General features: G+C 36.1%; 1 protein-coding gene across 5 annotated transcripts; it reads right to left on the bottom strand.

Annotated features, from left to right (window-relative positions):
- Nucleotides 1-11,562: 11,562 nt before the first annotated feature.
- Nucleotides 11,563-64,654, bottom strand: LOC149538483 (putative methyltransferase At1g29790). 5 transcript variants are annotated; one of them, XR_016356067.1, is made up of 3 exons: nt 61,816-64,653; nt 61,286-61,413; nt 30,191-31,056 (listed from the first exon to the last, which is right to left on the bottom strand). XR_016356067.1 is itself a non-coding variant. In XM_089799819.1 (2 exons), the coding sequence occupies exon 1, from the start codon at nt 63,310-63,312 to the stop codon at nt 61,837-61,839; it is 1,476 nt and encodes a 491-aa protein (XP_089655945.1). In that variant the 5' UTR covers nt 63,313-64,654; the 3' UTR covers nt 11,563-11,834; nt 61,816-61,836. The 5 variants fall into 5 exon arrangements, 4 of the variants coding, with proteins under 4 accessions (XP_089655945.1, XP_089655944.1, XP_089655943.1 ...); XM_089799819.1 differs by lacking the exons at nt 30,191-31,056; nt 61,286-61,413 and adding an exon at nt 11,563-11,834 and having other exon boundaries at nt 61,816-64,654; XM_089799818.1 differs by lacking the exon at nt 61,286-61,413 and having other exon boundaries at nt 61,816-64,654.
- Between the last annotated feature and the right edge of the window lie 7,435 nt (nt 64,655-72,089).

Below are 72,089 nucleotides of genomic sequence, written 5' to 3'. Positions count from 1 at the left end.
TGCTGAAGTTCACCCCTTCCAACTGTGTTGAAAAGAATGAATGCAGATCAGTCAAGGATGTCTATTGAACCTGTTCCACTGAACCATTTGTCTCTTCTACTGACAAAGAGACCTCCACTAATTGTTGTTTATAAGGATCCACAATCACACCAACCTGTTCAGATTAATCATGTAGAGAATGGACATGAGGGTCAAAGTGAGCCCTCGCAACAACTGTAGAAGAATCATCATCAATGAGAAGATGTAAGTCCTCAAGTCTATCTCCCAAGTCAATTGAAGTTGTAGGTGGAAGACGAGATGTATCATGCTGTGATGATTAGGACTCTCAAGACCATGGCAAGTTGCATGATAAAGGCCAAGTCTATCGATCCTACACTTGAAGTTGAAGCCATTAGCAGTGCTACTCACACACTTAACAGATCTCCTCATTCAGCCTTAGATGGAAAGACTCCTTTTGAGGCATGGTGCGACAGAAAACCGGCTGTGAGTCACCTTAGAGTCTTTAGTTGTCCAGCATGGGCAAACCTTTCTTCCAGGAGTTGCAAGGCACTGACACCTAGGCCTTGTACCTTTATCGGCTATGAAGACAATGTGAAGCCTTACAGACTTATGGATCCAGAGACTCGTGAGATCTTTGTGGAGAAGGACGTTCACTTTGAAGAAATGTTCTCCCAGCTTATCCTCTACTCCTCTCCGCACTTCATACACAGTGGAAACTGATAGTGACACCAGCGATAGTGCTTAATAGGTTCAAACACGTGGGGTTCTATCAACAGTTGCAATCAGAGGTCACAACAGTCCAGTCCATGTCCTTATATTGCCACAATGAAAGGTCCATCACAACATGGTACATCTCGTCTTCCACCTACAGCTTCAGTTGACTTGGGAGATAGACTTGAGGACATACATCTTCTCATTGGTGATGATTCTTCTACAGTTGTTGCGAGGGCTCACTCTGACCCTCATGTCCATTCTCTATATGATCAATCTACTCAGGTTGGTGTGATTGTGGATCCTTATGAACAGCAATTAGTGGAGGTCTCTTTGTTAGTTGAGGAGATAGATGGTTTAGTGAAACAAGTTCAACAGACATCTTTGACAGATCTGCATTCGTTCTTTTCAACACAGTTGGAAGGGGTGAATATCAGCATCAGTACAGGGATACTTGAGCAGGTTTTAGGGCCACCATACATCTTCAGGAGTGTACCTTTGGCATTGTTTCTTCCTAAGGGGAGGAACACCATTCTGCATTCTTGGACCAACTTCTTCATCGGAGCAGCTTTCACTTGTTGGCATTCTTCTTTTTGGGGGAGCCTATTCTGTCTCTCTTCTCTTATTCTCTTATGTATATACTAGATGTATGTCATAATGGGGGGGTCTTAATTACTCCATCCATCGATGCATCCTTACTTATCTCTCTTTTTGGGGGAGGGTTTTTCCCATGAGGTTTTCCCTCTTTCCTCGTTTTATGAGAGATTTGCATATCATTATGTACATGGGTACCTAATATGGCCTAGTAGTCGAGACCCATTCTGCATCTTCATCTTAGTTCGTAAGCTTAAGGGCATTCCCCTCAGTTGCACTTAAGGGGGGGTGTTGGTGTCAATAAGTATTTACTTATTACACTTACTTAAGTTTACTTAGGTTTATGCATTATTTAATTATTTTGCATTATTTTATTGTTTTTATTTGTGAGACACTTGGGAGTTTGCACACATTTTGAGTTGTCATGTAGACAACACAGGAGTATGCAACTCTATTTAAGCACATGGTGTCTATAACATTGATTTGTGTGTCACACCTTTGTAGGCTTATCCTCACATCACCGCACTTACTTCCGTGCTTAATGGAGGATAACCCATATCTGGTGGACATGTGCTTGGTTGTATGACACATTATGATGCTAACTTCTATGCATTCTAGAAGCTCTCCTGAGGTCTTTTATATTCAGGCACTCCTAGTGTACTCTTAAAGGAACTAGTTATTGAATACATTGTTATTCTGATCATACTCTCTCTCTCTTTGGTCTACAGTTGTGCTTGTGTTTGAGTTCTTAGTTCCTGGGTGAATTTTTCCCTTAGGCAAATTCTTACAATCCTCTAATAGGGTCACATCTAATAATGTGTTTTGTAACCTTTAACAGGGTTGGCTCCTAACAAGGCTTACTTCAAAAGAGTGAAAATAGTAACTAGTTGCAATTGGTGGTTTTTCCCAAATTGGGTTTCCACGTTAAATCTTGGTGTCAAATGTGTTCATGCTATTTTATTTTATGTGTTTGCAACTAAGTTAAAGTAATGGTAATCACGAATAACATCTAAAGTCTATATGTTAAACATTTACTGAGCTTATTCAGTTATTACCGAGTTACATCATTTTGCATGTATTTAGCGAGCTTCAGTAATATTCAGTTTTCAATTTGCATTTTTTACTAACATCTAAGTGATCTGAAATTTATTTTAGTAGTAATTGATTCACCCCTCCCCTCTCAATTACTCCTCTTGTATTTCCAACAATTGGTATTAGAACATTTTGGTGCATGCAGAGAAGGCCTCAAGGACCTAAGCTAAAGATCAAGATGTCTTACAGAAGAGAGATCCCCAAGCTGAACAGAGAAAATTTTGCAGTATGGCAAGGACTTATGAAGTTACACTTGGCTACCATCAATGACTCAAGATACAAATATCTTGATGTTGAATACAAAACTCCCACTGGAACATTATTTGTTGAAGATAATGTTGAAAAGAAGAATAATAACATCATGATGATTGATATTGTATCTGCTCTTAGATATGTTGAATTTGATGAAGTCAAAGATTGCAAGACAACTCATGAGATGTCAATCAAATTGAAAGATATATATGGAGGAGATGACAATGTAAGAAGGGCTAAGGCTGAAAGTCTTAGAGGTCATTTTGATCAAATGAAAATGAAAGAAGATGAAAACATTGCAAAATATGTGGAAATGATCAAAGCAAATGTAAGTGCAATCAAAGCATCCAGAGGAGACATTGAAGAGAAAACGGTTGTAAGAAAGATACTTAGAACTCTTCTTCCTATTTATGCAATTAGAGTATCTACTATTCAAGAAATGAGATGTGATCCAAATAATAAAATATCTTTGGATGCTCTAGTTGGAAGATTGATAGCTTTTGAGTTAGATAACTTTGATAACTATGTTCCTAGCTCAAAGGTTATTGAATCTGCTTTTAAAGCTAAACTCTCACACACAAAAAAGGGTAAGAAATCAAAATCCAATCAATCAGGAAGTGAAGAAGAAGGAACATTAGAAGAAAGTATAGATAGTGATCTTGAAGTTGTTGAAGCCCTACTTGTAAAGAAGTATTCCAAAGGAAGAGGAAAGTACAAAGGTAAAGTTCCTCTAATCTACTTTTCATGTGAAGAAGTTGGTCACATTGTTGCTAGGTGTCCAAATAAAAAAATCAAAGATGAAAAGAAAAGCAATAAACATAAAGGCAAGAAAGATTCCAAGAATTACAAAAACTACAAGGACAAAGGTAAAAAATCTTGTTTATAGTTAAAGATTCTGATAATAATGAAGATGAAATGGTATATATTGTTGTGAAAGATGAATCTAATGATGAAAAAGATAGGATGGCACTTATGTCTCATGTCAACAAAAATGATATATGGATTATTGACAGTGGTTGTTCACATCATATGACTAGAGACAAAACAAAATTTGAACACATGGAATATTATGATGGAGGTAGTGTGAGATTTGGAAACAATGAACCTTGTAACATAAAAAGAAAATGATGTATTTCATTGACTAAAGAACTTGTATGTGACAATGCTTATTGCGTTGAAGGACTAAAGCATAATCTACACAGTTGGATAACATTTGATTCAAGGTGGAATTCATGAATGGATAGGCCAAACTACTTGATGGAAAAAGTAATCTGGTTGGATCTAGCAAGCAAACAAAAGGTAATCTATTTTATCTTGATCTTAGTGATTGTTCATGTTTTATTGCTCAAATAAAAGAAAGTTGGTTATGGCACAAAAGGCTATATCATGTAAACTTTGATAATCTGGTTAAGATAAGCAAACATAGATGAGTAAGAGGTATTCCTAGTCTAAAGAAACCTGACATAGGTCTATGCAAGAAATGTCAAATTGGTAAGATGGGAAAGACTAGTTTCAAAAGCAAAAACTATCAGTTAGAAGAATTCTTGGAAATTGTTTATACAAATTTATGTGGACCTATTGGAATAGAGAGCTAAAGTGGAGAAAAGTTTTTCATTCTTTTTGTTGATGACTATTCTAGAATGATGATTGTGATGTATCTAAAAGAAAAAATTAGAAGCCTTTCAAAAATTCAAATGGTATCTAGCAAAATTAGAAAAAGAAATTAGAAAAAGGTTGAAATGTTTAAGATTAGACAAAGGTGGTGAATTCATCTCCAATGAATTCAATAATTTTTATATTGAAAGAAGAATCAAAAGACAAGTATCAGCTTCTAGTACACCACAACATAATGGTATAGCTGAAAGAAGGAACAAATCTATCATAGATTGTGCAAAAATTATGATGATTGAAAAGAATGTTGCTCTCAAATACTGGAAGGAAGCTATCAACACTATAGTTCATATCTTGAATAGAGTACAGTTCAAGAAAGATTCAAACAAAACTCCTTATCAGCTATGGTATGGCTACAAACTAATGTAAGTTACTTGAAAGTGTTTGATAGCAAATGTTATATCTTGAAAGAATTTAGAAAAGAAAAATTTGATGTAAAAAGTGATGAAGGCATATTTCTAAGTAAAGCATACAAATGTTTGAATTTTTCTACTCATAAAATTATAGAAAGTGCACATGTTAGAACTGATGAGTTTGTAAAAAATAGTGAAGAAGAATGTAACAAGGAGCCAAAGGATTACAGAAGATTTGTTTACTTTGAACCTAATACCCTACCAAATCTATTTGAAAGAAAGGAAGCTTAATCTCTCGAGTCCCAAAAATCTCCAACAATTACCGAGTTGTAGACAATGCAACCCGAGTTACAGTCTGAAGGACCCGAGTCACAATCAGAGGCTATCGAGCTAGTTCAAACCAAGCTTGATTGACCCAAGTCATAGACAGAAGGACCCAAGCTTGAAACTAAAGTTCAAAATGAAGATGATGGAACTCATTCAAAGCCCAAAAAACCTATGTTAGTAAGATATGTCAAAAGGCATCATGCACTTGATCAGATCGTTGGAGACAAATCAAATGGAACAATGACAAGAAGCAAATTAAAAGGTACATGTTTACTTGTTGAATTTGAACCTCGAAGTGTTAAGGATGCTCTGGAAAATGAAAGTTGGATTGAAGAAATCAATAAAGAGATAGAACAGATAGAAAAGAACAAAACTTGGACTCTTGTTCCTAGGCCCAAGGATAAGAATGTAATTGGTACAAAGTGGATATTCAGAAATAAGCAAGAATGAATATGGAAAAGCTTCAAGAAACAAAGCAAGATTGGTGTACAAACGCTTTTCTCAAGAAGAATGTATTGATTATGGTGAGACTTTTGCTCTTGTGTGCAAGACTAGAAGGTGTTAGAACTTTATTAACATATGCAGCACATAGAGAATTTAGAGTGTATCAAATGGATATTAAATCTACATTCTTGAATGAAATTCTTGATGAGGAAGTGTATATTGAACAACCAAAAAGTTTTGTAGATTCTAACAAAAAGGGCATGGTTTGCAGGTTACACAAAGTATTATATGGTCTCAAGCAAGCTCCTAGAGTTTGGTATGAAAGACTTCATTATTACTTAGTACGGATTGGCTTTCAAAGGACAAATGATAACAGTAATTTGTATATCAAGGAAGGACCAAACAAGAAGATTGTGTTGGCAGAAATATTTGTTAATGATACTCTATTTACAAGAAATGATGACTTATGCAAAGCATTTTCAGAAGAAATGAGTAAAGAATTTGAGATGTCCATGTTTGGTGAGATAAAATTCTTTGTTGGATTACAGATACAGCTAAACAAAAATGGTATCTACATCACTTAATCTAAGTATATCAAGGAGATACTGAAGAAATTTGGAATGGAAGATTCAAGACCAGTTGGAACCCCTATGTCTATTAGACATAAACTCTCCAAAAATGATGATTCCAAAGAAGTAGATTAGACCACATACAGATCAATGATTGAAAAATTGCAGCATGTAGTACACACAAGACCTGATATTGCTCTAGCAGTTGGAATAGTGGCAAAATTCTTAGCAAATCTTAAGAAAAATCACATGTTGACAATCAAGAGAATTATGAGATATCTAAAAGGTACTGCTATGGTTTATGGTATAAACTTAAAGGCAATTTGGACTTGAAAGTATTTACTGATGTTGATTGGGCAGGAAGTATTGATGACAGAAAAAGCACTAGTGGTGGAGCATTCTTTCTTGATAAAAGACTAATGTCTTGGACAAGCAACAAGCAAAATTATACATTTCAATCCACAACAAAGACAGAATGTGTGGCAACAACAATTAATTGTTCTAACATTGTTTGGTTCAAACAATTGTTGGAAGGAATGAAGATAGAGATCAAAGATCCAATAGTCATATACTGTGATAACACCAGTGCAATCAATATATCAAAGAACTCAGTGATGCACACTAAAACAAAGCACATTGCCATAAAATATCACTTCTTAAGAGAGTTGGTACAAGAGAAAGAAGTTAGATTGGAATATGTTAATACAAAAGAACAAATTGTAGATATATTCACCAAGCCATTACCTAAGGATGCATTTCTATATCTAAGAGGTAAGCTAGGGGTCATTCCCTTATCTAAAGTTCACTAAATAAAATTTAGTGATGCATCAACAAAAGCTAAGTTGGAGATCAATTAGTTGGTGCAGAATTGGCAAAGGCATATTGCAAATGAATCAATACTTAAGGTAAATTGGTATTAAATAAGAAACTAAAGAACTAAAGAGGGAGAAGTTGTTTAAATAAGAAACTAAAGAACTAAAGAGGGAGAAGTTTTCCAAAGAACGAGAAGTTTGTTGTAAGAGGGAGAAATTGGCAAAAGTTGTTGCAAATAAAGAAAGAATTCAATGAAAGGAAGAGCTCATACTGACAGAGGGAGTTCTCAAAGAACCAATCCAAAATTTTATTATGCTATGACATGTTCTGTTGCCATCGATGCCAAAGAGGGAGATTGTTGGATACAATTGATTAATTGTTTATTGTCTTTGATGTTACACAAATATCACATCATTATCAGTCAATATATGCCGAGCTCACTCGAGTAGTGAAGACAGTTTTTTATGTCTACCGAGTGTTCATGTGATTGCCTAGTCCAGAAGGTAGTGTCTACCGAGTTCACTCGGGCCTCAAAAGAAAGTATGCAAAAGATGAGTGTTAAGCGAGCTCACCAGGTTAATGAAGGAAAGTTGGATGGAACCAATGCTAACTGAGCTCACTTGGTTGCCAAAGACTTTTCTGAGTTAGTTTTTACCAAGTTGGGTTGGCTAATGAAGGATTTTCGTATTTTGGCATATTAAGCTTAATTGATTTATCTATTGATTCCAGCCGACTGAGGTGATGAATATTAATTATTCTAAGTTGTATTTGAGCCAACTTGACAAAGTGGAAAATATAAGTATAAGGTCAAGTTGTGATTTCAAAGTGTGTGTGAATGTATAAGCATGAAGATGTTATTGAAGATTTAATGATGAGAAGAGGAAGCAAATTTGAAGGATAAGTAGAATATCCTTATGGAGCTAGAAAAGCTATATTTGATCAGGAAGGATCAAGTACAAGCCAGACAGAGATCTGTAATCAGCAATTCAATTGCATTGAAATCAGGTCATCTCATTGTTACTCTCTAACCATTGTAGCAGTGATCTAAATCTCCTAATAGAGTTGGCTTAACAACTATTTGCAAATCCTCTAACAAGGTGGCAATTCTATTGAATTGTCTCAAGACTTCTAACAAGACCACTCCTAACAGGGTGATTAAATCCCCTAATAGGTTCACACCTAACAGTGTGTTTTGTAACCTTTAACAAGGTTGGCTCCTAACAGGGCTCACTTCAAAAGATTGAAAACAATAACTAGTTGCAATTGGTGGTTTTTTCCCAAATTGGGTTTCCACGTTAAATCATGGTGTCAAATGTGTTCATGTTATTTTCTTTTGTGTTTGCAACTAAGTTAAAGTAATGGTAATCACAAATAAATAACATCTAAAGTTTATATGTTAAGCATTTATCGAGCTCATTCAATTATTACCAAGTTATAGCATTCTACATGTGTTTACCGAACTTCAACAGTATTTAGTTTTCAGTTTGCATTTTGTACTAATATCTAGGATTTATTTTAGTAGTAATCGATTCACCCCTCCTCTCTCAATTACTCCTCTCATATTTCCAACAATAAGAGCAAGTTATGTTGTCTACTTTCAGAAATTGAGCTTAAATTTGTAGAAAAGGCGTGTAATGATTAGATCTCAAAAAGAGAAATGAAGGGAAAACTTGATCATGTTAAGAAGAATCAAACTTGGGAACATGTCCCTAGACTAGCTGACAAGAATATAATTGGTACAAAGTGGGTTGAATGAAACAAGCTAGATGAAAGTAGAAAGGTAATAAGAAACAAGGAAAGACTAAAACAGTTACACTCATATTGAAGGTACTAATTTTGATGAGACATATGCCCTTGTTCCCTAAAAGGAAGTAATATAGATATTCCTAGCATTTGTAGCATTTAAAGATTTCAAAGTTTATCAGATGAATGGATAATTGGAGTAAGTTTACATTGAGCAACTAGAAGTATTTAGATCATAAGGGAATTCAGATGTTGTGTGCAAATGGAAAAAGCCTTTGTATGGACTAAAGTAGGCACCCAGGGCCTAGAATGGTTGATTGGACAAGGGTTTCGAAAAGGCTCAGCAAATAGTAGGTCCTATTACAAGATTTATTCATATTAGATTTTGATTGTTATAGTTTATGTTGATGACATAATTTTTGAAGGTAAGGATGACTTGTGTAGGAAATTCACAAAGAGACATAGGTTGAATTTGAGATGTCAATGATTGATGAGTTGAATTTCTCGCAAGTAAATTAGAATAGTAAAGGTATTTTTCTTTCTCAATCCAAGTATGTCAAAGAATTGTTGAAGTTTTGTTTGGAAAATTCTAAACCAATATGTACTAGCGTTAACATATGTGTAAGTTGACTAAGGAAGATGATCCATTGAAAGTTGAAGCAAGTACAAATCACTAATTGGAAGATTATTGTATATGACTATTAATAGACCAGATATTGTGTATGCAATTTGTGAAGAAACCCTTTCTCAACAAGAACCAAAAGAGTCACATATAATGGAATTGAAGAGGATTTTTAGATATTTGAAGGAAACAAAAGATTTTGGATTATGGTATCCCAAAAGTTTAGATTTCATGCTAACAACTCATACTAATGCAACTAGAAAAAATATTTGGATAACTGAAGAAGTAACAATGGTGGAGCTTATTTCCTTGGCTCTTAGCTAGTTGCTTGGTCAAGCAAGAAGCGGGATATTGTAACATTGTCAACTATTGAATCAAGATACTTGCAACACTTTCATGTTATACTCGAGAATTACGAATGAAATGGACTTTGAAAGATACAAACATGAAAGCACAAAACCTTCAACATAATTAACACCAGAATGTACATGGAAATGCAAGCTAGGGAAGACCGTGAAGGTACTAATTCTCATGAAATGGTCAACTTGTGAATTTCTTCCCTTTTGTATCAATTCTAGAATTCGATAAGTTCCTATCCATTCTAAAGGAATAGGCTAATATTTTATTTATCCTTTGCCTAATATTTTCTTTACCTATTGTTTTACCTTTCTTTTAACTTGTCTATCCTCAATTGTCAACTCACTAGTAACTCCAATAGCATTCTTTGAAACTTTAAAGATCATGCCACAAAAAAAGTAACTTTAATATACTAATAGATAATGGTAAATTGATTAGATGGGAATTAATTGAAAATTAAGGGACTCACATTAAGGGGTAATATCACTCTCTTTGGAAAATGTACCACAACACTAGTTTTAACCTCCTAAAGCTACATAGATTCAATGCAACATCTTTCTCCTCCTGTGGTATCAAAAACCTCACAGAAATCTTAAACCAAGAAAAGGATATCTCACAAAATGCAAACTAGAAACTCCAACAATTACCAAGAAGCTTGTAGACAATAAACAATCGTGCTATATTGTCATCTCAATACAATAATCCATGCTAAAGCCTTCAAATCTTATGTGATTGAATTGAAATGACTCTTTCATTACTTTTAAATGAATATATTTGTATGAGAATCTAGAAATAGTAATTAGGAGGATAGTAACAATACAAAAAGGACAAATCTTTTAGCAAAGACATTATTAAAAATCATTTTAATCACACCATTTGTGTTCAAGAAATTCTCATAAACATCAATGCGGCCCACTCATAATCATTAGGGTAATTAATGCTATCACATTGCCCTCCCCACTAAACCAAAGATAATATCTACACCAATGATTACTTCTAAAGTATTTAAGAATACTCATTACAAAGCACCAATTAAGTAGCAATTTTAATTTTATAATTTTTTAAGAATATGGAATTATAGAGGAAGCAAAATTGACCACATGATGCAAAAATCACTAAGTAGTAAACTCGATTCTAAAACTAGTCAAGGAATTTGAAACATGATTGCCCTCCTCATATATATGAATAATTTCAACATTAGCAAAAAAATTGAGTAAACCATGACTATATCATGTTATGCATCTGTTGATTCATGAATGACTAGAGTATTGATTGATAGTGTCGAAAACTAATTTAAAGTCGCTTTCAATCAATCAATTTAATTATTCAGGATGAATACGCCAATTTGACACCCTAGTAAGTAGTTGTCACTTTAGCTTCATAATTATTTTTGGCACCAATTCATCTTGACTAAATAGTAATAAATACACCAAAGTGGCACCTAATAATCTTTCCAACACAAGTCAATGCCAAATTTCCTTCAACAACACCATCAAAATTATGTTTATCCAACTAGGAGGCAAAAACCAAAAACTATTTGTCTAATGATGTTGTCATCAAATTCATACAAATTCTTTTTGGTACCCTAGCCTAAAGCAATTCGGACTTCTTGATTAGACACAAGGGTGGTAGGTTTCTTAAATATTGGCATTCTTTACATCCTTCACAATACATCTTATAATAAAGTTAAAAAATGCTCAAGGCTACATTTCAAAAAATATAATCATGTGTTCCTTCCATAACCCCCAAACTAAGTATGGTGGTATGTACAATCGTGACTTTTTTAAGAACCAAACGAGCCTAATAAAAATTTAACTTCCCACAAATGTAGCCAAAGATCCTTGCATAACTCAACAAATCTGAATAAATTATGGAGAATGTGATCCCAATGACAACAAAAAAATCACCTAAAAAAAGTGATCAACAAATACTCATGTTTTGACACATTTGTTAGGAAAATTGAACCCCTTTTTTGAAGATTGTCTTATGTAATTAATTTTATTGTGAACAAAAATCAACCAAAAGAAATTAATTTTAGGTATTCACTTAGTATTCCAAATGAGCTTCCAAAATGTGTCGATAATTTAATGTCCTACAAAAACTGAATAAGAAAAAGTGATAACAAAATTTCCTTTATTGTTCAACACTTGATAAAGGTCATCTTCTTTGTGAAACTTTTGAAACCCATAAGACACCAATCTAGCTTGCAAATCTACAACAATGTTGACTAATCTTCCAATGAGGAGTAAACAATTTTTCTCGGGTCCTTGACCATGTAATTATAACCTGAAAGGGATCCTTTAGCTGATGAAATGATTGATTGGAATTCAAGGACTATTAGTATAGCCAACAATCCACCAAGAAAAATATTTTTTAGGCTATTATCTATTCTCAAAGTAATATCTTTCTACAGAAAGCTTCTACATTTCATAATAACATTATTTCAAATAACATACTATCATTTTCACAAATTAGTTTCAACCAATTGAGCTACAACACTTTGGTGTTTCTACAAAATGACTTGAAATGTTCTATTGAAATCTATGGTAGATACAAACTCAAATAATACTTAAGGACCAAGGAGGAGATGTTTAGAGTCATGAAAAAGAAATTTCCTAAAGGATTTGCAAATGCGGTAGCTAGCCAAACAGGCTGGAAAAGTCCACAGTTAAGTGCACTTGGGTTGGAATAGTCTTGGGATGAGTGACCTCCCAACCTCTACTGTAATGAGTGCTAACAGTATCATTCATTTATTCTTATTAGAGATGAGTTCTTGTGAACCACTACACTTGAAATATGGATCAATGAGTTTGATTTAGAAAACTACACACTCAAAACATGATGGCAATGTCGTACTCAAGAGAGGAAATTTAGCTTAAAACAAAATCACAAAATAGCTATTTCCAGTTGTATAGCTAATTTCCAGTTGTATAGCTAATTTCTAGTTGCAATATAGGATAAATATTGTTTTCTTCTTTCCAAACAAATGTATCAGTTTGGGAAAAGAAATCTCTACAATTCTAGTGTAATGCAACATTTAATGGCACCCCAATTCAGAACAGTTGATAAGCCCAATATTTATATGTTTAGACATTAAAACAGAACTAATATATTTTTCCTCATAAACCTTGAATAGCTTAATAAAATTCAGCTGCATGTGTGATTGATAGACATTTGTAAAATCATATATCAGTTACATATTTGGCAGATGTGTGATAAATAAAGTTGAATTAATAGAACACATTTGCTACAGGACTAGCTTCAAATACAGAAAGGTTTGAATAAACTAGCTCTCTAGCAATGCAAATTCTACTCGATACATGACCATGGAAACGTTTTCAAAAGTAAAAGTTTTAAGATGAGGTTAATATGATACTTTTTGGGTTCTACATCCAAGAAGCTACCAAGATCAATAGGTGTTCATTCGCGGAGACATGGGTATATCGATCTCCTCAAGTTTGTAGATAACAGCCAACAGCTGCAAATTAAACTAAGAAACATCCCAAAGAGAGAGACAAAACGGAACAAATGAGTTTAAGAAATGTGCGCAGGCCCTAAGCATCTTTCATCAAATAACTATAGGTTGAAGGGAACTCTAATGACCTAAATGAAAATTGAAACATGCAGGATTGTGCTTTGGTACCAGAGTTATATATGTGCAATGCTGTTAGTGGCAAATATAACGGTTATCGCACTCATTTCCTCTGAGATTTCTTAATGTAGTCAAATCTGTGCAGATTTTTTTTATCTATCCAATCACTATTCAAGCTACTGGGGTACATGTTCAGCATACCTCTTATCATTAACCTTCCACCTTGGCATAAACGCCTGCATAGGAAAGTTTGCAGCAACAGCAGAATCCATAGCAACGAATGACTAATTGTACATATACAGTTCGCTAAAAAGATGCAAGGATACAGTTATACATTAGTAAGAAATTGCTAGATTTATACTATTCAACTCCTGAAATTATTGACCAATAATCAGCAGAGTTCTCTCCGTAATTGCAGAACCTTGTCTCTTAGTCTTACCACAGAAACCCACCGCACAGCTATCCCTAACACTGACGAAGAAACACACTTTACTAACATATCATATCCCATATTAGCATAGGGAAATTGACGCATCTAATAACTGCTCAGCTGGAGGCCAGAGGCCATTAAAACATTTATGCTCTTGCCCTGTCAGCATAAAAGCATTTATGCTCTTGACTTCATGCCATCAATGGCCTCCCATGATATAGGAGGCAGGGTTGGGAAAGATAATTGCCTGAGAGGACATGGAACTTTGGTAACCAGTCCAAGTCGTCTGGATTAGCTTGGAAATCCATTGGATAAAACATTAATTTGCAGGAACTTAATGCATTACAAGTGAGAACAATTAATTATAAAAGTTGTAACAAAAAGATGACTAGAATTGTAGTTAATTAAACCATGAAGAAATGAAAATAAGAATGTGCACAAAGAAAACAAACTATGAATTAAAGGAATTTTCTGATTCATTGATATCAGAGTATTGTAGGACTATCTCTAACAACAGATAAGCTATTTCTCCCGTGTTATTAAAAAAAGGAGTAGCAATCTTTATGAACAATGGGAAACCACCCTTCTCTGTCCTTTACTGTACTCTACATGTTACAAGAAGATAGCAATATATGAGAAGAGATATAAGGTAAACCACTTCAAATTTTACATTCAAATGGTAATCTCCTTATAGCTATTTTTATTGCAATGCAGCCAATTTAAAATAGGATTGAATAAAATAATAGTAATACTAATAAAATTAAAATATAAAAATGAAACGAAATATAATGACATTTTTATTAAGTTTAATTAATGGTCAGACAGCATAAAATGAAGAGTTGCAACTCCCTCAAATATGAGATATTAAAGGGAGAAGAATTGATTTGAAAAGGGATATAGAGGAAGGAAGAATGGAGTAAGGAAGAAAGAATGGAGCATGTGAATAAAGGAAGGATTAGCAGGAAGAGGAAAGAACAGAACGAAAACAAGTGACTCTTTTAAACAACAGAAACTATGAAGGCACTATTTTAAAGGGTGGTAATTATTTAAGGTTATAACTCATTCAAAAAGCAGACATTATAAAGGGTTTTACACTTTCAAAGGGCGGCAATTGTGAAAGGTTGTGACTCTTGCAAAAGGCAGACACAATGAAAAGATGTGACGTCTCCTTCACATTGGAAGATACAAAGTAGAGAAAGTCGCATTTGAGGAGGACGTCCAAGGGAGATCAAATTTGAAAATAATTTATTATTTTCAGAAGGTGGCAATAAAGGGTGATGATTCAATTCTTATGAAAGGTGGTGACCCTTTCAACAATAAAGGATAAAGGAGAAATCATTCCAAGAATTCAAGGATCAATTATCAATCATCACTCACCAATACATTATGAATATGAGGCATTTAAATATTATATTTATAGGCACTTATAACTGTTTTTTAATTTCATAATAGCTAATCTTGAATGTATCTATAGCCGAACCTACACCAGTGCCCAAGGGAAAAGAAAGAGTTGTACTATCCTACCCCATACCTGTACCCATACTCATATCGAACCTGTACCTACACATGTACCAGAACTAGTAACCTAGTCCTATATTTAGGAGAATGAAGGGCAAGCAATGGCCCTGTATGTGAATGGACTAAATTTTTGAAATCAAGATGATCTTGGCTCATTAAAACTATAAAAGTTCTTATTATAGACAATGGTTATGCCAATGCCTTAAAGGTAATAAAAATGGCAAACCAAAAAAGTAAATTTGCAAGTAAGAGGGGTGATAGCAACCAAATTAGAGGAAGAGGAAATTCCTCCACACTTGTCAAGGCAGAGATAGACGAAATGTGATACCAAGCTTTCTAGGAAGGAGAGGCTTTAGAGGTAGGGAGAAAAGTCTGCAACCTTTAGAAGATTGGAAGCCATTGAGATGTTTCATTTGCAATGAGGCCCATAAGACCATAGACTACCCTCAACAGCCCAAAATAGTGATGGTAGCCTGGGAAAAAGAAATTCCAGAAAAGGTTGAAGTAAAGAATGAGAGAACTCAATGTGTGAATAACATTCATATATAGGAACAAAGAAAACCAGAAAGCTAGCTAGATGAAGAAGAGCATGGTCTAAACAAATGGTAGATTTACCAAGAATCCAATGGGTACTAAATGGTTAAGAAATTGCATATTGCTTGCATCACCAAATCTAGCCCTTAAGAGATTTCTTGCTTGAATAAAGATCATTATGTACTTGTGGATAAATCCCATCATGTTTAATAGAAAAAGTGTCTTAATCTTGCTCCTATTGATAAAATTACAAAAAGTGTGCTTTGCAGATAATAAAACGAAAAACCCAATTTTTGGGCCGTATGGTTTTTGGAGATAAACTAAATATTCCAAGTTGTTCAACACTAAGAAGGGACGTGCCTATTGCATTGGTCCCTTTGAACTTTGCAATTCAAAAAAAGGGACCCAATCAGCCTCCCAAACCAAAAGTTATTGCATTTTGAAGTTTGCATAGGAAATGTTAACTTGTATTGGACACAAAAGAGTTGTGAGGTGGAGTTACACTTGTTGACCAACTTATCATGTGTGTTACAATACATCATAAGGCCTATCTGGTTGGAGAAAATGGAACCAAATGGAACACTGGATTTGATGAGTGGATTATAGTAAGCTTATGACAAGTGGAAGGAATATTTTATTTTAAATGTGTGGCCATGTCTTGAGATTCAAAGTTTGAGTAACACTTATTGGTTGGTTTAGCTCATGGTTTTATAGTTATCATTTGATGGTTTCATGTATTGTCTCTCCTCTATCTATCTTATTAAGTTATGCATATTAGGCTCTACTCCTTGTATGTATTTGAAATGGGTTCTAATCCAATATAGTATATTGTTGGGTACACCCAAGGTATCGCTCAATGTGCTTGGATAGTACCCTAGACCTACCTATGATGCATCTGTTTACCGCATAGGTAAATAGATTAATGCACACAGACAATAGACAAGAACAACAGTATTTTTTTTATTATTCGCATATGCCAAAGAGATTACATAATGCTTATGATGATTACAACAATGATCCAAAGTTGTACATATACCATCCCAAAGAACCTTCCTGAGGGCCCCATCGGCTATATAACAATTACTGACGACATCAACCCATCGGCTACATAACAATTACTGACGACATCAACCCGTCGGCTACATAACATTTACTGACAACCTCATCCCATTAGCTACATAACATTTACTGACAAAATCATCATCCCCCCCCAAAAAAAAAAGTCATCTCTGGACGACAATTACAAAATATCTGAGACAAATTAACAAAATAGGATATATTAACTGACTAACTATAACAAGATAGATATGTTTTCGTCACACCACTTTCACATTCGTTCCGTGCTTGCATCAAACTGGTCTCCAAAATGCGTTGCATCTGTAGCCTCTGCTAACACAATACTGTCTCCTTAGCTAACTTTGATAGCCACCCGTGCCGCTTTCTCTACTTCCAACTCCTGGGTACACTGAGCCAAGTGTTGCAATATTGCCTTAAACTGGATGATCAGCTCCTCTCGAGCTCTCTATGCATTCACCAAGACAGCCTCACATCCAACACCTACTCCAAGTGCCTCAAAGCGTATCACCCCTCTTGAAAGGCTTGCTCTAGTGCTCTCTCTACCTCTAGTACACAGACACTCTATGCCTGCAACAGCTCCAGGTCTCATCAACTGGTCACACTTCCCACGACTAATAACTGCACCGCCTGGGGGTCTAGGGGGCATCGCCCCTAGCAAGGTCAAAGGACAATGCCCCTACGAGGTCCACACTGATCTACAACCTTCTCAGAATCTACCAACTCAACTCGGTTGCCAATCCTCAGGTTCCTCCTACCTTGCTCTTCATTTTGCAAAGGAATCAAGGAAAACTTCCTGCCACCTTTCTCAATAGTAAACACATTCTTGACACAATCATGCATAGCCTTGCAATCATACTGCCAAGGTCTACCAAGCAACACATGACAACTATTCATGTCCACAATATCACACAACACTTGATCCTTATACTACCTAATTTGGAAATCAACAAGGCATTGCTCCCTCACTTCCAAAGCATGTTCACCTTGCAACTAGCCAATCCTATAAGGATAAGGATGTCTCACTCTCTTCAAACCAAGTTTCTGAACCATCTCCTCAACAACAAGGTTATCAATACTACCACCATCCACAATCATCTTGCAAACTTTACCACCAAACTTACAACAAGTCCTGAACAAACTAGTCCTCTAACAAGAATCCAATGTCTACTCACCAACCAATACTCGCCGAGCCACCAAACTTTCTCCTTGCTCAAGCTGATTGTCTTGAACTACAACCTCATTCACAACAGCAGTTGTCCTACCAATCAGACATTCAAAAGATCTATGCCCTTCTTTACCATATCTGAAACAATTACCTCTGAACTCACCTCTAACTATCCTCTTTTTCTGATCAGCAGGTTTTGGTCCACCTTCAACACTCAGTTTAGTTTGTGCCAAGCTATCCTGCTTCTTCTTCCCTCTAGCATTACCATGACTTTTCCTTTTCAACTTATCTTTTGCCTTCAGGGCATATTGATAATCATCCTTAACTAAAAAAAAATTCAGCATACCAACCTCATCTTGAATATTGAATCTCAAACCATTAATGTATTGAGCTACATTTTCCTTTGACAATTCTCTATGACCAAACCGAATAGTCAACTTGTAGAACTCCTTGATATAATCCTTCACAAACATATCTTTCTGTTTCAGATTCTGTAACCTTTTAAACAACTCAAGTTCATAATCAATAGGAATGAACTTAGCCTTCAATTTAGTCATCATCAATCTCCATCTAGTGATCTTCATTTCACCTTCCTCCTCTCTTTCTCTTTACAGTTCCTTCCACCAAAGAGCAACATGTCCCTTCAACTTAGTTTGTGCCAACCTCACTCTAAGTGGATCCTCAATATCCTCAAGCTCAAAGTAGTCTTCCAATTCACCAATCCAATCAATCAAGTCTTCAAGATTCAAAGTACCTGAAAAATTAGAAACCTCCATCTTATGCTTTAGCTTCAACTGAGATCCAGGTCTAGCAAACTGACCAACCCTAGTTCCAATAGGTCTCTCCACATGATCAGTTCTGTCCTCACCACTAGATCCAACCACTTCAAAGTCTTGAGCCACTTCCTCATAACTACCTTCAGTACCCACATGCCTAGGTACACCACCTAAAGTACTTATAATTTTAGCGATCATGTCACTCTTCATCAATGCAATCTCAGATCTGAACTCTGCTCTTATCTTCTTTGAGATCCTTTCTTCCACAACATCACTAAGATCATCAATTGCCCTATGGTCCAATCTTCTTGGAGGCATCTTCCAAAATTTTCGTAAACCCTAAGCAACAAATCCACCAGTCCAAAAGATCAATCAGCCACAAGATCAACCTTCTCAGCAAGTGCTGGTGTAAACTGCCACAACTTCGGTGATCTGTCCACACACTCAAGAACAACCTGGCTCTGATACCATCTGATGCAGCGCAAGGCAGGAGAATCCCCAAAGGAGATGTCCAAGCCCCTAGCAAACAAACACACAGCAGAAACAACACAATAATACAAGAACAATGCAAGATCTGATACCAATCACAACTCTTTATTCATATAATAAATGATTACATGCAATATGCCTAGTTGTAAGGCCTTCCAGGTTAGGGCCAAATACAAACAACAATTACAAAATCAGTTCTACAAGATCCAACAAGATCCACTTACAAATCCAATCTCAACTAGTCCATATACATAACTAGATAAGAACACCAAGAAGAATCAAAACTTGTACCCTCAGGTCCACCAAGTAATCCTCTGGTTCTCACGCCGCAGCCCTAGCTCTTCAAATCTCGCATCTACCCTTCATCACCTTCTCAAAGCTGGAATGATCACTACCCTAAAGACTCCACAAAACCCCTTACTCATACCCAACTAAGCCAAAAGTTGGCCCAGCTCATTACAAACTAAATTAAATCCCTTACATCAAATATAGGTCGAGCCACAAGTCGGCTACAACACTATATTAAATACCCATACATAAATTAAATGCCAAAAGTCAGTTCACAGACAACTCGACACCAACAAAAACCAAGACCAAGCCAAGCACCAGTAAATTCCTAAGCAAAGCCGAGCTCCATAGACCATGACAAGTTCCTAGACCATGCCAAGCAACCACAGACCGTGTCGAGTTCCCAGAACTTGCCAAGTTCCAGACCATGCTGCGCTCCCAAACCATGCTGAGCTTCTGAACCATGCCAAGCTCCCAGTGTATGCCGACCACTAGTATCTGCCAAGCTCCTCAACACTTAACAAAAATCCCTCCAAATATGCAAGATTGCAAGCAAACCCAAGATGCTCCTGCATCATATTCTGGCAGATCTTTCTCTGGCATCCATTTCTGAAACATTTGGGATTCCTTCTCACCCAAGGGTAGTCACAAAAACACAGGAGCAAGCACTTAGAATCTACAAATCTAGAGTCCATTTGTGTGAAGAAATAATCAACAAAAGATGGTTGAAAAAGAATAGATCACATCATTCCAAGATTCCTAAGGAAATAGTATGGCTCGACTTGTAGAGGGAATATAGTGACATGATCATGATGTTGAGTCACATATTTGGCATGCCTCATAGATTTGAATATTGGATGTGGTATTTTGTCGAGTAGGTGTTAGTACGCATATGGACCCAGATTTCAAACTTTCAGTTTCAAGTTTTGAACCTCTCTGAAGTGCTTCAAACTTAGGTTCAAAGTGGTTCGATAGTTCGAAGCAATTCAAAATGCAGATTGGTTAGTTCAGAAAAGTTCAGAACCCTGTCTCAATTCATAATTCAGGTTCAAATTTTGTCAGTCCAACGGTTTCAAGAAAGTGCAAGCGATCTACAAGTTGGAAGATTCGAAGACTAGAGTTCATAGTGTTGGAGGGTTCAAACTTAAATAGTTAGATCTAAGTCCAAATACAAAATTCAAACATGGTTCACAATCTTCAAATCACCAACCTAGTCAGAGCTGGAAGTTGACAATACTATGCATATCAAGGCACCTAAAGAATGAAACAGAACATGGCATATATATCATGGTCGCATTTACACTAATTAGAGACATGGGACCATATGAGTAATGAATTTAGTGTTGATGACATCTATGAAAACATAGTATGATGAGTTAAAAGTTAGGTGCAACGAGGATCTGCCAACCTTCATACCTCTATAAAAGTGTATTCTTCCCGAGCCTTCAATGAAAATGTTAATGAAAAATATTGCATATATAGCTGTTGTTGACTGTAATTCCACTTGAGGTTGGTAGCTACAGTGGCAATGAACTCACTTGCACATTCATCTGGTTCTTCTTTGATTGAACTGGCGGCCTGAGACTTCAAATGTAGTTAGTGATTCATTTCCAGTCCATGCGAATAGTTTGAAAGGGAATTCAAACCCACAATATCCAAATTGAAGGTCGCGGCATTCAGATATAAAGGCTCATTTTATGGTTTGGCAAAGCTTGCATGCAAGGATGAAAATATAAAGAATGAATATACTTCATATTAAACAAGGAGGAGGTGAAGATGTTCATCAATCGATGCAATGGTTCAAACCACAATTATGAAGATAATGGCTTGAATACACAACAAGAATAGTTCTAATAGACAATGTATTCAAAATATGAGGAGCAACAAAGGTATTAAAAGCAACGGGCTTCCCTCCTCCAACAGATTCAACATGGACTTCATATGGTATCCCCGTGTCTTCTTTCATGTCAGCTGTAAGATTAATTTCATGGAGGAAATTCGTGTTGTGGTCAGGCATTCTGACTCCACTGTGGTCTCCTGTCTTTAGAATATCCAGTTTGGAAGAGCCTGTCCAAACAAACTGCTTTTCAAACTTAACTGGAGTTGGGAATCTATCACAGTTATCTTCTACCAATGGTAGGGCAAGATTCGATGAAAGAGATGCATCGCATGACTTTGCTCGAGAAGAAGACTGCAGCTGCTCATCCAGGGATGTGGGAGAAGCCATGTCATGGTGGAGGGAAACAAATGATAGATTTATCGCAGAAGGAGAAGAACACAGTTCCGACACATGTAAAGTGTTTGAAGGTGAAGGCATAAACAAAGCCCGTGGTTACATTTAATTGCATGGAGATGCCATCGACTCCCACTTTGGCTCAAAAACCATGCTATTGAACTGTTCAATAAAAAATCTACAACTGTCGGTCATGGCTTAATCCAATGAGAGAGAAAGCAGTGAAAACATTCAGGCACAGGCACATTTCAAACATGCAATTCAGTCTTCAATCATCTGCCATATATACATGAATAGTTCAAAGTATGGAGATAAGTGCCATTTTGCCCATGGAGAAAAGGAGTTGAGAAAAGAAAGTGTGGTTCCAAATGGGGCAACTGGAGCAGAAAATTTTGGTGCTTAATCAAAAGCGAACATAAGTATCGCTGCTGCTTAATGTGGTGGTGTAATTGAGAAAGATGGTGTAAACTCTGAGCACATTTACCGTGTAACTGAGGTGAAGTTGACAATAAAAGACCATGAGTCGGATCCTAATTTGAAGATGATTGAGTTTGAAGGTTCATTTGACAAGATCAATCAAGCCACAACCATGGTTCGTGAGTTGATTTTAAAAATTGAATTACTCCAGAGAAAACAGTCCAGAAATTCTCAACAAAGTCACAAAACCGCGGCTTTCAAATTGAGAGATGTGAACAGTGCAAATGATCCAATCGGCTTTGATCTATGTCAAATGCATGATTTGGGAACTTGAATAATTATGTTCACTTTGCTCCAATTCTTATCGAAGGTCTCATTGAAACTTTGGAAGGTGCCAAGAGGAAAGTGAGGTTGAACATTTTCCCCATTATCGAGTAAATGACCATGACCTTCTGTGTTTTCAAATTCCCATTGGCATGTATCGATGGTTGTAAATGGTTTGAATTATCAAGCAAAAGAGATGAACAATGTATGGGAGGCTTTGCCAACTCTAAATGGGTAATATATAATGAGTTAAAGCTTTATTCAACGGCATTGGAGCAAAAAGGCAGCGTGATCATAGCTGCAATCTTGTTCATGATAAGAAGTTTTATGGTCATCATTAATGAAGCCTAAGTATTCTGCTTCTGGGTGCTATAGTTATGCCACCGGCAATCAAGAAACTACCGATGATACCAAAATAGAAGTATGGACAGTTTGGTGGTTTCATCTAGAGTTGATACCAAAGCAATCAAATAAAATTTAAAAGGCTAAATTATAAGCCAGCTGTCCAAAGAAGCACATATTTTATATAATGTCTAGACAGATTCAGGTTTACTCAGAAAAGAATAATCTCACCACTATGGCCCACTATTAAACTTTAACGACACATTTTTCCATTATAAAGTTGCATTTATAATATGAAAGAAACATTATAAATATCAATCTTGGAATAAAGAAGTGGTCCGGGAAAAGCGAAAGTTGTAAAGACACAAGAATAAACAGATTTTAAAAGGAAGCAAGTTATAAAATCTTTCAAGATTCAGTTAAGGAAGAGGAAGAGTTTTCACAGGAGTGAAAAGATAAATTGAGCAGCAGCAAGCCCAAGGGTTCCATTCTTCAGCAACTTCCAGACTGTAGACTGGGTGCTCCAGGAAGGAAGGAGATTTTCTAAGATTATTCCATTTTCTTGAGAGATGGTGAGAGGCAGAGTATGGGCAGATTTTTCTATTTCTAAACTGTGTGTTTGAGATAGAGAAAGATTTTGGTGATTGATGTAATATTGTGAAAGAAGTTTATGTTTTTCTTTAAATAATGATTTGGTTGTAATATGTGAAGGAGTCTTTATGGTCTTTTGCAGTCAGGGAAGGGAGATTAGAGGTTAAGCACATTAAACTTTGATTATAATGTATTTTTCCTTCCACTGATTATGATCTTTATGTCATTTTCATTTTTCTCTGAAATTACATTCTGATATCATCGTTTCCTTGTTACACTATCATTTCAAAACATCTTTCAAAGCTCTGATTTTAATTCTCTCGAGAGGACGGAAGACATGTTCTCGTTTTCATTATGTAATGCAGTATATAGCGAATGAGCTTTGTGTAATTTGCTGTATTATGTTTCCTTTCTTTTCAGTCATTAAAGTTTACGCATCTACGTTGTATTTACGGATAGATGCTTGATATCGTTTTGTGCTTTTTGGTTAAAAGCATCCATAATCAATTCATTGAATATCTCAAACGGGGAGCTGTACCCGATAAAATTCAAAGGAAGGTTATCAATCCAATGATAACCTATCCAACTGTTGGTGCCGATTAGTCCTTTCACTTGGGCATTCAAGGTCAGATTTGCTCGTATTTTCTCGAAAGACAATTTGTTCACTAATAGTAAGTGATGGAGGAAGGCGACAGAATAGATTGGGTTGGGCTCATAAGTGACAATCTAAATGAACAATTGATGTATCTAGAGCATACAAGGAAATTTTACATGAGCTTTTATGTCATCTACATGCTAGTATGGAGAATGAACTATGATGGACTACAATGCAAAGGATCGATTAGAAGCGGAACCCAACACCTCAAAGTTCATGAATGCTACCTGCAATTGTATTTACATTCAAAGGATGATTACATGAGGGTTAATGATACATTTGCCATGCAAAGGACCGATTGGAAGCGGAACCCAACACCTCAAAGTCAATGAATGCTACCCGCAATTGCATTTATATTCAAAGGATGATTACATGAGGGTTAATGATACATTTTCCATGCACATGGTGAGAACACTACAAAAGAGGCTACATATGAGATTGTCAGTAGGCGCGATGAAGTTGGTCAAAGATTATGGCACCTGGTTCATTTAGTTTCCCACCTTTTCATACATCTGAGTTTAGGGATTTTCCATGGAGCCATACAAACTTCCCAAGTACCCAACGGACAAGATGGTCTTGTTAGAGCTTACTTGACAACTGACAGCCTATGACAAGATTCAGCAAGGGAAGAAGAAGTTGGGATTATAGTTCCCAATTTCCATGGGAGAAGAAAAAACTAAGGTATGCCCATGTCTAAAGGCTGCAAAGAGATCATCAAATGAGCTCCATTTTTTCTGTCTTCCGCTTTATCTGAGAAGGAACGATTTTGATCCTTACAACAAGATCTCATCAGTAGTAGGATCAAAGTACCGACACAAAGTGCACCTTGAAGACTTTTGTGCAAACATGGCAGATGAGAATGAGATAAGAAAGAGGACACATTCAAGATTACCATTCAACATTATCAGAACATGCAACATATTTAGGGTTCCTGATCAAATGGAGCAAGATCCAAACGTGATGCGAAAGGGATTCAATCCAGAAATGATAGCTCAACCATATGATTGGAAGAGGAAAGAGGTTATAGATCTGGAAGATCTTTCAAGCCAGTCTTGGATTTTACAAACTGGTGGATTGAGCATAAGCTTGAAAAATTAGTTGCACTAGCTAATGGATTCACATATAGGTTGCTTGGTCACCGACCACTAAGGGATGAAAGATAGAGGGTAAATATCTAAAGGGACTATTGAAGAAAGAAGAACTCCATCTAAGGATATAGGAACCAAGAAAGGGAAAGAGGTATCTCAAGAGAAGCATCCTAGGATTGAGGAAATCATCCAAAAACCTCAAAATAAGACGTAGAAACATGGAAATGCTCCCTCTTCTCCAAGTAGCACTCCAAGTGTTCAAGTGATCGAAACATTTGAAAGGCAAGAGGTAGGGACAAGCATAAGGAGATTTGAGCGAGAAGAAAATTTGGATAGGCCAATTCATGATGGACTAAGTATAAATGCCTATGAAAAATCCATGCAAGAAAGAGGGAGAGATCAAGATATCACTATAAAGGAAAGTCTTGCTACAATCTTGGAGCGAGAAATGATGAATGATGGAGATGGTCCACCAAAGGAAGAGGCTCCTACGGTAGCAATACATCTTCCAAATGTTGAAGCCGTACTTCCTGAAGTAACAGTGGATAGTCCAAGAGGTGAAGAGGAGATCGACATTCGAGTAGTCCAAAGGAGCAATTGGTGATTCCAGGGGACCAAAGTATACCTATTCCAGAATAGTTGAGGCAACAAATTCAATTGAGTCAACAAAAGGAGGTTGTTTCGGCAATTGAATTACAGGAAATTTTGGACCGAGCAAACCGATTGGAAGAGAAAGGGAAAGCAGGAAGATATACTAAATTCATCAGAGGAGAATCGAGGTCTAGAATCTTGCAGATTGCGACTCCCATGGTCGACAATAGAAAAAATCAGATTGCTCCAGATAAATACCATGTTACAGAAATAAATCTTGGTCGAGCCTCCTGAGAGAAAAATATTAGAAGAATTTGATGACTCTACACAAGCTTTGAAGGATAGGCTGAAAGAGGTGGAAGAAGGGTATGAAAAACATAAAAGAGAAATTAGGGCCTTATGTCAGTACATCAATGATTTGCCTTGTCCGGCAAGAGAAGAAGGTCCATCATTTATCCCTCCAACAAGTGTTTCCACTAAGGTGGTAGGTAACATTGACAGGATCATGTGGATTGCTCAAGGTGCAAAGGTTTGGGTCGAAGGAATTCAGGAGGAAGCCTTCAAACATGCAGAAGAATTAGTACAAGTAAATAGTAGGGCATTAGTTGCACTCTCTAGGATCCAATTCATGGAGGAATCAAGGGTGGATGAGCATATTTACCAAGATGAGGTGATTGCCGACATTCAGAATATAATTGAGACCCCAAAGCAACAATTGATCGATGGTCAAGTTATGAGCAAGGAGGATGTCTATGATTTTATTCGATGGTACAGTGCAATGATCATAGCTAAGGAAATGATTGAGAGCTTCACCAAGGAATCCACTCGATAGAAAAGGATTGTTGACAACATCAAGTAGGGAATATCCAACATAGTTGCATCCTTGTTATCACAGAGATTGGTGGAAGAAGAAATGACAACTGATAATCTGAAAGTCAAGTTAGAGGAATTCTTTCAACTAAATGTCTATGAAAGATGACTTTGAGAACTTCTCCATCTTCTCAAATACAACCCACACTACTCAAGACTTGCTACCAAGTTGGGATGAAAGCTTGCTAAACACAGAAAGAGCAATTGCAGTTCTAGAATTCAAGCAAGAATGTGCACCAAGCATCAGTACAAAGGAGTTGGAAACAGTGTTGGATTGATTTCGCACCTTCAGGCGGGGATATCAAGGATAGATGCATTTAATGCATAGTGGGTGTTCTTAGCGGTCATTTATTACACCCCACTCCCTTCCTAAACTAGTGTGCATAGTGGGCATTTATTACCCACTACAGTAGTGAATTCCTTGTTGCATTAATGTAGATTCATTTCCTTTGCCCTAACCCTAATTAGGGCTGATGTGGCATGATCTTGGCCATCAGTTATTGCAATCATCGAGGCTGTCCATTGTAATTGATGACCTATATAAAGTCCTCATTTCTCATTTGTAAAAGGGGATTTTTATGAGATTGTTGCTATGAGCTACTGAGATAATAAAGTTTTCATTGAAGCTTGGTGAATACTTGATGTGTCTTAGTGCTTGCTTGTTCTCTTAAATTCCTTCAATTAGATTAAGTTTAGCGTAGTTAATGTGTGGTGATTACAATGATGGTGTATTGATGAATTCCTTTGGTTCATACTTTTAACGTTTTAGTGATTCTAACTCATTGTGCAAAGCTAGCTTGAACCCCTTTCATGCATATGCTTAACTTCTATCATTCGTATACATTGTTCTTTATGATGGCGTATGCAGTGGTATGAAAATCTTTGGCATAACCCTTGAAGATTGCACCAGTTCACGTGTAATTGTAGTATAACTTGGCAAAGCAGAGTTCAGTAAATTGAGGAATTTGTCCACCCGAGTACTATTTATTGTCATCACTACCCTTTGGATTAGAATAGAATTCCTAAACCCTATCCTATTTAATTTCTACATATTTTGTCAAAACTCCAAAAAAGTACTTCATTGCAAAACCTTAAGATAGCTCGCAAATCCAGTATGGCTTGAAATGAATCCGAATAAACATGTAAGGCCCCTTGTGATCATCAGTAAATCACATCAACCACCGATCTTATCCACAATCAAGACCTGGCATTAAAGGAACCTTGAAGTCATCGTATGATCTTCTAGCAATCTTAGCATGCACAAGACTTTGTTCAAGAGAGGATAAGATATTTTGGTTTTTTGTTCTATTGTTTGGTGGGTCATAAAACACACATCAACAGTCCTCGACATGGGGAGGTTGAAGAAAATGACCATTTATTGATGTTAAAGCAATGTCACTTGAAGGGGTCATGTTTTTTAAGGAAAGGGATTGAGAAAGGCAGGTGAAAGATGCAACTGTCATTACCAATATCCTCATAGAATCCACTAAAATGGTTGGCCCTAAAAATGTTGTCCAAGTCAAAATGAATAGTGCTGAATATTGTATGAAATTTAATTTTGTAGTGGAGGGTATATATGGTGACATTTTTGTAGACACCATGTGTAGTCCCTCACTCAATTTTTATAATGCAAGAGATTGGCACACAAATTGAGTACAAAGAGTAAGGAAATTTAAAATGTTCTTGACTAATCATAATATGTTGCAAGGCATCTTCAAGATTTTCTCCAAGTTGGAGTTGTTGAAGGTAATTTAAACTTTACTTTTTAATTTGTTTTTCAATTTGTAATTTTAACTGTTGATATGTTAAGTGTTTTTTACAACTTGTTAGGTTAAACAAAACTTGATAGTCATCTCATGCAATCATCTTAAAATGACTTGTGAAGCTGCAAGAGGCATTGGGTTCTATGACTATCAACAGCTTTTGACAAGTATGGAGACAATCAAGCACAAGAAGAGCCCAAAAATAAAATTATTGATCCTAGATGATGAGAGGCGGGCTCTGCAGAATTTGTCTTGAGTTTTACTAAGCACATTATCAACATGATGGTATGTTAATACTGATAACGCCGTTTGGGTTAAATTGATAATGGCTCTGAAACGGTGGTTGAGAAAATAAGAAATACAGTAGAAGAAAACATTTTTCAGAAGTGCAAGAGGTCATTGTTCACCATTGAAGCAAGGTGACCACCCCCTTACATCTCTTAACATTTCTTTTGTTGCCAAAGCATTACAATAAAGAGATACTTTCCTTACTGAGGAGGGTACCACCATTTAGAGATGAAAAGGTTGCTACAAGCGACAAGGCTGCATTTAGAAGAACTTCTGGACAAATATTTACAAAGTGATGTGTTGAGTGAGTTTGACCAAAGTCCTAAGTGTGTTGATTTATATCATAAAGCTGTATAGCATGCTAAAGTCTATATAGATTGGACAACACTATCATGTAAGACAACTAGTGGGAGTGGCACTCCAACTGATGGTGGTCCAAATGAAATTGAGCCTGAGCCAATATTGACTTTGATGCTTTTGATGAAGGAAAATTTGAAGACTACTAAATGTTGACTGTAATTTTGAATTTTCATTATGCGATAACATTTTGATTTGGAAAATCATTGAATTATGATTTTATGAGTATTTTCATTTCTGCAAATTATGGATATGAAGTACTCAAATATTCTATTTATTGGTACTTACAAGTATTGTTATTTTCAAATTTTATAATTTATAATTTTGAACACATATATAACCAAACTTGTACCCGTGCCCAAGAAAACAATGTTATACTATTTTACCCAATACATGTACCCAAACTCGAACCTACACCCACACCTGTACCAATACCAATACCTTAGTCCAATATATTAGGTGCTTGATATGGAAGTTGTGTGAGATATTTGTAGATAATATTAATTTTTCATCACCTCTAAATATCTTCTTGGAATTGGTGCTCCTATGAAGGGTTTTGTTGATGTGATTTTTGTTCCACAACAACATGCAGATTTGAATACTTAGTATTCCAAGATGAAACACCAAGTCTCTAACTCATTCTTGAATAAGGATGTTCATTTACTAAACAATGTATCTAGATTGTGTGATCAAAAAGAAAACCTCCAAGTTAATTCTTAATCATGGATTTTCACTTCATTTTATGATGTGATATGTTGGTTATCACAAAGGGACTTACATTGTTCATTCAAGGGATATCAACTCTTTCAACTTCTTCAATCACTTTTAACTAAACAAACTACAAAGGATAAGAGGTCTAGGAATTCTAAGTATATGAATGTAAGACAATGTTGATGATGGGGTGAGCCCCTAACTTATCCTTGCTTTGTTGTGTCAACTAGGCATAGGAGGGTGATAGCTTCTACAGATGCAGGAATGAATTTTACATTGTTAATATTCATCCAAATACCTTATGAAGGCACAATTTAAATGAACATCTCCAATAGAAGTTAAACACTTGTTGTTTATGCCCAAACTAATCTTGCACTATTACTTACAATTACTAAGTACCAAAAGGTATGAACACTAGCTTCCCCATTAGTCACCATTCAACAATATCTCCAAATTCATCTACTTCTACTTCTAACATGAAATGAAATCTAATCTAAGCAAGGAATTGAAGAAACCATGTAACACTTCAAACTCAAAGCAATATTAAGTAATCCATCATGAAGACCAACAATGAATCATCAATTATTTTAACAGCATTATGGTAACAATTTCACCAACTCTCCTTCCCTACTACTTTCTAATTTCGATGTCTAACCCTCTAACCCCTATGAGAAGGCCTTGGCCTTTTAGAGCTCAAATACAATGAAAGGGCAAGATTAATTCAAGATCAAGGGCCAAGTTTTATCTCTACAAACCCTTATTGGGGTTTTCACCCTATCAACCAATTACATGAAGTAAACACCCTGTAGACCAATAAGAAAATCATAATGCTTCTGGAAGCTAGTGAAGAAATTGTACACTTGGCAGGCATTATATGATTGAACATGCTTGAACGCATGTAGCTGAAAGTTTCTGATTGGTAGAAGACAAGTAGGGGCTAATTCAGCATCCTTATCTTGCAAGCTTGATCAATCCTTTGGTGACAAGAAAATATCTCTTGATACTCAACATTATCAAGCCTTCAAGTGGTGGCATATTCCCAAATCACTTCATCTCCTCAAATTTTCTCCATCTCTTTTCTTGGAAATTCTCTCATTGCCATGATTTCAATGTGCTTGTTCTTGCAAACTTGAATCTTGAACTTCTCAAAGTGTTGAAGTCCTCATGTACTTGAATCCTCCAAAATGAGCTTAGATTTCCTGAGGAAATTCAAGTTGATGATAATGTCTTCCACTTTTAAATTCTGGTTTTTCATTGTCCTTCCTCTTCACTTTCTTGAACTCCATCTTGATCTTGGTCCTGAATTTGCATTTCAATAATCTGATTTAAACCTTCTTCTCATTTAAGTCCTCGAGCTTGAACTTGCCTCCATCCTTCACTTTCCAAGCCTCTCCTTCCTCCATATTTACCTTGCAAGATAAAGGAGAAAAAGACAATAAGTTTATGAAATGATGGAATGAAAGAAGTATTAATGTTTTCATTAATTACATTGTATCAACATCAAACAAGAAGGTAAAAATGGATTTTCTCACATTTAACATCCTTGTTGCAAATTTTGAAATGGAATAGTGTCAAAATCTGGAAAAATAAGCAACTTTTATAATATATCATGCCCAGCTTTTACTCTTCTCACCCTCCTTATCTCTGATTTTTGATGATGAATCTACTGTTTAGCTCAAACTTAATGCATCTTGAAATCTTCATGCGGCTCACAAAGATAGAATTGCTGACTATTGAGATGTTTTGCTCGCTGCCAATCAAGAAGTAGTTTGCTGCCTTATGAGGAGAAACTGCTGTCTATTAGCTTTAAATTTGATGCGAAATGAATCAGTCTTGCCTCCTATATATATATATGACCAAAGGCTTGAGGGGGCAGGTCCACCATGAGGATCGACCTGGGCCCTTAGAGCCCAATCATTCAATTTAAATTTATTTTACCTCTTGTGCTGGCCGACCTGTATAGGGAAGCTAAAGATATTGTTTTGCTCATTTAATTATTACTATTCACACCCCCCATAGCCTTGCTCAATAAAGGCCATGTCTAGGTGGAATTTGGAGGTGCCAAGGGATTGTGAATCCCTAGCAGAGGACGGAATTTGCTCTCTTCTTGGGACAAATTCTTCATTTTGTTCATGTAAATCTTGTGAGTTTGATCACCTATAATTTCCCCTCTTTCGTTGTTTGATTCATAATGAACTTGATAAGGTGGAATCTCGTCCATTCTTTCAATTAGGATTCCCAAGGAGAGGGTGAAATCCACCCTCTCCTTGGGATAAATTCTTCATTCCCGTCACTTTCTATTATCAAATTTAGACTTCCAAGCACCCTTGCCTCCCTTACCTTTGGCTTCAATTGAAATCCATACTTGCAGCTCATTCACACTTCATTCATCATACACCCAAATTTAACTTTCCATGCCTCCATGTTTTCTCTGATCGACACAAGATGGAAATCTCAGGGGTCTTGTGATTGTAAATCCCAAACAAGTGGAGGGTGGAATCCACCCCCTTGGGATAAACTTTTCTTCAAACTTTTGACTTATTTCATTCATCTTCCTTTTAGTTGATCCATAAAAGAGTGAAAATCATGTATTGTTTGGGATTAGGAATCCTGAGCAGAGGGTGGAATCCACCCTCTCCTTGGGACAAATTTTTCACCAACTTCATCATTTTGATGCCTTCTCATTAAAGTTCCAGAATTTCGCCATTGAAGGATCTGAAATTCTCCCTGAATTTGGGAAGCATTTCCTTGGTCATAATCATTCCATGAATCAGTCTTGTTTTGATAATGTCATTGGGAAGGTGGAAATTCCACCTTGGTTGGGATTGGGAAACCCGAGAGTCAGGTGGATTCCACCTCCTTGGGACTGCTTTTCATCATTGATAATTTTGTCTTGCGAATTCACCTATTTCATTCATGCTTAATCTGCCTTTTGTCCATTTGTTTCAAGCTCATCTTTTCATGTCATATAGATCTGGTTGTGCCTTGGTTTTGGAGGTCTGATTGAGGAAGTGGAAATATCAAGGTTGTTGGGATTGAAAATCCAAAGTGAGGAGTGGATTCCACCCCTTCCTTGGGACTTCTCCCTACTTGACAACTTCATTTTTATATCATTTCACACTCACTCAACCCAACTATACTTGCAATTTGATTGCAGAAGGGAGTTTCATACTTAATCCAATCAGGTTCGTTCATGTCGAATTCTAAGTTTCTCATGGTTGCTCCTTTTTCTCAATCTGATCTTCGATTTTCACTTGGAATTTGACCTTCATAGTATGCCGAACTGCCTCTCCATCATCCTAGGACACCTATACTAGGTGAAACTTGAAGGTGGGTTCGGATTTTAGTGAGGAGAGAAGGGTGGAAATTGGAGGTGTTTTGGGACTATGAATCCCAAAAGGCATGTCGATTCCACCTTCTCCTTGGGCTTTTTGCCTTTCCTTTGTCCCAACACTTAGTTATTTTCGTACTTTTGAAGCCTTCTCCAAACCCATGAAATGTATTTCCAACAAGTTTTTCTGCCATTATGGCCTCAATTTCACTCTGCCAACTCCCAATGGTTCTCGGTGGATACCCTTCTATTTTGGGGTACTTCTCTATGGCTGGGAGCTGTTGGTTATCCTCGTTCTCCTCTACTTCTAGCTCAATAGTTGTGTTTTCATTGTTCTTTCTTTTGTCTCTTGGTTGCTCATTCTTTCCTTGGGCACCGTTTGGTGTTCCTGTTGTTGGATGTCTCTTTGCTGTAATTTTTAGTCTCTTAGACCTTTTTGGTGGTCTCTAATTGGACATTAATAAATTATCTTATCTTATCTACATTAATAAATTATCTTATCTTATCTACCCTGAGTATGATCTAAATGTTGATGTCACTTGTGCATCCCCTTTTACTCTCATACCTTGCTCAAGACTGACTTCAAATTTTCCATCATTTTGACTACATCAAACTCGTCTTTCTGATTAAGACAACTAGCCAAATCTACCCTTCCACACCCAAGCTACAAGAGTGAAATCAAAAGAGGAGGTCGCCATTTGCAATGGGGTAATGGTTTTGAAACCTCACAAAAGCTTGCTCTAGGTATGTTCTATATCAATGTTGTTTACTAAATAATACATAGGGATGCTTTGAATGGCTATAACCTTCTAAACCGTGCCCTTTCAAGTCCAATCCTTACTGATGTCCTTTGAAGACCAAGCACTACATTAATTATTTCTTGCTTGCTTCTTAATATTATAATTGCTGGGTTTGTTAAATTCTGTTTATGAGAGCTAAATTGCTCAGTTTGTTAACTGCAATTTATGAGTATTGTTTGTATATACATGCTAACCATTGGTGTATTTAATTGTATTTCTGTAGTTTAATATATTGTTAACTGATTCTAATCACCATGTTGTTTAATTAAATCGATGCTTATGGGGAATCGGTTCTCATCCATGATGTCCGGGTTCCTTGTATTCATTCCCTGGCTGAGAGCATTGTCAATTAATGATATTATGAAGTGGATTCCCCACCTGGATTATATAAAATTGTGAGGCATTAAAATTATGACAATTTTCTTGTGCTAGTCATGGCTGGGGCATGACAGGCCACTCTCCCCAAGATCGTTTTTCCTCAAGCAATGATGGTTTGTTCAAGATGAGCTCAATGGTTTGATGTATGAGACTCCTAATCTTTTAGGAAGCCTGATTCATAACCATCTACCGCTGCACTTCTCTGGTATAATCACAAGTTGCAAATTTGATCCAAGCCAAACACTTTTAATTTGAATGCGAGTTATTACCAATTTGGGATTTGTCGAAATTTATAAATTAAGACGAGTTTTTCCACATATCAAGATGAAGATTAGAAGTATGACCCACTACCATGTAATGTTTAATGAAGAGGATTTTCCTTATTTGTCGGAGAAACCTTAGGGGTCTTATGAAGAGGATTCCAAGTTGGCATCTCACTGCAAAGATCAATTCTTATTGGTTGGATTAATTGTTTCCAGATTTTGAGGGTATAAGAGTGTAGTAACTGTTGAGAATAGTAGCTGCGATAGAGATCTGATAACCTGATTATTGCTATGGTTCCAATGTCAGTATGTCTCCTGAATTGTGATGTGGTACTAAAGGAAATCTCTGCTGCATAATATCCTCTTTATGTTATCTATCTATACATCGCATTCATTGCATTCATTTCTTCTTGCAGGGAGTTACAGAGTATTGTGTGGAAGATGGAAATTCTGAAGACAAATTATCATGGTATTCATTGCTACTTGGTGATTGAGGTTGAGTGAGCTGTGTCGAGAAGTGTAAGTTTTCTGTGTTATTGTTTTGAGCATATGATCATTAGTATTTTGAAGTCTGCTAAATTCTCAGAATATTAGCAGCATAGTCATATGCCTGAATACATCAGTGTATTGTGCCCTTGTGAAGTAACTCTTTGTTGCTTATATTACTTCTGATCACTGTTTTCCTTGGTGAGGAGGGTTTTTCTTAGGATAATTTCAGGTGTTATTTGATTGTTTTGCCTTATTGTATTTCTTCCTTATTTTTGGTTCAAAATTTAACAATAACTACTAGATTTTCTCCTCTACACCAAAGCTGTAATAACCCTGTCTGGTTATAGCTAAATCAAGCATCAATTTCTTTCATTTTTTGATGGTTTGACATTTTGTCAAACATTTGGCAAGCAATCCAATTACCACTGAATCTATGATGTCTTAAATTTTCAAACACAATATCAGGATGTATAGCAAACTGATCACAAATTTACTTAATTTTGGCCTTATAAGTTTTGCATAAATAAATACCAAACACCAATAAACAATTCTGAAATGATTCACACCAGCCTCTGAATTCATTCATCAACAACCCATATAGCAATATAATGAAAAGAAAATTTAATCGTTGGCTGATTATAAATCAGAATTTGAAGCCAGCCTGTTTACTTTCAAACTATGTAATATAAACTGAATTTTACAAATTAATAACCTAGTCTTTGTCGTAGAATCTAATTGCAAAGTCAAATTGAAAGCGCCTGATCCAATTTCAATCTGACGTTCACAGTCTACTCTTACAAATGCTGCCCAAAACAAACTCCAATCTGCAGACTAAACCCTCGTCTAGCAACAGAGAAATTATAATATTCAATTGTATAAATGCTCCTTAGCCACAGTTAATGCAAAAAGAGGAGACGATAAAACTCAAAAGTCCATGATACCTAAGCTGTGGATTCTTAGAATTAAATCTACAATACTTCAGCTGTAGATCCCAAACCCTTATACTTTAGCAAGGGCACAAACTTCAGACTCAAAAATGTCACAAAGACAACAAGAGAAAAATAAGATAATCAAATAATTGCATGCTTTACTCATCAAATGGGCTCATATTTATAATCTCCAAATGGCACAAAGTTTTCCAAATGAACTTTACTTAAGAAGCTTCCCACACACAACATTAAAATATAATAAAGTATCGTTATAATCTGATTTATGAATTGTTTTTGGCTCCGAAAATAACCTTTTCCACCATAACTTAAAATTCTGACATGTAAGGCCACTGTTTCTTGTTCTCGTGATTTAAAACTTTTCGTCCTGGTTCCAACAAGCTATGTTGCTAAGGTGACCAACCAACAACACTATCAAAAATAGCAACCTCGGGGTATTTATATGAATAATAATAATAATTAACCCATCTTGCAAAAACAACCGAAGAAGCATCAGAATTGAAATCTGACAACACCAAAGTGATCCTGATGACGAAAGATGATGAATGAACCTGAAGGGGTGACTTACTATAAATAGATGCTCCCTCCAAGATTCTTGGAGCCCAAACTGGAAGCCCAAAATAAAAACTGAGAGCATCCTCCAACTCCTCTGACTCAACTGAGCTCATCAGAATCAACAAATTGACTTACTATAAATAGTAAATCCCTCAAACGGAGCCAAAACACATCCATAGGCTGTTGGAAAGCCTATAACCACACAACTAAGACCCTCAAATCCTAATGTCAACTCATGAGGGTCACGATGGTGAACTGACCTAGCCAACTGCAAGAACTTGCTAGAAATGGGGACATTACAAAAGCTCCACTTCTTTATTGTCATTGCTTCTTTTGATTGGACACTTTTGAGATCTTCTTTATGATACCTTGCTTTCTTGCTTGGATTTCCTTTTGCTTCTTTGTCAGAGATTGCCTCTATATTGCATACTTAGCTTTCTTTTCCACGTATGTGTCTTGGCCCATTTTTCCTTACACTTCAAGCACAAATCTTTCTTTCTTAGGTCTTCTCATTGCCTTTTGAGATCTTCTTGATTAAAAACATGCTCACACTCCCATTTTCCTTTTCAAGGGAAACACAGTTTTCCTTTTCAAAGCTCTTTTAGCCCATATCTAAGAGGAATTTATTATATTTTTTCCTTGAAAGGGTTTAGTATGTATGTTTGACACAAAATTCTGCACATAAGGGCTTGTCTTTTAATGATATGATTTCCAACTTGGTCTCCAACTTGGTCGCCTTTTGGATCACACCTTCAAGTGTTGTAGGATTAAGGGCACTTACCATGCCCTTGATTGATTCCTTTAACCCTTCTACAAATAGGCATGTGAGTCTACTTTGAGAAACCTATGCTGTCGTGACTAGTTGTTTTTGGGATTCAATGGCATATTCTTCAATGATTCTATGTTTTTTACTTGTTTTAGATCTTTAAAGTACCATTTTGGGGTGTCTTTGATCAAATCTTATGATAATCCTTTAAGTTAATTCATCACAAGTGAGTATTTATTGGTAGCCTTGGGTAAAAAGGGCATTATGCCACCAATCATGGGCTCTTCCTTCTAAGTGGAGCATGACAAATTTTATGGCATCTTCCTCTATTATGGGACTAAGAGAAAGATAGGTGGGCATCCTGTGGACCTGTGAACACACCATGACCTTTGCAAATCCATCAAAGCTGGGAAGGATCATTTTATTTGCCCTTTGTCTAAAATCTTTGTTGGGTTGTCCGCTTTCCCTCGTGTTAATGTTTATGGATCCCTATTAGAGATCAGTGGTATTATATCTTCAAACAATAATAACAATTTTGATCTGAGATAGAAGTCTGAATATGTTTCAGACTGTACTGAATTTGCCAACTTTAAATTTATACTAAATCAACTATGAATGTGACGGCAGATTGTATGTGTGCTTGTTACTGCTGAAAAAGGTACATAGCCATTTTTATTGATGTCCTCATCTCAGCCATCAATCAACATATATATGAGAGAAAAGAGTTCGTGTCCCTACCTGGACTAAACACATTGTTTTCCTCTTAATCAAACTACCGTCGGTTCATTAACAAGATCAATAGCTATCAAGGAATTTCGATGGACTTTTATATATATATTTCAGAGATAAGATTAAGTATATGAATGACTTCAGAACTGCATAACAGTGATTATATATATATATATATATATATATATATATATATATATATATATATATATATATATATATATATATAATGAGAAAGTCACAAATTCATATACTAAGTATAATCTGTTCTTCACTTCTACTGAAGCTACACTTTAACACTCCCTCTTAGCGAAGGAGAAGTGAGACACAAAAGTTTCTCATATTCTCTTGATATGTGCACTATCAATAGAATAGGTTATCTGATTCTCGATACCCAAAAGCAGAGATCTAGAGTAGTCCATCAGATAACCGAAATCACAATGTCATGAACTCTATCATGACAAGTATTATAATCTTTGACACTCCGAGACAACAACTTAATGAAGTCTGATCATAATACATTTGTTATCAAGACTTCCGATCATCCGGAACAACAACATAATCTTATCATGATAACAGGTCTACCACTTGTAAGATCGTCACCTTACAATGGTTACCTTTTGTTTATATATGTCGATGAAAAATTGTCACCTTTCATTACATATCAAATGCAACTATAAGATAGTAGCATTTTAATCAATAATGAATATACATAAATATTTCAAAAGAAAACTGAAACCTGATTTCAGCATTTACAATCATAATTTAATCATACCAAATTTACCTCTGAAATATTCCAATTTGGGTTTATAAAGTGGTTTAGTAAGTACATCAGCTATGTTCATTTGTACTTATGTATTCTAGCTTGAGAACACGCTCTACCATGTCTCTAATATAATGATAAGGTATTTCAATATGCTTAGATCGATCGTGAAAAATTGGATTCACTGATAGCTTGGTGCAACTTTGATTATCACAATGGATGACTATAGGCTTCAAGGGTTTTTCGAACAATCCGACTAGCAATTTTCTTAACCATACTTCTTCTCTGGCTCCCATGGAAGAAGCTATGTATTCTTCTTTAGTGGAGCTTAAGGCGACTGATGACTATTTTCTGCTAAACCAAGAGATCATTGTTGAACTGAGATTGAAACATTTTGTAGTGCTCTTACAATCAGTAGAGATGCTTTCCCAATCTAAATCTAATATCCATGAAGATTAATTTCAACTTGATCATATTTGAGGCTCATACCAATTGTACCACGTATCATAAAATGTGCTTGGTTGTCATGAGATGGATGTTCTTTGGCTCACATATGAATTGACTTAAGGCATTAGTTGCGCAACAGCTATTGGGACAAGTGCTTACCAAGTACATCAATGATCCGATAATTTGCCGGTAGTAAGTAGGATCAGCAAGTTCAACTTCAAATCCATCATTCTTCAGTTTGAGTAGATTTATTTCTATAGGAGTAGTTAAAGGTTTGCAGTCCATCATCCCAAACTTAGTCAGAATGTCAACAGTATATTTTCCTTGATTTAGAAAAATATAGTTCTTCTTTTGCCATACTTCTATGCCTAGAAAGTAATGAAGAAGTCTTAAATCTTTCATGTTGAATTATGTTGCCCGATCTTGTTTGCATTTTGCTATAAGATGATCTTCACTTGTTATTAGTAAATCATCAACATACAATACAAGAATAATCATATCACCATCAACTATTTTGAAATATATATTAGGATCAGCTTCATTTTTGGAATATCCTAATTTTGAAAGGTAATTGTCTATCATTTTGTGCCATGCCCTAGGGGCTTGTTTAAGACCATATAGTGTTTTTTTTAGTTTACATACATAAGAATTTTTGTCATGGGTGATAAATCCTTCAAGTTTTTCAATGTATACTTCTTCAATTACATCGTTTAGGAATGCAGTTTTAACATCCATTTGATGTATCTTCCACCCTTTGGATGTTGCAATGGCTATGATGGTTCTGACAGAAGTGTAACGGGTGACTGGAGCAAAAGTTTCTTAATAATATATTTCGTATTTTTGTGAGAATCTGCAAGCTACAAATTTGGCTTTGTATTTTTCACTATTACCATTTAGTGCATGCTTGATTTTGAATAGCCATTTAGAAGAGACGGTTGATTTATCTTCGGGTCTAGGTACAACACCCCACATATAATTTTTTGTATGGATTGATATTCTTCAATCATTGCCTCTTTCCAAGGTTGAAACGATAATGCCTCTTCGACATTTGCAAGTTTTGTTTTGATGAGTTCAAAGATTTGTGTTACATAGCATGAATGGTTGCTTGTTCTCTTGTTTTCTCTGACAACTTTATTAGGTTCTATCTGATTTTCTTCTATCATTGTTCTTTCCCAAAGTGGTCTCTTTTTATTGTTAGGGGTTTTAGTAATCTCTATATTAGGACTTGGAGGTGCAAGACTTCCAGTATCAATCTCTCTCTCATTCTCTAACGGATGATTCTCATCTACTTCAGTAGTTGGTTCTGAGTATGATTCATCAATGTTCTTGAAGAGGTTGAAAGCAATGTCTTCTTCAAATTTTACATCTCTACTAATTTCAATAGTTCTTTGTCCAGAGACGTAAATCTTGTAACCTTTGGATGATTCACTGTATCCGATAAATATGCCCTTCTTTCCTGATGGTTCTAGTTTAGTTCTCTTTTCTTTAGGGATGTGAATATATACAGGGCACCCAAATATTCCTAGATGACTTAAGTTTGGTTTGTTGCCAATAAATACTTCTTCAAGAGTTGTATTTTCCAATATTGAATGAGGACATTTATTTTGGATGTAAACTGCAATGTTGGAAGCTTCAGCCTAGAAGAGGTGTGAAGGTTTTGATCATGCATCATAGCTCTAACAAATTCAATAATAGATCTGCTTTTCCTTTCTGAGACTCCATTCTATTGAGGATTATATGGTATAGAAAACTCCCTCTTAATCCCAGCAAAGATGCAAAAATCTTTAAAAAAATTTGAAATGTATCCACCCCCATCGTTTGATCTTAGGATTTTGATTTTCTTTCTAGTTTGGTTTTCAACTAGTGTTTTATGTTCTTTGAATTTGGATAACACTTTAGTTGATTCTTTAAGGAAGTAAATCTAAGTTTTTCTAGAAAAATCATCTATAAAAACTACATGGTATAGACATCCATTTGTGGAAGGTACAGGCATTGGACCACATAAGTCAGTATGAATGAGTTCCAGTACAAATTTGGGAAAGGACCTTTTTGTGTTTTTACCTAAGGCACATCCTTTGCAAATGCCAAAATGATCAGGTTTTAGACTAGGTAACCCGATTACTATTTTTTCTATGGATGATAAGGCACGAAAATGAAGGTGACCAAGTCTTTTATGCCAAATTTCATTAGAATTTGAGATTTCATGATTTAGGGCTAGACTTTGATGGTTACAAAGTTCATCTCTAAATCCGGTAGATATAGCATTCTTAATGTTGGAGTTCTTTAGCCAAGATAGTACTTGATCCTCTTGGAATGTTTCGATATCCTTGGTCTGCAAGGTCAGAGATGGAGACCAGATTTCTCTTTATACCAAGTACAAACAAAACATTCTTTAGTTGAAGAGTGATACCTGATTTCAGTTGGATTGAACATGATCCAATACCTTTTACCAAATGTGTAGAATTATCCCCAATAGTCACTTTTTCAGAGGAGTATCCTTCAAAGCTTTGGAATTTGTCTCTAAAACCTATGATATGACGAGATGCTCCACTGTCTATTATCAATTTATTTTTGTTGGAGTTTAGTTCACTTGAGAGTGCTAAGTAAAATGTAAAGTTTTCGTCCTTTTCATCTTTGACTTCTGCTAGTGCTGCTTGAATTTTCTTCCGTTCTGGACAGATGTTATAAGTATGACCAAATTTGTCACATTTGAAGCATTGTACTTTTGACCAATCTCTTTTCTTGTATGCTTTGTTAAATTTCTTTCTTTTTCATTTGAAATTACCTTTCTTTCTTTTATTGTTGGTATTGACTTGAAGAGCTTGAATATCTTCCTCTTGATTAAAACTGATTCCTCTTGAGATTAATCTTGACTCTTCTTGAGTACATTCATTTTTTATTTGCTCAAACTTTGGAAGTCTAGGTCAAGAGCTTAGTCCACGAATAAAAGTTTTTCTTTGTCATCCACTTGATTTCCAATAGTCGCAAGTTGATGATCTTTTAATTTTGAAATTCTTAGAAAATAAGATGTAATCAACTCTCCATTGATCATTTTGATGTATAGTAGTTGTTGCTTCAATGTCAACAATCTACTGGTGTTATAAATTTCGAATGTATTCTTAATAGGGGAAAACATCTCATAAGTTGTTTTTAGGCTTGATATAGATGGGAAAATGTGATCTTTGACAGAATCTATAATGATCTTCATAGCTTTATTATTATGTCTTTTCTAGGTTGTTTTGTCTGGATCATTCTCTGGCATAGACTTATCTTCCTCTATGTATCCTTATAATTCCATTTCTCGTAGAATGATCATTACTCGTGTTTTCCATGATGCAAAGTTGGAGGCTCCTACAAGTCTGTCTTCCAGTCTACGTGATTCCCCATAGTTTTAGATTGAAGATAGTTTAATAGATTTAAATTTGTATAAGAATGACTGAAATTCTCTATCAGCGTGGCTTTAATGCCATGTTAATATGTTTATGGATCCCTGATAGAGATCAGTGGTATTATATCTTCAAACAATAATAACAGTCTTGATCTGAGATACAAGTCTGAATATATTTCAGACTGTACTGAATTTGCCAACTTTAAATTTATACTGAATAACTCTGAATGTGACTGCAGATTGTATGTGTTTGTTACTGCTGAGAAAGGTACATAGCCGTTTTTAATGACGTCCTTATCTTAGCCATTGATCAACATATATATGAGAAGAGTGTTCATGTCCCTACGTGGACTAAACACATTGTTTTCTTTTTAATCAAACTGCCGTCGGTTCATTCACAAGCCCGATAGCTATCAAGGAATTTCAATGGACTTTTAATAATTATTATATATATATATATATATATATATATATATATATATATATATATATATATATATATATATATTAAGCATAAGAATGATGAATGACTTCAGAATTGCATAACAGTGATTAAATAAATAAGTATATATATATATAATAATGAGAAAGTCAAATTCATATACTAAGTATAATGTGTTCTTCACTTCTACTAAAGCTACACTTTAACACCTAGTAGCAGTGTTTCGTGTCATTTCAAGATCTAGTACTGAGTATGCTTTAACAATTTCATCAGCATTCTTAATGGGTGGATTATTTGCTTTCTCCTCTATTGTGTGATCTCCCCTAGGTATGAAGAAAGGTCTAGTTATCCTAGCGTTCAATACCCTTGGTGGGATGTTATTCTTAATAGTTTAAACTTTTATCACTCCCACTGGTTTGGTTAGGTCGAGTATTATTGTTGTTAATATTTTAGATGGCTTGGACAAGTAGATGGACCATTCTCACCTTTTTCTCTATGAGAGCTTGAGTTGTTTGCTCCATGTAGGTCCTCAATTCATTGCACATTTGCTTTCTCATTATGTTGTTTTAAGCGGAGTTAATGGCAGGTGCAAATTTCTTCTTTTCTCATTCCAAAACCCTTTGAGCCCAGTTGCATCAACTATCTTTTGTCCCTAAGGCTAGCAAGAATAGTGTTCTAATACCAAATGCAAAGTACACCTTTTGGCATTGACCTATGTTTTGCCCTAAAATTACAAGTTCCATTAAAATAAGAAATATAAGATAGATAGGAACATAACTTTGCCAAGGCTACCCCAAGTTTCTAAGAGGGGGACGAAAAGGGATGGGGTACAAGTTTTTCAAATGCAGATGACTAGGGAATGACATAGAGGATAGCTATATATATAGGGAAAACTTTTAATGGGTTGAAGTTGAGGAAAGCTCAACCCACAGCTCCCAAAAATCACTTGCATGCAAACACCTATCATAGAAAGAGAGGAGAAAAGCTATGAAGGTTCAAATTCAGAGATCCATGATAGAAGAGACATTCTTGATGTGCAAAACAAAAATTTCTATTCAATCAAAAAGTTTATGAATAAATGTCACAAACAGAGATTGATCCTTATGAAGGAGATAAAAACCCTAAAAGGTAACTAACCTAGGTTCTAATAATAAATCATAAAAAAACTGATTACAATATTCCTAAAGTTTACCTTAAGTAAACTAGAGATAATAAGAAAATATCTTATTACTCTAACACCCGCGCTTAAGATAAACTTAAGAAGTAGCTAAAAACCTAGAAACTATTACTGAAAATAAATTTGGGTCCTAGTAACAAGGCCTGATGAGGTACCCAATTGTAACTAAATCTTTGTAATAAGGAGAAATAGAGAAAACCACATGGGAAAAACCCTACTCCAAGAAGAGATGGAAAGAATGTTGGAAAACTAGTGAAGGAATGCAAAAGCCTACAAACTAGAGAATTTCCTGAGAGATAAGAACAAAAGGATGTCCCAGAAGATAGGAACAAAAGGATGAACATGAAGAACACCACTGAAGCATGAAGAAGTTGCAAAACTCTATCAAAAAGTAACTGTTGATCCAAGGAACCTCTACTCAAACAGAACCTAACCAAGTAGAGAAGACTATAATTTGCATGAGTACCCTCAAATGACACTACTTGAATCAGGAGGCACACAAAGGAAAACAACTAAGCTCAAAGATATAGATGGCAAGAAACACCAAAACCTGAAGAGTTGATTAATCGAACATGGAAGGTTGCATCCAAAATAGGAACAAAAAGAAGAGTGTCTATATGATAAACGACCCATCTCATTGAATGCATAGGTACTCAGCAACTACATCCACCTAGTACATAGGAACAAATATTGAATACATAGCTCACTCCGTCGAACCAACAAGGACCCCCCCCCCCCCCCCCCAAATGCAGACAAAGGTGAGGTAATAGGCAATTGGAAAAGTGGGCTAATAGAACGACATGTCAAGGAACCATGATCAAGATGCACAGAGAAATACATAATAGTGTACTAAGGTGATCAATCTCAGACACGTCATGAGGCTAATGTCATGGAAAGGACAATCATTGGACAAAAAGGAGATGACAAACAAAGGCAAAACATCAACCGCCCATGACACTTAATCAAAGTAGTGCATGTACAATAAGGCACAAGATATCGTAAATTCCAAGAATACAGTAATTTGTATGAGCGTGAAGTGAAAATATAGATGGAATATGGCACTTTATTTCAGTGTGTTTGTATAAATGCATACAATAGATGTCTACAAGCACCAAACGAGACATAAGGTTGATACAATAGATAGTACATCCCAAGACAAGTCATCTAAAGCAATGAAAACAATCCTCGTACCTGAAACAACCAAGATATCGAGCAGAGTGCAAAAAAGAAAAAAGTTGAATAGGATGTACCTAAAGCAAAGTCTGGAAAAACAACCAGCATTGATTGAAAGAGCATAGAACAAGCTTTCCAATGATATAAAGTTTTCCCAATCAGAGATTGGATGCTCAAGATATGTCTACTAGAGTACAAAATAGAACTCCGGACTTTGATATCGAAAAAAGATATCAAAAAGGCATCAAAACTGAAAATTACCTATACCATCGCGACGAGCTCAAAACCATCTTTACAACTATATAGTGTTTGTGGAAATCAAAGTCCATATGCCCAAGATATGAGCAATAAACCACTAATTGATCTAAATAGAGCCAAAAGGGCAAACAAGTGTGATGATGCAGATGCTAACATCAATAGATGACGAGCTCATATTTGACGGTCAAATGACCATCGAGGCAAAAAACGCCAAAAAAAACCCCCAAGTGCCCAAAAAAATCAAATAGCTAACAAAAGGCACTCTACCTGAAAAAAATACCACATGCTGGAAAACATTGTCGTGAAAATTGTTAGGTTTTAGGATCTCTGCAAATGTAATAACATTGTTGTAATTCTATGTGTTTCAATTGTAGATTTCCAAAATATATAAATACATCTTCAAGAGGCATGTCTTGTGAAGAGACATGTCTCTATGGTTATATATGTTAATTAATCATTAATTTAAAACATTATTAATTATAACATATCTATATTATATATAATATATAGCATACAATATATTATATATAATATATATAGCATACAATATATTTATATATATAGATCTATTAGAGTATGTATAATTAATGATTAACAATAACCATAGAAAGGATTAACTCTAAGACAGTTCAATCCAACAGAAGCTACAATTTAACACTCCCTCTTAGCTCAGGAGGATTGAATAGAATACATTATCAGAATAATCTTAGAATGTCATATTAAAGACCTTAATATATATATCACAATAGATACATTATCCTTTGATAATATAAGTCTCAATAAGAAGTCTATATCATAGGTGAGATCTTTTTATAGTAGCCATTGCTTCACGAAATGTGTCAGAACAAACATGCCAACAATATTTAATTCTAACAATGATATGTATATCAATTGTTTTCTACCATAGCTATGACTTAGATACAATCGAAGCTATCCCAACACTCCCTCTTTATTTGGGAAGATTGATATCTAACATATTACGAGGTAATTGGTAAATACTTGCTTATTAATAATAGAGACCGAAAGGTCAATTTATACAAAAGAATGAGACAATGTTTCCTTAGGAAACGATCGTAAAGAACAGAAACATTCTATTCCAGAGAAAGCAAAAAAACAAAAGCAAACTAAAGCTAAAGATATTTACAAAATAACCATTAACTAATAATAGACGACTTATCTATTATTGTAATACCCTCCCTTAATGGTTAATCTATCTAACACACCAAGCTGTCCTCTAAATTTGACAAACTTATCAGGACCAAGAGGCTTGGTGAGAATGTCTGTAGTCTGATCTGTGGTAGGAAAATACTGCAGATCTATAGTCCCGTCTTCAACCAGCTGTCGTATGTAATGACAATGAACATCCACATGCTTGGTTCGTTCATGGAAGACTGGATTCCGTGCTAACTTGATAACGCCTTCGTTATCACCAAACAGAGTAGTCGGTCCTACTGGTGACATTTGCATATCCCCAAGCATCCGACGAAGCCAGACAGCTTCACATCCTGCCTTAACAGTCCCTCTGTATTCAGCCTCTGTAGAAGAGAGAGAAACTGCCTGCTGCTTCTTGTTGGTCCATGTGACTGCACCGGATCCCAAACTGAACACATATCCAAATGTTGACTTTTTATCATCAACAGAGCTTGCCCAATCTGAATCTGTGAACCCACTGAGTTTAGGATTAGAACTCCGAGAATACAGAAGTCCATAATCAGAAGTGCCCTTCACATAACGAAGCACACGCTTTGCTGCCATCCAATGATCAGCCTTAGGAGCTGTCATAAAGCGTGAAATATAGCTGACTGCGAAGCTGATATCAAGCCTAGTAGCAGATAGGTAGATGAGGCTGCCTACTAGTTGCCTATACGTAGTATCATCAATGGAAGGAGAATCAGACATGGCTGATAACTTGAGACCTTTCTCCATAGGTGTAGATGCAGGTTTGCAATCCTACATTCGAAATTTGTCTAACAAGGCCCTGGCATATTTGGACTGAGAGATGAATCTACCAGAAGACTGTTGCCAAACTTCAACACCTAAGCAATAATACATGAGCCCAAGGTCAGTCATATCAAAGGACTGGCATAAGTGTTGTTTGATTCCCTGAATCAAAGATGCCGAACTGCCAGTGATGATCAAATCATCCACATAGATAACCAAAAGGATGATGTCACTGTCAGTAGTCTTGATGTACAGATTTGAGTCTGAAGAACTCCTCTTGAAGCCTTGATCACTGAGGTACGTATCAATCTTGATGTACCATGCCCGAGGGGCCTGCTTCAAACCATAGAGAGCTTTTACCAATCTGAGAACCTGATGGTCTTTACCAGCAACATTGAAACCAGGAGGCTGCGTCATGTAGACCTCTTCATGGAGATCACCATTTAGGAAAGCACTCTTTACATCCATCTGATGGACCTTCCAACCAAACTGTGTTGCCATGGGTAGGACTAATCTAATGGTGCTCATCTTTGCAGTAGGAGCAAAGGTCTCCTCATAATCAATGCCCTGACGCTGAGAAAAGCCCTTTGCCACTAAACGAGCTTTGTACTTATCCAAAGTACCATCTGATTTGTATTTGATTTTGTAGACCCATTTGCAGCTAATGGGTTTCTTCCCTGGGGGAAGATCAGAAAGGACCCAAGTGTTGTTCTTCAGCAGGCTCTGGTGTTCAGATTGCATGGCCTGTTCCCACTCTAGAATTCCTTTAGCCTCGGAATATGTTTGAGGTTCAAACACACTGTGAATGTTGGCCATAAGAGAAAAGTTAACAGAATCTGTAGTTTTGCTCTTTTTCCGAGCAGTTCTCCCATCAATGAGCTCATCATCATGAAGATCAGCAAGTGTCTTAGCCCACCACTTAGGCCGGAGAGGAGAATGACCAACAGTAGTACTAGGAGATGCTTGATCAACAAGATCCTCATCAGAAGAATCTGGATCAAACTCAGGTGAAGCATCTTCAAAACGAGGTGATCTTGCAGGAGAAGCCGGAGGTGTCTGTACAGGTATCACTGGCAGGACTGGAGTTGTAGGAGCTACTGGAGCCCTCCCATCAGGTGGACCTAATGGAAGCCGAACTCCCAAATCATGAACCTGCATAGGCTGGTCTGTTGGATCAGGAACAGGAGAAACAGGCATGAATGGTCCTCGCTGCTCATCAAAGACTACATCGCGGCTGTATATGAGACAAGATGTCTCAACATCAATAAGGCGGTAGGCTTTGTGAAGACTGCTATATCCAGCAAGCATCAGTTTCTGACTCTTGGCACCCAACTTGGTGCGTGAAGCATCAGGGATCCAAACAAAAGCAAGAGAGCCAAAAACCTTCAGGTGACTGATTCTAGGCTTGCGACCTGACCAGGCCTCTTCCGGAGTTTTACCTTTGACCACCACTGTGGTTGACCAGTTCAACAGATAAACTGCAGTGTTAACTGCTTCTGCCCAAAAACGCTTCGGAACATGTTTGTGTTCGAGCATGGAACGAGCCATCTTGGTGATTGTCCTGTTCCGACGTTCAACTACACTGTTCTGTTGTGGCGTGTGGGGTGTGGTGAACTGGCGTTGGATGCCATGTGTATCCAAGAAGCTGGAGAAAACATTAGAACAAAATTCCCCCCCATTGTCTGATCTAAGAGTAATAATAGATTTCCCAGACTCTTTTTCAACTAAGGGTTTAAACTTCTGAAATACAGTAAATGCATCGGATTTCTTTTTAAGGAAATACACCCACATTTTTCTACTAAAATCATCTACAAACAACAGAAAATACCTGTACCCAAGAACAGAAGGAGTGGCCATAGGGCCGCAGATATCAGCATGAACAAGCTGAAGTACTTGAGAAGCTTGCCAAGAATCGCCACTGGGGAAAGGTGTGCGATGTTGCTTCCCAGCCTGACATGCGTCACAAACTCCAAGGTGTTGGGTTTGAATCTCTGGCAAACCAAGAACAAGCTCATCCCGAGCAAGTTGTGAGAGATAATGCACATTTAAGTGCCCATATCGCTGATGCCAAAGTGTGCTGATGGAAGATCGCCGAGCAGCCATAGCTAAGTCCTGAGAATCACCAGAATCAGTAAGTCTGAAAAGACCATGATCCTCAAGACCAACTGCAACAGTAGACTTAGTCGCCCAATCAGTGATGGTGCACTGATGTGCACTGAAGGTGACTGCCAAGTGTGGAGAATGTCGCAGCAACTGACTGACCGAGAGTAGATTTAGTTCCATCCCTGGAATGTAGTACACATCAAGGAATATGAGCTTCCTCCCAACAGACTGAATTTGAATGTTGCCTTTACCAACAACCGTGTACTCTTCTCCACCACCAAAGATAACAGAATCTGAATAAGGCTGGTAGTCAGTAAACCAGTCTCTGCGGTGAGTGAAATGTCGAGAGGCACCTGAATCAATGTACCAGGCAGATGACTGCACATGATCTGCGGGTCTTTTAGCCATGAAGGCGTAAAAGGCAAATTCCGTCTGCTCAGTGTGCTCTGCACTGTTCGCTTTGGGTTGCCAACCTGATTGCTTAGACTGGGCAGCTAAGCGTTTCCGACATGCAACCTTCATGTGCCCATACTTGTGGCAATAGTTGCATTGAATGTTCTTTTTGGTACCATCGGATGCTAGAGCAGAAAATTTCTGCTGAGATAGTTGCTGAAACTTGCCCTTATCCTTCTGAAAGGATTTCGCAGCAAAGGCTTGCTCAGTGGAGGTGGAACTGGAGCTGCTACCAAACTGTTGTTTCCACCGATCTTGCTGAAGGAGCAGGGTGCAGAGATCAGTGAACTTTAGATCAACACCAGTAGATGTGATGTTGAGAGTCTCGATAAAATGCTCATAGGAATTTGGTAAACTCCGAAGAGTGATTACCACAATATCCTCTTCCTCCATCTTGCAACCGATGGCAAGTAACTGATCATGGATTTCCTAAATCCGATTCAGGTGTGCCTGGAGCGAGGTGCGCTCATCCATGACAATAGAAAACAGAGTGTTTTTCAGAAAGAAGGGTCTGCTCTTGTCGGAAGTCTCATGAAGACCTTTGAGATGTGTCCAGATTTCGGCCGCTGTCTTGCCGGATGGAATCTGAGAAAGCTGGTCATCAGCTACGAAGAGTTTGAGAAGCATTACTGCCTCTCGATTGTTTAGATCCCATGTATCTTGATCAGGACCCGGAGAAGTCGGACGCTGCTTAACACCCAGAACAAGTTGATCGGTGTTTCGATATTTGAAGATTGCGATGATGCGCTGCTTCCAAGTTCCATAATTGCGACCATTGAATTTGGAATTATGCTCGAGCAGAATATTTGTCAGAGATGCCATAGCACGTTTTTTAATGAAAAACAGTGAAAATCTGTGAAGGCACGTTCTTCGAGGCAAAAATACAGAAGACCCAGAAGAATCAGAGAATGCCCCAGAAGAGAGCTCGAAAAACCCAGAAGGAATTTGCTGTCGTTTTTTGAATCCGCTGGCTCAAACATTGAGGCACAAAAATCGAGGCACCCAGAAAAACAAACGACAACCCAGTTGAGCTCTCGAAAAACCCACCAAGAATCTGCAAACAAAATATTTTTTCGACCCCAAAAATTAGGGTTTCGAAAAAAAAGGCCCTAGCTGAAAAAAGCTTGAAAAAACTTCAGATTTCTTGATAAAAAATGGTCGAATCTGCTTCCCAGAGCACGATGACAGACTGAGACGGCTACGAGCATGAAGATTTGATACAGAAACATGCAGATTTTCACCCCAAAAACGCGCAAGTTGAAGACGCGAAAATGGAGTGTAAAAAAAAAAAACGCGATTTGTAGAGGATGTTAGGCAAAAGAAATCGCGATTTTCAGATACCAGCTGAGAATGGTACAAAACGACCACGATTTTCATGCAATTTGTAGACCCGAGTTCATAATTTCTCTAGACAGAAAAACCTAGGCGAGTTTTTGGAGAAAATAGCTGAAATAATTTTGGAAAAATTTAAACAAATAATTTCAAGAAGAAATTATAAATTTTAACAAAAAAATTTAAGCATTTGGCTTTGATACCATATTACGAGATAATTGGTAAATACTTGTTTATTAATAACAGAGACCGAAAGGTCAATTTATACAAAAGAATGAGACGATGTTTCCTTAGGAAACGATCGTAAAGAATTAAAACATTCTATTCCAGAGAAAGCAAAAAAACGAAAGCAAACTAAAGCTAAAGATATTTACAAGATAACCATTAACTAATAATAGACGACTTATCTATTATTGTAATATAACATACTATGTTCTTGAGTATAAGGAGATATCATCTCATTATGATATCCCTAAAATGGCATAACAATATGAATTCATCAACACACATGTAAAATTAACATATGGAATTTACTTCAACACACTAAGAGGCTAGAATCCTCAATACTCCCTCTTAAGAAAAGGGAAACTGATGATTACACAATAAGGTGTAATCATCATTATGTTTTAAACTAAGAGATAGAAAGAGAAACATAATGGATTTTCATGGTGTCTGGCTATTGCCCAAAAGACCCATGAAGGTTATCAATGTGTCTGGCAAGATCCGGCCCAAAGAACAAAGATAACCCAAACTTTCAAAACAATGGGTTTCCATGGTGTCCGGCTATCGCCCAAAAGACCCATGAAAATTTTCAATGTGTCCAAAAAAAACCGGCCTGAAAGATACCACCAAATTCAACCATTGTTTGAAAACAGATCAACTAAAATAAAGTCGTCACTTTATAATAGGATCAAAACACACGAAAGGTCGTCACCTTTCACGAGAAAAGTCGTCACTTTTCACAATACAAGCTTGCAAGCAAAAATAATTTTATATTCATGAATATATATTTTAATAAATAAATGCATTTACAACAAAGTCATATCAATTTTACCTCTGAAGTACACAATTTCAACTTTGCAAGAGGCTTGGTAAAAATATTAGCACTTTGCTTATCAGTACTAATATAACTCATCCTTGTGATAAATGCACCAGTATCACAAGGTCACATGACATGGAGCATTTTCTACAAGAGTAGATTTATCACTGTATGCATATAATCATCAACCATATGATGTTAGTCAATAAGTCCATAAGAAACAATAATGTCAAGTTTACCTTTGAAGTGATATGATCTACTCCCTCTGAATAAAAATTTGATAGAATCATGTTCTTATTTTCTCCCTCTTAATTTGAAGCAATGTCAGATTTCCTCTTCATAATCTTAATCATAAAGATGTTCACTTCCAGAGCCTGCACAATAATCCTAGTACCAAACGTACCAACTTTCCTTTTCTACAAGAACATCTGAAGATATAAAGGAAAAGATCAATGCAATTTAACTCTTATAGTACGTATAAGTTTATAATCGAGAAAGAAAGAGACTATCATAAGTAGATAACTATAATACTCAAGAGTAAGAATTACTTGTCTTTCTATGACAATCCATAAATGTCAAGTCATTAAATCTCCTCTCTAAAGATGGTTTCAAGTGGGAATTTGAACATTGTTTTATAAATTTACCCCCCACAATGTGAAATTCCAACCTTTATATCATCAAACAATTTTACGTACTCGGTACTTTGTGTATGATCATGCAAGTTATTTTAAGGATCTTTTCATTTTCTTGTGATGTTCACAAGGTGTGGCTCATTAAAATCATTTTGTTACCCATAAAAAACTTTTGAACTTCCTTTGAATATCTTAATCTTTTCAACCTTCGGGTGATAAGTCAATACTTCCTAATGATGTACATAGAAGTAGGCCCATCAAAATCATGAAGTCATACCCATGTATTTCTAAACTCCCTCTGATTATAATTCTTGTGAGCTCCAACGTTGCCTTAGAAGAAGTGTCAAACTCCCTCTTAATAAGGAAGGATACTAAAAAAAACAATCGTCATTGATAATTGCTTCAAGGATCCTCACTTTATCCAACTTGATCATCATAAGACTAATGAGTTATAGATCACGACTTCTTTGGAGCTACTTCATAAGATTGAGTTTGCACAATATGTCTAATGTACCATTCTTCTTTTCCTGCAAGATCATCTTTAGATACAAAGAAGAAAAAAAGAAAAAAAAAAATCAAGAGAAATAGCTCATATAGTACATTTAAAAATTCAAAATTACGAGAGAGAGACTACTAGGAGTTAAATTAATATAAGAATACTTATCTACACATGAAGATCAAAAATTTTCTTCTTAGATTATTTAGAATGGAACATCTCCCCTTTAAACAAGGCCCAAGGGAGAATGGAACATTGTTCATTATTGCCCCGTCAATGTAAGAATTTCCACTCATTCTTATATTGTAGAACAATTTTATTTCAAATATGATAATTCCTTTTTAAGTTCCAACTTGCTCTTTCCGCCCATAGAATGTACAAACATTCATTGAGCTTAACAGTAGAAGCAAACAAGTCCTTCGATTTTCTCAAACTCACCCACAATATTTCAATATCTTGATTCAGTATGATTGTGCCACATGTATGAATATCTTGCAATTCTGAATCAATATGACCGAGGTCACTGAAGGTTGACCAAATCATATCCTCTATTTTCTTCCTCTCATTCAAGGTTGCCTCTAATGAAATGTTAGGCTCCCTCTTCCTACAATAACATTCTCGAAGGAAAAGATCAAGGAACATATTTCTTATAGTACATAAACAACTCATAGAAATATAACAGAGAGAGACTATAGTAAGTAGATAAAAAAAAATCTTAGAATACTTGCATGTTCATATATATATAACAACTATAAGTTTTATATTCTCTAATATAATATAAGAATAACCAAATATAATCACACCTTTTAATTTTCTTATTTCTTGGTTTACCTGAGGGTGTGCCTCTCCATATTCTATAAGGTCTTACTTTCTACTACGTGGTACCCAATTAATATTACCCTCTTACACGAATTCCACTTCTATGTAAATAATGCTTCCATCAACACTAGGTTTGACAACCCTCGTTCCTTCGTCAAGTAAGTGCAATGTTCGGTGAACTGACGTGTTCCTTTCCTAAAGAAATTTAAGGTGCTTAATGCCATTGAGGACCAACTCTTTCTTATAGTCTTATACTCACGCTTTTTATTTACTCCACTTTCCTTTGTCCTTTGTGTGTGGTTATGTTGACTTGAACCTATGCTTTTCCATGGGGTCTAATGACTTTGTTCCATCTGATATCTTGATACAGTCACTGGTGTGCTTTGATTATTATTTTTATTGTATTTCGTGGACAAATATTAATGCTTTAGTTCTTGACACAATAATCTTTATTGCATTTTATCTCGTCATCTATTAATCCTTGTCATTCTGAATCTACTAAGTCATGGAAATTATCTTCATATTCGACGGCTCCTTCAAAGATTCGAACAATTTTTTCTTGACCTCTGTTACCAAGTGCAGTATTCCTTCTTGCTGCTGCACACAATGTTTCATCTCCATCGATATTTATCAGACTTAGATATGTTGTATTCTGCTGAATATATACGTGCTATACTTTTCAATAATAAGTGAATCAAATAAGTCATCGTGTTTTACATAAATCACACCAATTTGTGTATATCATTTCAATTTTATTTATAACCCACTGGAGATCTGGAACTTATCTTGCAAGCACTATCTGTTAACATGCATATATGATTCATTGTAATTGTTTCTTCCACCCATGTATAAATAGGTATACTATCCATTAGTATATGCATATATTCTTCGTAATGAAATATATGTAGTATATATTTTTGTATGCTTCAACACTCTTAATCATCTTTCCTATTAATCTTCTTCTCACGAATATGTCACGATTTTTTTTTAAAATAAAAGTATGGAGTAAGAAAAACAATTTTAAGTTATGTTACGTCATTGAACACGATAGCTCAGAATTTATCAAGAAACACGCACAGCAGGCAAGAATAAATTCAGCGTTGGATTAAGAACTCCCACGTGGCTTGTATCGGCAGGATTAGATCGTGAGTGGGATTGTGTTTCTCAGAACCGCGGGTTTGATAACGGTCAAGTGAAAGAGAACACAGGTTTGGGATTGCAAGTAGTGGGCGGCATTGACTTCATGTTTCCTCATCAACGGGTCTAGCAAATCATTTCCACATAACAAATAAGGAGACAGAAAGGCTTAGTAGGGTTAAGAGAAAAGAGGGCCTGGTGTATGCAAAAAGAACCAATCTGAACTACTGTCAGCATTCAATGAACATCACTAGTATGTCGGGTCTGTACTAAACTTCCCATTTTGGCTCTATTTCGGTCGAATATAAGTTCTGAAATCATTGTCTCTCATGGTGGAGGCATTTTGGTAGTGGGTGCAGAAGCATTAATTCATAACATTTTATATTTCTCTTGGCTCTTCCTTGTTGATAGATACCTCATTCATCATCACTGCTAAATATGTTCCCTCGAAGTGCTGCCTAGAATATGATCAATCTCCTTAATAATCGATGGTTCTTTTCTGACCTGCTCCTTGGATTATTCGCATATCTTCTCGCTGCTAATAATGTGATATGATTTATACTTTTCTACTGATCATCTCTGCATAATATGAATTTCAAATGGAACTAGTTTGGACAACATCACTTTCTGCACCTTTGTTGTATCTATCTATCATTTGATATAGTTACACTAGAACCTGGCTCTGATACCATGTTAGGTTTTAGGGTCTCTGCAAATGTAATAACATTGTTGTAATTCTATTTGTTTCAATTGCAGATTTCCAAAATATATAAATACATCTTCAAGAGGCATGTCTTGTGAAAAGACATGTCTCTATGGTTATATATGTTAATTAATCATTAATTTAAAACATTATTAATTATAACATATCTATATTATATAGAAATATATTATATAGAAATATATTATATATAATATATAGCATACAATATATTATATATAATATATATAGCATACAATATATTTATATATATAGATCTATTAGAGTATGTATAATTAATGATTAACAATAACCATAGAAAGGATTAACTCTAAAACAGTTCAATCCAACAGAAGCTACAATTTAACACTCCCTCTTAGCTTTGGAGGATTGAATAGAATACATTATCAGAATAATCTTAGAATGTCATATTAAAGACCTTAATATATATATCACAATAGATACATTATCCTTTGATAATATAAGTCTCAATAAGAAGTCTATATCATAAGTGAGATCTTTTTATAGTAGGCATTGCTTCACGAAATGTGTCAAAACAAACATGCCAACAATATCTAATTCTAACAATGATATGTATATCAATTGTTTTCTACCATAGCTATGACTTAGATATAATCGAAGCTATCTCAACAAAAATTTGACCAATGGTAGAAAAAAAAATTTGGTGGCCATTTAAAGACGTGCACAAAAAATGAATGTGCATGGCAAAAAAGGTGCAAAACCATCTTACTCCCCCAAAAAGCAGCTTGGAAGTTTTGAAAATCACCTTCGAAAAGCATGAAAAGCTTTCTTCTAAAAAACCACTTGACCCCAAAAACCTGCCAGAAAACTCAAAAAAACACCATTAATGGATGAAAAGCCACCCATAATTATGGAACCTACTCGGCATGAGACAAGGCGCACATGAAGGCACATGCTCCAAACCACAAGTTAATGCGTGAGGTTTGAAAAGGTGGTGTTGGAAGTGTGTGGGCTTCAAAGCCAACAGGGTTCCTGTCAAATGGGACCCACGCATAAACATGCGCTTTAATCCAAACAAACCTGCCACACCTACAAATAACGGGTACAATGCCCCACGCAAACAGTTGGGCGGAGCAACATACCAAACAGAAAAGGTGCGCACATGGTGTTGCATGTTGGCATGCAAAGGGCCCAAGAAGGGCGGCAAGAAGGAAAAAGAGTTGCTTTATTGCAGCCTTCCACATCCACCAAAAGTTGTGTTTTTTTTAGAACAATGAGGGTGTTGGGCCTTGCATAGGCCAAAAAAACACTATCAGTGGGGGCTGAGTGGAGCCCAAGGAGATCGCGTGAGCCAAAAGGCTCCAAAGGATGTGCAAGAGGGACCTGTAGACCAATGGAGTCGAGTAGCGTCAATATATGTCAGCTAATACAGTACAAGGGTATCCTTTATTCAAAGGGCCCAAAAAAAGTAATCCGCCACCTTAAGCATGCACAAGGTGCCAAAAAGAACATAGGGCCCAATAAGGTTGCAGGGCCAATAAAATTAGCAACTTCCCCCAAATAATCTGACAAAGACATCTGACCACACGAAGATCCCAAGGTCTAGTGGTGTGCACAGTGAGGACCACGAGAAGTGTGGTCAAAGCATGCGCATGCAAATATATGGAGAACCCCTTTAAAAAAAGCACAAATATTTTATTTTGTAAAATCAACGCCTCCTATTTTTAAAAATTAACGCCCACTTTTTTCATTAAGCAATTTTTATTTCATTTTATGTTTTTGAGATATAAAATTAAAAAAATATTGACGTCCTTGGTATGTGTGCCTAGGTCGTAGAGCCTGGGTGCAAAAAAAATTTGCCTTAGATTGCAACTTTGTCCAAAATGGACAAATTTTATATGGAAATTGGGATTTTAGGGTGCTCTTAGCTCAACAATGATGTTTGTTTAGGCTCAAAGTGACCCGAAATGAAGGTCCCCCCAAATCCAATACAAAATCCTATTTTTTGCAAAAAACACAGATCTAAAATCCAATGCAAAAACTCTCATGAAGATAACAAGGGCATAAAAATCTAGAACTCTAATACCATGTTGAAGTTGAGGAAGGTTCAACCCATAGCTCCCAAGAATCACTTGCATGCAAACACTTGTCATAGAAAGAGAGGAGAAAAACTATGGAGGCTCGAATTTAGAGATCCATGATAGAGGGGACATTCTTGCTATACAAAACATAAATTGTTATTCAATTAAAAAGCGTATGAGTGAATGTTACAAAGAGAGATCAATGCTTATGAAGGAGATCAAAACCCTAAAAGGTAACTAACCTAGGTTGCATGAAAATAATTAATAAAAGAATTAATTATTATATGCCTAAAGTTTAGCTTAAGTAAACCAGAGATAATACGAAAATATCTTATTACTCTAACAAAATGTATAGGGGAATTTGAAATGTTCATATGAAAACAAGGATAAAGCATGCATATATACATTATAGTCATATGAAAATGTGGATAATCATATAACATACAAATATACATTATAGAACCTTAACATATGATATTTGTGTTCAGGAATCAGAATTCATTGTCAATACTCAATATGCATTAGTAATTTGGAATTTATTGTCAAAAAATTATAAATATATAATAACTAATAAATTATCCCACTAAAGTTCTAAGCCATTTGCATATCATCATTTAACAACTATGTGTAGTCATATGCCTTTCCTTTGGCAAAAGACGGTTACAGCTATATTCTCTTATTCCATGTGTACACTTTCCTTCCATATCTTTCCACTTTATCTTACAGAGCTATGCTTTCATTCTTAATTTTGTTCATTTGACATCTACAGCTGTATGCAGTTGCATGTTTAGCCCACTCTTGAAAAAGAACTATATTTGTATACTCTTATTTTACAATTGCATGCTTTCTCTCTATGGATAGTAGTCACATTCTAATTCATTCAACAGCTATATGCTCATTCTACTATTATATGCAGTCAAAAAGAATTCATTGTCAATGCTCATGAAGAAATTGTTTTTTTTCTTAATTTAAGTGAAACTTTTATTCTTTAAATGTCTGCCTAGTTGAGCATGTCTAGTCATCCTGGGGATGGTGGGGGGTGTCCCTCAATTGTCCCATGGATGGTCGGACATCCACGGCACCAAGCAGTGCCATCCTCAAGTTTCCAGGACGTTTCTAGGCAAAAATCTGCAAATCAGGAACGCCTAGGGAACATCCCCACATCCCCAAAATACCTCCAGTACGGACACAAGGTTTTTAGAGTTGGGGATGCATTCCTAGGTAATGCTGAGCTCTAACGAGATAAATCCTAATCTAGGTCTTGCAACCATGTTAAACAAATTCATAGATCTCAATATTTTCTATAATCACATATATAATAAGTACAACTATATATGAATCATAATTCATTAGATAGGTCGTGTAATGCCTCTATTTGTTTTCGAGAATTCAATTACAAGAGGGTTTGAATGAGCCAGCATGATGGGTTTCCCTGAAGCAATCATCGCACTAAGCCCAAGAGTAGACACTTACCATCTTGGCCCCAAGTGGCAAGCACATTGGACATCTAGCATGGGGTGGTCTTCTAGTGGGTGCTCGTATATGCCCTTTCTATTCTTATCTCCTTATTCATCCCCTTGTGTTTTCTTCAGCAATCAACCATTGTAGAGGTTAGAAAGAAATTGTAATAGGGTGCCCAAAAATCCTCCTATCTAAGCTTGAGAGCAGACACTTACCCTCTTGGCCCCATGTCATAGGAACATTGGACATCCACCATAGGGTGGACTACTTCAATAGTGATCTTATATCTGCTCCCCTTTCTTGCATTTCCTCCTCTTCTATACACAATTGCTTGCCGGATTGTCAATAGATGATTGATTTTAAATATGCATTTCACATTATCACACAACAATTATTGATTCCACTATTTCATACTACTGCAATTGTAGAATATAAGATATTGCAGGTTAACTGTTATAGGCTTTCAATCTGCTGTTTCAATTTAGACAAATCTGAATTGATGATGATTCCCTCTTTGGACATTGACCACTGCTCTTTGGATGAGTGCCGAAGCTGATTGGATTGATGTACATGCTTGACTTGGAATGATTACTTGATCTCCTTGATGAGTACCAATCTGCTTCTATTGTTTTAATCCCCCCTCCCTTCATGGTCTTCTACGTCTTATACCTTTATGCCTCTTTGAAGAAAGGCAACCATTTGGAAGTTGCTGTCCCTTTTGAATGGTTGCACCCTAGCTTCTTAACCAAGCCCTTTCAGGTTTAATCCTTAGTGATTTCCTTTGAACAGCAATTGCTGCCTTTGTCTTTTTTTAATTGCTGCTTAATATTATGAACCCTGGGTTTGTTAACTGGTGCTTGCGTATGTGCATCTTAACAACTGCTATAGTTAATTGATTGGATTGTTGTAGTTTAATATATTCTTAACTAAATCTAGTCACCACAGTGTTAATTAAATCAATGCTTAAGAGGAATCACTTCTCATCCATGATGGATTGATTCCTTGCATTCATTCGCTGGTTGAAAGCATTATTGATTAATGATATAATGAAGAGGAATCACCACCTGGGTTATGGAGAATTATGAAGTCTTAAGATAATTTTCTTGTGCTACATTGTGGGGACAAGACATTATCAGTTAGAGCAGGGTAGTTAGCTTGCGGAAAAGAGGTTGTCTGCATCACTATTTTAATCCTTTCTAAACTGGACTAGTCAGTGTTTTTGAAAAATATCCAAAAGGTACATGCACCGTACAAGTAATTGGGGTTAGCATAATCCATGCAGCTGAAGCAGACCATTAAAAAGTTCAGCTAGCAAGAGCACTATTTAAGTGGAGTAGGATCCTAATTTCTCAAATAAGTTACTCCTTTTTTCTCTCTTCTGTACATTACATATCTAGTTGATTAATGATAGTATAGTTATAACTTTTGTCCATCAAAATTATTAGAAAAGCATTCTTATGGTATTACTGTCTCCCTAGAAAAACACTTTCTTTATTAAGCTGCTTAAGATAGCATGGTTTGGCACATCAAACTGATTGGAATAGCCTTGGCCTTACTAATTTAGAAATTTGCATCAATCTGTTCAGGAGCTCCGCATCTCAACTCAAAACTTGCTAAGAGCCCCACATAGAAGTAAGAAATCACAGCGAGCATTACCCAGTTCCATGCTACTCATACCTATGTTCTTGTACAAAAAGAGAATAGAAGAAACAAAATGTCAGGTGATATTTATTAAAGATCAAAAAAACTGAATTCAATTAATTCAGTAGAGTCCATATCCTTGACACCAATGAATTCAAATGCATATGACAAATAAACTGTAATACTGGTGAATAAAGCCAATACAATTAATTCAGTAGAGTCCATATCCTTGACACCGATGAATTCAAATGCATATAATAAATAAACTGTAATACTGGTGAATAAAGCCTCATCAATAGCCAGAGGCTATACCCATCAAATCGCCATGCAAGACAGCACTATCCCTAATATCTCGAAATTTAAGACTTCCAGAAAGAAAACTTGTTCACAAAACATATTGATTGTTGATGGAAAATTGAAGTTAGGATAGAGAAACAAAACATACCAGAATAAAGGAGAAATTGAATTAGAATGGCCGAGGAGGCTTCTCTAGAACTGCAGAAAAATAAACTTCTTTATTATCCTTATCCTTCTTTGGAACCACCATCCATTTGTGTTTCTTGTATCTGAGCTGAAGAAAAATATATAGATAGTCATCCAAGTCCATTTTGGCACAGAAAAACCCATCAATCCAGAGTAATCCTCCAGGCCTCAGAACTCTGTCCCAATCAAAGATGACAAAATCCAGGAACTGCAAATCTATCCAACTATCCAGAAATCGACTAGTATGTATAAGATCCAATGTATTGTCAAAAAAAGGCAACCTCTGATTGATGGTTATGTAAAGCGGAACAAGTCCTCTGAGTGCAATAATCTCATTGAAAGGAGCTCCAAGATTCATAGTAGTAGTAACAATTGTCACATTAAACTCTCGCATTCTAGCAGCAAATGTCCCACTCCCAATACTGAAATCTAATCCTATTCTTATTTCCCCAGGTTTGATATTCAGAATATCATAAATAAGAAATTCTTGATTGTTTGAAGTGTTTTGCACCTCCATCCATTTGGGTAATTCATGCTGTGTGAGATTAAAACATTCAGCACACTTGTAAAATCCTTTTCGTGTCTTATTGTTTGCTAGGCATGTGAAATTCTTGCACTGGTAATGACTCCATCGAACATTTCGATCATCAGGAAGCTTCCAGAGGGATTCGTTGATAGGAAATGGCTTCTGATAAAATTTAGGAGCCCTGGCTAGACATCTTCTTCTAGGTAAAGGATCACATCCATGAACCATTAGTCTTTGAGCTACATGCCAGTCATCATTACAGTAATCTCCAATGTCATACCCCATGTATTCTTCCAGATCTTCCTTCATAGATAAGCAAGCATGGCCTATGCTTGTAAAGGTAGCATTTGCTCCCAGAAAATTCTTCTTACCCAATCTGTTTTCCTTTACTGTTATATATTTGCGAATTTCTTCTATATGAAAGAAATCCTCCATTCCTTTGAATTTCTTCTTCGAATTTCCTGCTAGTTTAAATGAGTCTAGAATCTGGCCATTAGCATTTTCATCTTCAGGCTCTAGATATACTCCAGGAAGTCTTAGCTGTTCCAAAAAGAGTTTGATGGCATCTAAAGGTGGAAGAATTTCGACCAAAAGTGTACTGTATTTCAACCGCTCAGACTCGAGCATCTTTGGGCCCTCAGATTCTTCCTCGCGCGTATCCTCCACTACCTTTCTAATTTTGCTCTGTATTGCCTCAACTTGTTGCTTAACATCATCAAGCTTGGAAGAGAGTTCTAATGTCGAATTGTTGAGATCTTGTTTACTGACATAAAAGGGCTTACAGAGGTTGACTTCGTGCAAAATGAAACCTGCAGAGTAAAGCTTCACTAAACTTGACAAGGTGAGGAGAACTACCAGTACCCCGAGTACTAACTGGAGATTGAACACCACCTTATAGAATTTGCGCCTTGGATGACAAACTAATATCTGCATTTTAGTTTACAATCCAATTCTAATGGATGGAATGCAGCCAATCCTTTTAAAGCCTCTTTGCAAGTAAAAATTTGAGGACGGTTTAATTTATGTATGATGATATCCAAGGCTTCTGTTACATCATAGGCGAGAAACTAAGATCTCTTCCGGAATGCTAGGGGTAGAATACCATAAAAAGTCAACTAGTTTGACAACACCATCCGAATCCCTTGCAATATTGTCACTGAAGGACATGGAATGTCATCAGCTATTCACTCCAGAGATAAGCCTCGGAGAAATTGGCCTATTGAGACTGGAGTTTTGACACTTTTGTTTCCAAGTGTGTGGAGGGGCGGACCACTTCTAAAATATCCTTCCTAGACCTCCAACCAGTTTAACTGCAACAGTTAAATTGATGAGCATAAAATATCTAGCAAATAAAATAGATACTAAGAATGAATATTAGTTTGCTATTTTGAACAGCATAACCACATATCCTCTTTAATCGATACCCGTTGCAGTGATAACTTATTACAACCAGGAGCAGTTGATCTGATAAAAATGACTCAGCGGTGCTCCAGTAGAAGAGTCGGTTGCTAAATTACTAACAAATGATCATTATCTATCAATAATTAAACCCTTATCTCTGAAGCAAACACTCTTCCAAAATAAACTCATAGTTTAAGCCAGGAAAGAGTATGAGGAAACCAGACAGGTCCTAGTATAGAAATCAAAATGAAACTTGGTATCTAGCCTTGAGATGCAGATGGAATTTTCAGGTCAAGGCTTCTGATACAGATGGTATCACCAACAGAAGTATAACCCCCCAATGGATTCTTATTGGGAAAAACAGCAAGAAGATGAAAAAATGAAGGAGACCACGCGGGTGCATAAGGCTGGTTAAGAGATTCAGAAAGCGCTCATCTTCAAAGATGCATGAATGAAAATTTAGTTAGCTTGGCCAAAGAAGCCGGACTATGAAAACATATAAGAAATTAATTCTGCGCTGTTCCCACAGCAGCCATTTAACAAATTGGTTATAGGAAGCAGGACCAGAACAGCAAAGGTATATTAAAACAGCGAGATCGAAGTTCTAGGAAAATAAGTAAAAACGCACAAAATAAAATCTTTCTTAGTGGGGGAAAACGTACAGCCTACGGTGTGTGTTAAAATTAAAAAATGTGTTCAGGAGCAAGTGGGGAACTCGTTGGGAAGGACAGAGATGGACTTTAAAATTGTACAAAGGCGAAACAAAGCTTTCAGTCTAGGGTTGAATTTGACGGTTCGTTGAATGTCTCAGCATCTTAAACCTTTCCCGCTGTGAAAAGAAAACACAGTTTTTAAAACGTATACCAAACGTATCCAAATGAATACCTGATCCAAATCTACTTATGAACTTGATGGAAAGGATTGTTTTACAGAAAGTGTACGAGTTATAGAATTGCTGATCCTTTTCTCTATGTCTGTTTCGTTGATGAAACGGTTGTAATAGAAAAGAGCAATGGCACATTGGAATATGAAGTCTACCTGAGGACAAAATCAGTGAATGGAACTGTGTAGCTTACAGATTTCAATACAATATAATACTATATTAGCTCACATACTCTAATATAATCCAATATTGTATCAGTTCACAACCTTCAAGTGGAAAGATCACGCTGTTATAGGAATTAAAATAATATTTGTGGAAAAGTTATCAATTTGACATTCGCTAAATGCCAATGCTTTCAAGAAATATTATGGGCAAAATCTGGTTTGACTGAATGTTGTTGCCTTCTCGTCCATTTAAAGAAGTCTACACCAAAATGTGTGATCACAAGACATGGCTTATAACCAATAGATGGTAATTAAAGCGTTTATAAAAGCACAGAAATGGTATCTATTCCATTGACCAAAAATTTATAAAGAAACATCGCATCGTGTGCAAATCAAACTAGATATAATTTTGGTGGCAGTAATTTAGGGATCTTGTAAATGTCAAAGGGGACAAATAGAGAAAATTGAGATTATTCTAGCTTAGGGTAGTACAAAAGAAAATAAAAAAACTGTAAGAGGATTGTATAGAGGCACCCTAATAAGCTAGGGCAATAGAACTGCATCACATTGTAATAAATCATACGTATGAAGGTAGTTATGTAAGGTACACTGTTTTTTTTGGTATTCAATAAAATTTTTACCTTTCTTTTATTTGAAAAAAACTATTTTTTTTCCCAGATTCATCAAAGCATAATGATTTTTTTCTAAATTTTTTGTTGTTTTTGACTAATCAAATGCTGAAATTTTCATAAAAAATCTATGATGTTTTCAATCTTTTGAAAATTGGTCAACTGTTCATTTTTGTGGGAGGATAGCCACGTCCATTATGTAAGGTAGTTATGTAGTGACAAGGTCTTTTATTACTAACAGTTGCAGTGCAATGTTTTAGTCGATAGCAAAATATATTTAGTATTATATTATTTTAACAAAAAATGGGAATGTGCATTTTTTCTTTCTTTCTTTTTTCCCTATGCCCAAGTGAATGAACAATAGCAAGATATACTGCATCATCCAAAAATGGTGGATTTGTTGGCATAAAGGTATTTGCCATTAGTGACAACACTCATTACACAGTTCAGACCGAGTGTCGAAGACACAGGTCAAACCGAGCGTCAAAGACACAGTTCAAACCGAGTAAAGTTGCACTTAGTGTTAATCGAGTGAAGTTGCACTTAGTGTTAACCCAGTGAAGATGTACTTAGTGTTAACCGAGTGGAGTGTTAACCGAGTGAAGATAGAAGCAGTGTTAACCGAGTAAAGATGGACGCAGTGTTAACCGAGTAAAGATAGAAGCAGTATTAACCGAGTAAAGATGGATGCAGTGTTAACGGAGTAAAGATAGAAGCAGTGTTAACCGAGTAAAAATGGACGCAGTGTTAACCGAGTGAAGATGTACTTAGTGTTAACCAAGTAAAGATGGACTCAGTATTGACCGAGTGAAGAAGGACTCAATGTTAACCGAGCTCAGTCGGTTAACAAAGAAATTAGTTTTTACCGAGTGACACTATATCTACCGAGTCACCAATGGTTACCGAGTTCCAGGCAACATTGTATGACTAGTATGAACCGAGCCCCTACCTCTACCGAGTGCATGACGATGCCGTGTAACGTAGTGGAGGTCGTGTATCAGAAGGTCATCAAGTCTGTCTGAAGAACCCGAGTTTATTTTACTATTTGGCCGACTCAGTTATATTTTGTTTACTTGTGTTCAGCCAACCTTGCATCTATAATTACTGAAATGGTATATAATACAGAGTTGTAATTGTTGTAATGGATATGAGACATGTATGAATATATTGTGATACAAGAGACAGATGCGAATTCAACAACAGAGCAGTATATTAGCAAGGTTCACAAGGTGTAGTAAAGACTTCATCAATCACAAGAGGTGATTATTGCAAAGGATCTAATCAAGGTATATGTAGATCTGATTGGTTCATCCTAACAGGTGAATCATCTAAAAATCCTCTAACAAGGTAGACTTGACAGTCTTTGTATAAATCTCCTAACAGAGTGCATACTTGTAAAGTATGTTTTAAATCCTTTAACAAGGTGGATCTAGCAATCCTCTTTGCTCCTAACAGGGCAGATCACCAGAAGTGATCATTGTATGCCTTAACCAGCTAACTTCCTACTGCAGAAAAGAAGCTTTGTGGGTTTCATCCCCACCCCAGTTTTACTTTCTATTTTGGAAGGTTTCTGTTCACCAAAATCTCTGTGCATGTGTTATGAATATTTATTTATCTCTTGCATGCATCAAATTAGGTGAATGAATGATTTTTCAGTTTATGCTGAATTAACTTAAAAGTTGTATTGTTACTGATTCACCCCTCCCCTCTCAGTAACTTGTTATATCTTGAATATTTCCAACAGGATTACGTGTTTCAATGTGATAAAATTTATTATTCTCTAATCATATTTTAATTCACACAGTGAAATGCAATATGTTTCCAACAACCCAAATGTTGTGTGGCATATTTTGCACAGCTTTTCCTACCATTTCAACTTCACAAATTTGCACATTTTGAATACAACAGTTCAGCTTACACTCTACATTATCTCTTAATTGTTTGTGGTGACATTGTTGGAAAGGCTTTTAAGACAACCGTGGTTGTTACTTTTTATTTGTCTTCTCTAACTTTGTATTCTTCCTCTTCTCCTTTTCCTCTTCCTCTTCCCCTATCCTTGTCGTCCTCCCCCCCATCCTTGTCGTCCTCCCGCTCTCCCTCCTCCTACTCCTTTTCCTCCCTCTCCTCCTCCTCATCCTCCTCGTCCTCTTCCTCTTCATCCTCTTCATTATCTCCTCCTCCTCCTATCCTTCTCCTCGTCTTTCTTCTTGTCCTCCTCTTCCTCACCTTCCTCATCTTTATTCTTCTCCTCCTCCTCATCGTCCTCCTCATTTTCTTTGTCTTTCTCATCTCCATCTCCTCCACCTCTTAATATTAAAAATTAAACATATCATTGTTCTATGGAAATTTATAAAATTATTAGGATATTTTTGATATATTATTATTATTATATGAAGTGTTAAAGTTATATAAAAGATATGTGCAATATTTTTGTAAAGAATTTTAGTAAATAAAATATTTTTTGAAGAAAAGTTATCATTTTTACATGATTCGTAACACTAATTATTTATTTGAATTATTATTCATAATGTTTTTAAGTTAGAAAGATTAATATATCGGAGTCCTAATAGTTGTAACTTCAAAGTTTTAGATAATTGAATGAAATGTATTTCTTAGATCCAAGGAAAAAATGTAATAGAATATTAATTCTATGTATAATATTGCATATTGATTCTTGCATTTCAAATTGAATTGAAAATGCAACATTTTATAGGACAATGCATGTGAGACTTTGTATTTTAAATTTCAAAGTAACTGAAAATGTAATAGTTTAGAGGAAAATGCATATTTTAAATCAATAAAAATTATTCCATTGTGAAATATCTTAAATATATATAGTTTTAATATGTCAGTTGATTCATGTATTTTAGATTGAAGAAGAGTTAAAAAGGTGAAATTCAAAATATGAATTTCATTCATGTTACATAGATAGGAGTTTTCCATAACTTATTAGAATTCATTGTTGTATTTTCTAGGCATATTGTGTTCCTCTAGCTCTCTCATCTGAATACACCAAAGCAAAGAATTCATTAGTGTTGATGGACAAGTTTAGATAAAACAAAATTATTAAGTTATTGCAATACATTTATTAGCTAATTTTGATCTACTTATATTAAATTAATTTGATATAATTATGCAGTCTAGAATTCTAATAGATTATTAGTTCCTACCATAGGGAGGTGAATTTATAATGTTTCAATAGAATTTATTAAAAAGCTTGTCTAGAATTCTAATAGAGTATTAGGGAGGACTGTCGGGGTATGCGTCTACGCATGGATTTTTAGATGATAGTCCCATTGCACCTTCCTTTGTAGACATCTTCAATTCAAAAAATGTCTTGCACAGAGTTTTGTAGTTTTCGTCAATTGAATGTAAGCCACATGGAAGCTCTCTCACCACACACAGTTCATGGTGCTTGCTCCAATTGATTGCGTCCCCATATTTAACCGATGGGCAACTGTGTATTTTCTTCTACATTTTTTCACATTTTATGTCATTACACAAGCAACCAATTGATTTTTAGGCAATCAAAAGGAACCTGACTGACGGTAAATTTTGCGAACAAAAGGGACAACTTGGAGAAATCACAGACTTACTAGGAGTTTTATGTGGGTCCCTTAGGCTTATGGCCTCATGGACATCATTAAAAATCTTTCATTTCATTTCTTTTCTTAGTCTAACCGGCTAATTACTATACTTGTCATTCACTTGTGCCAAGTCCTCCATGTTGCACAATTTTTCCTATTTTAATATTTAAAAATATTTCTATTGTCAATTATTTTTATCTTATAATAAATATTTACTAGCAATTGCATCTTAGGGTGCGGTATGCCCAAAGATATTAAAGATCAATTAGAAATAAAATAAATATCTTTCAAACTTTGATTGTAATGCCTTGCTCTCTCTCACATTGATAAATTAAAGTTATTCACAAAATATCGTAAGTGACAGTTGCTAATATTGAATGTTTAATTTGACTTTTGGTAGTTCTAAGAATGAAGATAATTGTTGACGATGATGTGGTTGTGGTAGCTAATATACCATGGCATGAGAATGAAGCCACACAGTCAAACTCATTGACCCATGTATCGACTCAATAATAAATAAAAAAATCTATTTATTATTTTACTAAGTTTCTTTATTTCTATTAAAAACATATAAAATATATTACATCAATATAATGACTATTATACTAATAATTGAATAACAAATATCTTACAGCTTACATCTTTGACTAAATTTTTTTTGATGAACAATCCCTTTCTATTAATAAACTAATATGCATATTACATATTCACAAAAAAGGGGTCAAGAAATACAAGATCACCCCATGAAAGTTCACATGGCAGAAGTTGAAAACAACAACTATTCAATGTATTCACCCAAAAAAACATATAAGCATACCCCTCAGGCCACAAGAACAATGCCAACCGAAGGGGGATTATCGTGATCATTATAACCCTAGGAATCCCTAGGATTGGCAGGTGGACTAGGAACAATCTAGCCATTAGCAACATCTTTATTATTACCTTTCTTTTTATCTTTCTCCTACACCCATGGTGGAGAAATTGATAGATCCAGGTGAGGAAAAGACCACTTGGAGCAACCAAAACTAGGAGGAGCAATAGGAGGGGGAGCCACAAGATTTGAGGACCAACCAAAACCACAGTGAGGTGGAGAAGCCGAGCGACACCACCAACCCGCATCACCACCAATAGGAGAGTAATGATGGGGAGCCTATGAGGGTAGCATATGCAAACAATGAGCAAAAGAATTGCAACCCCAATGGCGGCCCTAGGGTGGAGTGTGATCAGTTGAATAGTCAGGAGGAACTCTAGCAACTATGCAAGGTGGATTACCCCAATGATTGAGCAATTCTTGAAGTGGGCCACCTCCAACGCCACCTTGTTGACCTAGACCCAGATCTGCAACATGACATTATTACAAACGCATGCTTTAGTATACATAGCAACAATGATATCAAGAAAGTTGTGAGTGAAAAGAACAATATTCCTATCTTTCCATAAGGTAAACAAAATCTCCATCTTGAAAGTATGCCAAATCTAGGTAAATTAACAAGGAATACTTAGGGAATCACCCAAAACAATCATGTGCCAAGAAAAGGGTTATGGCCTTAAAGGCTTTAAAAAATCATGTATCCAGTGCCAATAGTTCTAAGCACACCCACAGAACCAGAAAATATGCAAAAATGATTCAAGATGTCTGCAAAAAGGACACTAAGGATCAGGAAAACCAAGGTGTTTCAGCCATAGCACAAGGGGAAGCCCTTGAAATAGCAAGCACCAAAAAAAATGGGCAATCTTAGGCTCAATGATAGTGTCCCAAATAGTATCAAATCGAACCCTCCAATGATGAGGAGAAGATTGAAGATGCCACTGCTAGTTGAGGGTATCAACCATAAGGAGATGAAGAGAAAGCCGTTGATACCCTAAGTTGGACTTATAACTGGTGAAGGGCATGGAAGGATACCACTTCCAATCTTTCCACCAAGGTCACACATACTGGATTCCCAACTTGTGAAGCAAATGATCGAGAATGGTAGAAAGCAAAAAATCAAAAGTTTGTCGATTTGGACACAAGATAGAATTGGGCCTGCATATCCTTCAAAGATCTTATACTCATAGAGACCCTAGAGAAGAGGTCCTTAGGAGTCTTTGTAAGAATTTTCCTTAGGGAAAAATCACCCAAGACCAAGGAACTCAAGCACAAGCACAATAGTAGACCAAAAGAGTATGATCAGAATGATGATATGATATCCATTCCATGTATAAGTACACTAGGAGTGCCTATATATAAAGGTCTTTGGAATGCATCTAGAATGCATATGAATCAACAACATGATAAGTCATATGACCAGGCACATGTCCACTAGATATGGGTTATCCTCCATTAAGCACAAGAGTAAGTGTGATGATGAGAGGATAAACCTACAACGGTGTAGCATGCAAAATTATGTTATAGACACCATGTGCTAAATTAAGAGTGCTAATAACTATGTTGTCTACATGAAAACTCAGTTAATTATGCAAACTCTAGTGTTGTAGACACCATGAGCTAAATTAGAGTTGCTTACTCCAGTGTTGTCAACATGACAACTCATAAGAGTATGCAAACTCCTAAGTGTCTCACCTAAGAAATAACAAAATAATGCATAATAATGAAATAATGCATTAACCTAAGTAAACTTAAGTAAAGTGTAATAAGTAAATACTTATTTACACCAACACCCCTCCTTAAGTGCAACTTAGGAGAATGCACTTAAGCTTACAAAAGCTAGAATGAAATGCATGATGGGTCCCAACTAATAGGCCATGTTAGGTACCCATGTACATAATGAAATGCAATCTCTCATAAAGTGGAGAAAGAGGGAAAAATTCATAGGAAAAACCCTCCCCCAAAAAGAGAGATGAAAAAATAAGATGCATGGATGGATGGAGTAATCAAGACCCCCCCATTATGACATACATCAAGTATATGCAATAGAGAAATATGAGAAGAACATAATTCCAAAAGAGGAAAAGGTCCTCCCCATAAAAGAGAAGAAGAAGGAGACAAGGTAGTCCCCCCCCCCCCCCCCCAATGTAGAGTGTCAATCAATGATAGCTACTCAAA

Source organism: Cupressus sempervirens, chromosome 9 (assembly GCF_028749045.1).
Source record: "Cupressus sempervirens isolate cs-2001-9-10 chromosome 9, ASM2874904v1, whole genome shotgun sequence".
NCBI lineage: Eukaryota > Viridiplantae > Streptophyta > Pinopsida > Cupressales > Cupressaceae > Cupressus > Cupressus sempervirens.
This window is presented reverse-complemented; position numbering and strand designations above follow the sequence as displayed.

Excerpts from the sequence above, each read along its gene's own strand:
- LOC149538483 (XM_089799819.1), bottom strand. The coding sequence starts at position 63,312 with ATGCAGATATTAGTTTGTCATCCAAGGCGCAAATTCTATAAGGTGGTG.